General features: G+C 41.5%; 4 protein-coding genes and 1 long non-coding RNA gene across 9 annotated transcripts; 2 read left to right on the top strand and 3 right to left on the bottom strand.

The window, feature by feature from the left end:
* Positions 1-13,210: 13,210 nt before the first annotated feature.
* spcs3 (signal peptidase complex subunit 3) lies at positions 13,211-21,757 on the bottom strand. 4 transcript variants are annotated; one of them, XR_013789728.1, is made up of 6 exons: positions 21,463-21,757; positions 17,613-17,686; positions 16,895-16,971; positions 15,253-15,368; positions 13,680-14,879; positions 13,211-13,649 (listed from the first exon to the last, which is right to left on the bottom strand). XR_013789728.1 is itself a non-coding variant. In XM_079498109.1 (5 exons), exons 1-5 carry the CDS (start codon positions 21,603-21,605, stop codon positions 14,747-14,749), a joined length of 543 nt encoding a protein of 180 aa, XP_079354235.1. In that variant the 5' UTR covers positions 21,606-21,757; the 3' UTR covers positions 13,211-14,746. The 4 variants fall into 4 exon arrangements, 1 of the variants encoding a protein (XP_079354235.1); XR_013789729.1 differs by having other exon boundaries at positions 13,211-14,542; positions 14,683-14,879; XR_013789730.1 differs by having other exon boundaries at positions 13,211-14,542; positions 14,697-14,879.
* A 4,080-nt stretch (positions 21,758-25,837) lies between these two features.
* LOC306921192 (axonemal dynein light intermediate polypeptide 1-like) lies at positions 25,838-26,701 on the bottom strand (the record flags this gene model as incomplete). The annotated part of the gene is made up of 1 exon (XM_079498305.1): positions 25,838-26,701. One exon carries the CDS (start codon positions 26,699-26,701, stop codon positions 25,838-25,840), a length of 864 nt encoding a protein of 287 aa, XP_079354431.1.
* A 12,306-nt stretch (positions 26,702-39,007) lies between these two features.
* On the top strand, positions 39,008-47,249 carry asb5b (ankyrin repeat and SOCS box containing 5b). 2 transcript variants are annotated; one of them, XM_079499358.1, is made up of 8 exons: positions 39,214-39,265; positions 41,898-41,990; positions 42,492-42,571; positions 43,215-43,322; positions 43,707-43,860; positions 45,462-45,596; positions 46,209-46,400; positions 46,511-47,249. In XM_079499358.1, exons 2-8 carry the CDS (start codon positions 41,939-41,941, stop codon positions 46,636-46,638), a joined length of 849 nt encoding a protein of 282 aa, XP_079355484.1. In that variant the 5' UTR covers positions 39,214-39,265; positions 41,898-41,938; the 3' UTR covers positions 46,639-47,249. The 2 variants fall into 2 exon arrangements, with proteins under 2 accessions (XP_079355483.1, XP_079355484.1); XM_079499357.1 differs by lacking the exon at positions 41,898-41,990 and having other exon boundaries at positions 39,008-39,265.
* Positions 47,250-50,616: 3,367 nt separating this feature from the next.
* On the bottom strand, positions 50,617-59,430 carry LOC306921853 (uncharacterized protein). Its single transcript, XM_079499156.1, has 5 exons — positions 59,085-59,430; positions 56,819-57,010; positions 55,103-55,264; positions 53,474-53,584; positions 50,617-52,445 (listed from the first exon to the last, which is right to left on the bottom strand). The coding sequence occupies exons 2-5, from the start codon at positions 57,006-57,008 to the stop codon at positions 52,237-52,239; spliced, it is 672 nt and encodes a 223-aa protein (XP_079355282.1). The 5' UTR covers positions 57,009-57,010; positions 59,085-59,430; the 3' UTR covers positions 50,617-52,236.
* Positions 59,431-65,078: 5,648 nt separating this feature from the next.
* Positions 65,079-67,453, top strand: LOC306921483. The gene is made up of 5 exons (XR_013789779.1): positions 65,079-65,184; positions 65,485-65,678; positions 66,093-66,197; positions 67,103-67,186; positions 67,405-67,453. It is a non-coding gene; the product is annotated as an uncharacterized lncRNA (long non-coding RNA).
* Positions 67,454-71,732: the final 4,279 nt, after the last annotated feature.

Raw genomic sequence — 71,732 nt, 5'->3', positions numbered from 1 at the left:
AGGACTAGTAGCATGCCAAAGTTTGTGCTATTGCCATTGAGAATGCATTGGGCGTTTAAGTTAAATAACTCAGAAACTACAAAACATTTCAAAGTAAAAAGTTCCAGCATGTGTGCCCACAGTAAGCTGAATTATAAAAAGTGTGAATGGAGTTTCTAGGTGAAAGTGACTTTTTGACGTGCCTATATCTGCCATTGAGCCCCATTATAAATCTCTCAAATTTGAAAGCACTATATTTCTAAAACTTTGAAACATTTCAAAGATTCCTTTTCAGGCAAACATGTCCACCGTAAGATGAACCTAAATAGGTTTGAATGGGGTTTCTAGGTGTAAGTATGTAGGACTAGTAGCATGCCAAAGTTTGTGCTATTGCCATTGAGAATGCATTGGGCGTTTAAATTAAATAACTCAGAAACTACAAAACATTTCAAAGTAAAAAGTTCCAGCATGAGTGCCCACAGTAAGCTGAATTATAAAAAGTGTGAATGGAGTTTCTAGGTGAAAGTGACTTTTTGACGTGCCTATATCTGCCATTGAGCCCCATTATAAATCTCTCAAATTTGAAAGCACTATATTTCTAAAACTTTGAAACATTTCAAAGATTCCTTTTCAGGCAAACATGTCCACCGTAAGATGAACCTAAATAGGTTTGAATGGGGTTTCTAGGTGTAAGTATGTAGGACTAGTAGCATGCCAAAGTTTGTGCTATTGCCATTGAGAATGCATTGGGCGTTTAAATTAAATAACTCAGAAACTACAAAACATTTCAAAGTAAAAAGTTCCAGCATGAGTGCCCACAGTAAGCTGAATTATAAAAAGTGTGAATGGAGTTTCTAGGTGAAAGTGACTTTTTGACGTGCCTATATCTGCCATTGAGCCCCATTATAAATCTCTCAAATTTGAAAGCACTATATTTCTAAAACTATGAAACATTTCAAAGATTCCTTTTCAGGCAAACATGTCCACCGTAAGATGAACCTAAATAGGGTTGAATGGGGTTTCTAGGTGAAAGTCTGTAGGACTAGTAGCATGCCAAAGTTTGTGCTATTGCCATTGAGAATGCATTGGGCGTTTAAGTTAAAAAACTCAGAAACTACAAAACATTTCAAAGTAAAAAGTTCCAGCATGTGTGCCCACAGTAAGCTGAATTATAAAAAGTGTGAATGGAGTTTCTAGGTGAAAGTGACTTTTTGACGTGCCTATATCTGCCATTGAGCCCCATTATAAATCTCTCAAATTTGAAAGCACTATATTTCTAAAACTATGAAACATTTCAAAGATTCCTTTTCAGGCAAACATGTCCACCGTAAGATGAACCTAAATAGGTTTAAATGGGGTTTCTAGGTGTAAGTATGTAGGACTAGTAGCATGCCAAAGTTTGTGCTATTGCCATTGAGAATGCATTGGGCGTTTAAGTTAAATAACTCAGAAACTACAAAACATTTCAAAGTAAAAAGTTCCAGCACGTGTGCCCACAGTAAGCTGAATTATAAAAAGTGTGAATGGAGTTTCTAGGTGAAAGTGACTTTTTGACGTGCCTATATCTGCCATTGAGCCCCATTATAATTGTGTCAAATTTGAAAGCACTATATTTCTAAAACTATGAAACATTTCAAAGATTCCTTTTCAGGCAAACATGTCCACCGTAAGATGAACCTAAATAGGGTTGAATGGGGTTTCTAGGTGAAAGTATGTAGGACTAGTAGCATGCCAAAGTTTGTGCTATTGCCATTGAGAATGCATTGGGCGTTTAAGTTAAATAACTCAGAAACTACAAAACATTTCAAAAAAAAAAGTTCCAGCATGTGTGCCCACAGTAGGCTGAATTATAAAAAGTGTGAATGGAGTTTCTAGGTGAAAGTGACTTTTTGACGTGCCTATATCTGCCATTTAGCCCCATTATAAATCTCTCAAATTTGAAAGCACTATATTTCTAAAACTATGAAACATTTCAAAGATTCCTTTTCAGGCAAACATGTCCACCGTAAGATGAACCTAAATAGGGTTGAATGGGGTTTCTAGGTGAAAGTATGTAGGACTAGTAGCATGCCAAAGTTTGTGCTATTGCCATTGAGAATGCATTGGGCGTTTAAGTTACATAACTCAGAAACTACAAAACATTTCAAAGTAAAAAGTTCCAGCATGTGTGCCCACAGTAAGCTGAATTATAAAAAGTGTGAATGGAGTTTCTAGGTGAAAGTGACTTTTTGACGTGCCTATATCTGCCATTGAGCCCCATTATAAATCTCTCAAATTTGAAAGCACTATATTTCTAAAACTATGAAACATTTCAAAGATTCCTTTTCAGGCAAACATGTCCACCGTAAGATGAACCTAAATAGGGTTGAATGGGGTTTCTAGGTGTAAGTATGTAGGACTAGTAGCATGCCAAAGTTTGTGCTATTGCCATTGAGAATGCATTGGGCGTTTAAGTTAAATAACTCCGAAACTACAAAACATTTCAAAGTAAAAAGTTCCAGCATGTGTGCCCACAGTAAGCTGAATTATAAAAAGTGTGAATGGAGTTTCTAGGTGAAAGTGACTTTTTGACGTGCCTATATCCGCCATTGAGCCCCATTAAAAATGTCTCAAATTTGAAAGCACTATATTTCTAAAACTATGAAACATTTCAAAGATTCCTTTTCAGGCAAACATGTCCACCGTAAGATGAACCTAAATAGGTTTGAATGGGGTTTCTAGGTGTAAGTATGTAGGACTAGTAGCATGCCAAAGTTTGTGCTATTGCCATTGAGAATGCATTGGGCGTTTAAGTTAAATAACTCAGAAACTACAAAACATTTCAAAGTAAAAAGTTCCAGCATGTGTGCCCACAGTAAGCTGAATTATAAAAAGTGTGAATGGAGTTTCTAGGTGAAAGTGACTTTTTGACGTGCCTATATCTGCCATTGAGCCCCATTATAAATCTCTCAAATTTGAAAGCACTATATTTCTAAAACTATGAAACATTTCAAAGATTCCTTTTCAGGCAAACATGTCCACCGTAAGATGAACCTAAATAGGTTTGAATGGGGTTTCTAGGTGTAAGTATGTAGGACTAGTAGCATGCCAAAGTTTGTGCTATTGCCATTGAGAATGCATTGGGCGTTTAAGTTAAATAACTCAGAAACTACAAAACATTTCAAAAAAAAAAGTTCCAGCATGTGTGCCCACAGTAGGCTGAATTATAAAAAGTGTGAATGGAGTTTCTAGGTGAAAGTGACTTTTTGACGTGCCTATATCTGCCATTTAGCCCCATTATAAATCTCTCAAATTTGAAAGCACTATATTTCTAAAACTATGAAACATTTCAAAGATTCCTTTTCAGGCAAACATGTCCACCGTAAGATGAACCTAAATAGGTTTGAATGGGGTTTCTAGGTGTAAGTATGTAGGACTTGTAGCATGCCAAAGTTTGTGCTATTGCCATTGAGAATGCATTGGGCGTTTAAGTTAAATAACTCAGAAACTACAAAACATTTCAAAGTAAAAAGTTCCAGCATGTGTGCCCACAGTAGGCTGAATTATAAAAAGTGTGAATGGAGTTTCTAGGTGAAAGTGACTTTTTGACGTGCCTATATCTGCCATTGAGCCCCATTATAGATTTCTCAAATTTGAAAGCACTATATTTCTAAAACTATGAAACATTTCAAAGATTCCTTTTCAGGCAAACATGTCCACCGTAAGATGAACCTAAATAGGGTTGAATGGGGTTTCTAGGTGAAAGTATGTAGGACTAGTAGCATGCCAAAGTTTGTGCTATTGCCATTGAGAATGCATTGGGCGTTTAAGTTAAATAACTCAGAAACTACAAAACATTTCAAAGTAAAAAGTTCCAGCATGTGTGCCCACAGTAAGCTGAATTATAAAAAGTGTGAATGGAGTTTCTAGGTGAAAGTGACTTTTTGACGTGCCTATATCTGCCATTGAGCCCCATTATAAATCTCTCAAATTTGAAAGCACTATATTTCTAAAACTTTGAAACATTTCAAAGATTCCTTTTCAGGCAAACATGTCCACCGTAAGATGAACCTAAATAGGTTTGAATGGGGTTTCTAGGTGTAAGTATGTAGGACTAGTAGCATGCCAAAGTTTGTGCTATTGCCATTGAGAATGCATTGGGCGTTTAAATTAAATAACTCAGAAACTACAAAACATTTCAAAGTAAAAAGTTCCAGCATGAGTGCCCACAGTAAGCTGAATTATAAAAAGTGTGAATGGAGTTTCTAGGTGAAAGTGACTTTTTGACGTGCCTATATCTGCCATTGAGCCCCATTATAAATCTCTCAAATTTGAAAGCACTATATTTCTAAAACTATGAAACATTTCAAAGATTCCTTTTCAGGCAAACATGTCCACCGTAAGATGAACCTAAATAGGGTTGAATGGGGTTTCTAGGTGAAAGTATGTAGGACTAGTAGCATGCCAAAGTTTGTGCTATTGCCATTGAGAATGCATTGGGCGTTTAAGTTAAATAACTCAGAAACTACAAAACATTTCAAAGTAAAAAGTTCCAGCATGTGTGCCCACAGTAAGCTGAATTATAAAAAGTGTGAATGGAGTTTCTAGGTGAAAGTGACTTTTTGACGTGCCTATATCTGCCATTGAGCCCCATTATAAATCTCTCAAATTTGAAAGCACTATATTTCTAAAACTTTGAAACATTTCAAAGATTCCTTTTCAGGCAAACATGTCCACCGTAAGATGAACCTAAATAGGTTTGAATGGGGTTTCTAGGTGTAAGTATGTAGGACTAGTAGCATGCCAAAGTTTGTGCTATTGCCATTGAGAATGCATTGGGCGTTTAAATTAAATAACTCAGAAACTACAAAACATTTCAAAGTAAAAAGTTCCAGCATGAGTGCCCACAGTAAGCTGAATTATAAAAAGTGTGAATGGAGTTTCTAGGTGAAAGTGACTTTTTGACGTGCCTATATCTGCCATTGAGCCCCATTATAAATCTCTCAAATTTGAAAGCACTATATTTCTAAAACTATGAAACATTTCAAAGATTCCTTTTCAGGCAAACATGTCCACCGTAAGATGAACCTAAATAGGGTTGAATGGGGTTTCTAGGTGAAAGTCTGTAGGACTAGTAGCATGCCAAAGTTTGTGCTATTGCCATTGAGAATGCATTGGGCGTTTAAGTTAAATAACTCAGAAACTACAAAACATTTCAAAGTAAAAAGTTCCAGCACGTGTGCCCACAGTAAGCTGAATTATAAAAAGTGTGAATGGAGTTTCTAGGTGAAAGTGACTTTTTGACGTGCCTATATCTGCCATTGAGCCCCATTATAATTGTGTCAAATTTGAAAGCACTATATTTCTAAAACTATGAAACATTTCAAAGATTCCTTTTCAGGCAAACATGTCCACCGTAAGATGAACCTAAATAGGGTTGAATGGGGTTTCTAGGTGAAAGTATGTAGGACTAGTAGCATGCCAAAGTTTGTGCTATTGCCATTGAGAATGCATTGGGCGTTTAAGTTAAATAACTCAGAAACTACAAAACATTTCAAAAAAAAAAGTTCCAGCATGTGTGCCCACAGTAGGCTGAATTATAAAAAGTGTGAATGGAGTTTCTAGGTGAAAGTGACTTTTTGACGTGCCTATATCTGCCATTTAGCCCCATTATAAATCTCTCAAATTTGAAAGCACTATATTTCTAAAACTATGAAACATTTCAAAGATTCCTTTTCAGGCAAACATGTCCACCGTAAGATGAACCTAAATAGGGTTGAATGGGGTTTCTAGGTGAAAGTATGTAGGACTAGTAGCATGCCAAAGTTTGTGCTATTGCCATTGAGAATGCATTGGGCGTTTAAGTTACATAACTCAGAAACTACAAAACATTTCAAAGTAAAAAGTTCCAGCATGTGTGCCCACAGTAAGCTGAATTATAAAAAGTGTGAATGGAGTTTCTAGGTGAAAGTGACTTTTTGACGTGCCTATATCTGCCATTGAGCCCCATTATAAATCTCTCAAATTTGAAAGCACTATATTTCTAAAACTATGAAACATTTCAAAGATTCCTTTTCAGGCAAACATGTCCACCGTAAGATGAACCTAAATAGGGTTGAATGGGGTTTCTAGGTGTAAGTATGTAGGACTAGTAGCATGCCAAAGTTTGTGCTATTGCCATTGAGAATGCATTGGGCGTTTAAGTTAAATAACTCCGAAACTACAAAACATTTCAAAGTAAAAAGTTCCAGCATGTGTGCCCACAGTAAGCTGAATTATAAAAAGTGTGAATGGAGTTTCTAGGTGAAAGTGACTTTTTGACGTGCCTATATCCGCCATTGAGCCCCATTAAAAATGTCTCAAATTTGAAAGCACTATATTTCTAAAACTATGAAACATTTCAAAGATTCCTTTTCAGGCAAACATGTCCACCGTAAGATGAACCTAAATAGGTTTGAATGGGGTTTCTAGGTGTAAGTATGTAGGACTAGTAGCATGCCAAAGTTTGTGCTATTGCCATTGAGAATGCATTGGGCGTTTAAGTTAAATAACTCAGAAACTACAAAACATTTCAAAGTAAAAAGTTCCAGCATGTGTGCCCACAGTAAGCTGAATTATAAAAAGTGTGAATGGAGTTTCTAGGTGAAAGTGACTTTTTGACGTGCCTATATCTGCCATTGAGCCCCATTATAAATCTCTCAAATTTGAAAGCACTATATTTCTAAAACTATGAAACATTTCAAAGATTCCTTTTCAGGCAAACATGTCCACCGTAAGATGAACCTAAATAGGTTTGAATGGGGTTTCTAGGTGTAAGTATGTAGGACTAGTAGCATGCCAAAGTTTGTGCTATTGCCATTGAGAATGCATTGGGCGTTTAAGTTAAATAACTCAGAAACTACAAAACATTTCAAAGTAAAAAGTTCCAGCACGTGTGCCCACAGTAAGCTGAATTATAAAAAGTGTGAATGGAGTTTCTAGGTGAAAGTGACTTTTTGACGTGCCTATATCTGCCATTGAGCCCCATTATAATTGTGTCAAATTTGAAAGCACTATATTTCTAAAACTATGAAACATTTCAAAGATTCCTTTTCAGGCAAACATGTCCACCGTAAGATGAACCTAAATAGGGTTGAATGGGGTTTCTAGGTGAAAGTATGTAGGACTAGTAGCATGCCAAAGTTTGTGCTATTGCCATTGAGAATGCATTGGGCGTTTAAGTTAAATAACTCAGAAACTACAAAACATTTCAAAAAAAAAAGTTCCAGCATGTGTGCCCACAGTAGGCTGAATTATAAAAAGTGTGAATGGAGTTTCTAGGTGAAAGTGACTTTTTGACGTGCCTATATCTGCCATTTAGCCCCATTATAAATCTCTCAAATTTGAAAGCACTATATTTCTAAAACTATGAAACATTTCAAAGATTCCTTTTCAGGCAAACATGTCCACCGTAAGATGAACCTAAATAGGGTTGAATGGGGTTTCTAGGTGAAAGTATGTAGGACTAGTAGCATGCCAAAGTTTGTGCTATTGCCATTGAGAATGCATTGGGCGTTTAAGTTACATAACTCAGAAACTACAAAACATTTCAAAGTAAAAAGTTCCAGCATGTGTGCCCACAGTAAGCTGAATTATAAAAAGTGTGAATGGAGTTTCTAGGTGAAAGTGACTTTTTGACGTGCCTATATCTGCCATTGAGCCCCATTATAAATCTCTCAAATTTGAAAGCACTATATTTCTAAAACTATGAAACATTTCAAAGATTCCTTTTCAGGCAAACATGTCCACCGTAAGATGAACCTAAATAGGGTTGAATGGGGTTTCTAGGTGTAAGTATGTAGGACTAGTAGCATGCCAAAGTTTGTGCTATTGCCATTGAGAATGCATTGGGCGTTTAAGTTAAATAACTCCGAAACTACAAAACATTTCAAAGTAAAAAGTTCCAGCATGTGTGCCCACAGTAAGCTGAATTATAAAAAGTGTGAATGGAGTTTCTAGGTGAAAGTGACTTTTTGACGTGCCTATATCCGCCATTGAGCCCCATTATAAATGTCTCAAATTTGAAAGCACTATATTTCTAAAACTATGAAACATTTCAAAGATTCCTTTTCAGGCAAACATGTCCACCGTAAGATGAACCTAAATAGGTTTGAATGGGGTTTCTAGGTGTAAGTATGTAGGACTAGTAGCATGCCAAAGTTTGTGCTATTGCCATTGAGAATGCATTGGGCGTTTAAGTTAAATAACTCAGAAACTACAAAACATTTCAAAGTAAAAAGTTCCAGCATGAGTGCCCACAGTAAGCTGAATTATAAAAAGTGTGAATGGAGTTTCTAGGTGAAAGTGACTTTTTGACGTGCCTATATCTGCCATTGAGCCCCATTATAAATCTCTCAAATTTGAAAGCACTATATTTCTAAAACTATGAAACATTTCAAAGATTCCTTTTCAGGCAAACATGTCCACCGTAAGATGAACCTAAATAGGGTTGAATGGGGTTTCTAGGTGAAAGTCTGTAGGACTAGTAGCATGCCAAAGTTTGTGCTATTGCCATTGAGAATGCATTGGGCGTTTAAGTTAAATAACTCAGAAACTACAAAACATTTCAAAGTAAAAAGTTCCAGCATGTGTGCCCACAGTAAGCTGAATTATAAAAAGTGTGAATGGAGTTTCTAGGTGAAAGTGACTTTTTGACGTGCCTATATCTGCCATTGAGCCCCATTATAAATCTCTCAAATTTGAAAGCACTATATTTCTAAAACTATGAAACATTTCAAAGATTCCTTTTCAGGCAAACATGTCCACCGTAAGATGAACCTAAATAGGTTTGAATGGGGTTTCTAGGTGTAAGTATGTAGGACTAGTAGCATGCCAAAGTTTGTGCTATTGCCATTGAGAATGCATTGGGCGTTTAAGTTAAATAACTCAGAAACTACAAAACATTTCAAAGTAAAAAGTTCCAGCACGTGTGCCCACAGTAAGCTGAATTATAAAAAGTGTGAATGGAGTTTCTAGGTGAAAGTGACTTTTTGACGTGCCTATATCTGCCATTGAGCCCCATTATAAATGTGTGAAATTTGAAAGCACTATATTTCTAAAACTATGAAACATTTCAAAGATTCCTTTTCAGGCAAACATGTCCACCGTAAGATAAACCTAAATAGGTTTGAATGGGGTTTCTAGGTGTAAGTATGTAGGACTAGTAGCATGCCAAAGTTTGTGCTATTGCCATTGAGAATGCATTGGGCGTTTAAGTTAAATAACTCAGAAACTACAAAACATTTCAAAGTAAAAAGTTCCAGCATGAGTGCCCACAGTAAGCTGAATTATAAAAAGTGTGAATGGAGTTTCTAGGTGAAAGTGACTTTTTGACGTGCCTATATCTGCCATTGAGCCCCATTATAAATCTCTCAAATTTGAAAGCACTATATTTCTAAAACTATGAAACATTTCAAAGATTCCTTTTCAGGCAAACATGTCCACCGTAAGATGAACCTAAATAGGGTTGAATGGGGTTTCTAGGTGAAAGTCTGTAGGACTAGTAGCATGCCAAAGTTTGTGCTATTGCCATTGAGAATGCATTGGGCGTTTAAGTTAAATAACTCAGAAACTACAAAACATTTCAAAGTAAAAAGTTCCAGCATGTGTGCCCACAGTAAGCTGAATTATAAAAAGTGTGAATGGAGTTTCTAGGTGAAAGTGACTTTTTGACGTGCCTATATCTGCCATTGAGCCCCATTATAAATCTCTCAAATTTGAAAGCACTATATTTCTAAAACTATGAAACATTTCAAAGATTCCTTTTCAGGCAAACATGTCCACCGTAAGATGAACCTAAATAGGTTTGAATGGGGTTTCTAGGTGTAAGTATGTAGGACTAGTAGCATGCCAAAGTTTGTGCTATTGCCATTGAGAATGCATTGGGCGTTTAAGTTAAATAACTCAGAAACTACAAAACATTTCAAAGTAAAAAGTTCCAGCACGTGTGCCCACAGTAAGCTGAATTATAAAAAGTGTGAATGGAGTTTCTAGGTGAAAGTGACTTTTTGACGTGCCTATATCTGCCATTGAGCCCCATTATAAATGTGTCAAATTTGAAAGCACTATATTTCTAAAACTATGAAACATTTCAAAGATTCCTTTTCAGGCAAACATGTCCACCGTAAGATGAACCTAAATAGGGTTGAATGGGGTTTCTAGGTGAAAGTATGTAGGACTAGTAGCATGCCAAAGTTTGTGCTATTGCCATTGAGAATGCATTTGGCGTTTAAGTTAAATAACTCAGAAACTACAAAACATTTCAAAATAAAAAGTTCCAGCATGTGTGCCCACAGTAGGCTGAATTATAAAAAGTGTGAATGGAGTTTCTAGGTGAAAGTGACTTTTTGACGTGCCTATATCTGCCATTGAGCCCCATTATAAATCTCTCAAATTTGAAAGCACTATATTTCTAAAACTATGAAACATTTCAAAGATTCCTTTTCAGGCAAACATGTCCACCGTAAGATGAACCTAAATAGGGTTGAATGGGGTTTCTAGGTGAAAGTCTGTAGGACTAGTAGCATGCCAAAGTTTGTGCTATTGCTATTGAGAATGCATTGGGCGTTTAAGTTAAATAACTCAGAAACTACAAAACATTTCAAAGTAAAAAGTTCCAGCATGTGTGCCCACAGTAAGCTGAATTATAAAAAGTGTGAATGGAGTTTCTAGGTGAAAGTGACTTTTTGACGTGCCTATATCTGCCATTGAGCCCCATTATAAATCTCTCAAATTTGAAAGCACTATATTTCTAAAACTATGAAACATTTCAAAGATTCCTTTTCAGGCAAACATGTCCACCGTAAGATGAACCTAAATAGGTTTGAATGGGGTTTCTAGGTGTAAGTATGTAGGACTAGTAGCATGCCAAAGTTTGTGCTATTGCCATTGAGAATGCATTGGGCGTTTAAGTTAAATAACTCAGAAACTACAAAACATTTCAAAGTAAAAAGTTCCAGCACGTGTGCCCACAGTAAGCTGAATTATAAAAAGTGTGAATGGAGTTTCTAGGTGAAAGTGACTTTTTGACGTGCCTATATCTGCCATTGAGCCCCATTATAAATGTGTCAAATTTGAAAGCACTATATTTCTAAAACTATGAAACATTTCAAAGATTCCTTTTCAGGCAAACATGTCCACCGTAAGATGAACCTAAATAGGGTTGAATGGGGTTTCTAGGTGAAAGTATGTAGGACTAGTAGCATGCCAAAGTTTGTGCTATTGCCATTGAGAATGCATTGGGCGTTTAAGTTAAATAACTCCGAAACTACAAAACATTTCAAAGTAAAAAGTTCAAGCATGTGTGCCCACAGTAAGCTGAATTATAAAAAGTGTGAATGGAGTTTCTAGGTGAAAGTGACTTTTTGACGTGCCAAATCTGCCATTGAGCCCCATTATAAATCTCTCAAATTTGAAAGCACTATATTTCTAAAACTATGAAACATTTCAAAGATTCCTTTTCAGGCAAACATGTCCACCGTAAGATGAACCTAAATAGGGTTGAATGGGGTTTCTAGGTGTAAGTATGTAGGACTAGTAGCATGCCAAAGTTTGTGCTATTGCCATTGAGAATGCATTGGGCGTTTAAGTTAAATAACTCCGAAACTACAAAACATTTCAAAGTAAAAAGTTCAAGCATGTGTGCCCACAGTAAGCTGAATTATAAAAAGTGTGAATGGAGTTTCTAGGTGAAAGTGACTTTTTGACGTGCCTATATCTGCCATTGAGCCCCATTATAAATCTCTCAAATTTGAAAGCACTATATTTCTAAAACTATGAAACATTTCAAAGATTCCTTTTCAGGCAAACATGTCCACCGTAAGATGAACCTAAATAGGGTTGAATGGGGTTTCTAGGTGAAAGTATGTAGGACTAGTAGCATGCCAAAGTTTGTGCTATTGCCATTGAGAATGCATTGGGCGTTTAAGTTACATAACTCAGAAACTACAAAACATTTCAAAGTAAAAAGTTCCAGCATGTGTGCCCACAGTAAGCTGAATTATAAAAAGTGTGAATGGAGTTTCTAGGTGAAAGTGACTTTTTGACGTGCCTATATCTGCCATTGAGCCCCATTATAAATCTCTCAAATTTGAAAGCACTATATTTCTAAAACTATGAAACATTTCAAAGATTCCTTTTCAGGCAAACATGTCCACCATAAGATGAACCTATTAAAGTTTGAATGGGGTTTCTAGGTGTACGTTTGTAGGACTAGTAGCATGCCAACGTTTGTGCTATTGCCATTGCGAATGCATTGGGCGTTTAAGTTGAATAACTCAGAAACTACAAAACATTTATAGCCTATTAAAGTAAAAAAAATCCAGCTTGGCGGGTCCACCTATTTTCGTTTCCTGTATTTCCTGCATACACCACTGTCAGGTAGGGAGAGAGGTAGTGGGAGAGTATATCAGGAGCCTTTGGGGAGGGGGAGAGCTGGTCAGTACTAAGAGTAGGTCAGGTAGGGGGAAGATCAGGTAGAGGGAGAATAGTCAGGAGGCTAGAGGGAGTGCAGGTAGGGAGAGCAGGTCAGGGGGGGGGGGGGGGGGGTCAGGTAGGGCCATAGTAGGGCAGGGGTGTCTGTCTACTACAAACTACTCTCCCTCCATCTACTGCTGCCCCTGACGTAACGATATCATCCGCTCCTGACCGGATCATAAAACCGAAAAGGAATGCTGACCAGGCTACTTGAAGTCAGTGTGGAAAGGAAAGCTTCACAGTGGAGTTGAGCAGTTTCAAAATCAGGAAAAACGAAATTCAATTACATTGTAAACATTTGAATATCCTACACGTCAAAAGAAGCTGCTATTCTTTATCTATTTTGTAAAAGTTTTATTTTACTTAAAGGGGTATTCCACTCATTTTCAACAGTTTACTATGTCATTAATATACCTTAGAGCTGTTGTGTGGAAATAATAAAAAAGTTCCCCCATTCTGTGTTTCCTAGAACTAGACGTCTGAAAAAAAATCATTAACATGGTGAAACACATCTTGATGATGTCATCAAGATGTGTTTCACCATGTTAATGATTTTTTTCATAATTACAGTTCTAGGAAACACAGAATGTGGGAACTTTTTTATTATTTCCACACAACAGCTAAGGTATATTAATGACATAGTAAAATGTTGAAAATGGGTGGTTTTCCCCTTTAAAATATAAAATAAATGTAATCCAGATAAGGTATAATAACAGAGGGAAAAAAACAAAAACACAACTGTTCCCAAAATTTTATTACAAATCAGAAGACAAAAAAGCGACACCACAAACAGATAAATTACATTAAAGGATGTTTTATACTTGGAAGACAAGAGGCAACAGAAATAACTCAACCCCAAACGGGCTGCATAAGTTAGTTAGGACCACTGGTTCCCAAAGTGGGGTCCGGGGACCCACAGGTGTCCTTGAGGGAGTTCCAGGGGGTCCCCAGCTAAATGGACCATTATGGGTCTGTAACTCTGAGTGTACAAATGGAACCAAATGGACCCGTTAGAATATAAATTGGGGTCCCAGAGATAGAAATGTCATTAAAGGTAGGCTAATGCATGTCAAACTGGGGGTCCTTGAAATTCAACGCGTTGAGAATCACTGCTACAACCGTAAACATCTTCTCTTATGGGGGTCCCTGGCATATCTCTTCAAATGAGGGTCCACAGGCTAATGAGTGTCAATTTGGGGGTCCTTTACATGAAAAAGTTTGGGAACCACTGGGTTAGACATACCAGCAGTCCTACAGTCATTAGTCAGACAAACCTGTGCTGCGTGTTAAAAATCACACGCACTGCAGGTGCTGCGAGTTCAAATTCACCCGTGGCTTTCTGTGAGGTTAGGGGATGTTGTGTGACTCATGGTGTCCGACTGTTGGTATGTCTAACTAAACACATGCAATGTGTTATCGTTATCAGCCATCATACAAGTATGAAACATACACAGTGTGTTTGTGTGTGCGCGTGTGTTGTGTGTACTAGGGATGTAACAATCAGTGGTGGACAGTAACTGTCCATTTACTTGATATTTTATTTTTTACTCTAGGAAAGGTAAAATAAAAGTACATACATTAACCATTGATTGCCAGGTATTAATTATTTTGTCGACCCACAGGACCCAGGAATCGTCCATGATGTGAACAAAGCCTGTCTGGAGGGGCAGGCGATGGTATTTTCTGTCACCCGAAAAAGTAATATGTCCTTGGCAGTCAATGTAGCCCTATTTCAAATATAATGAAAGTAACAGATCTACAAGCAAGGCGTCATATTTTGAGCTTGTAGATCTGATATATTCACTACTATTGCTTTATTTTCTGTCATCAGTGTTTGTTTGGCTGTGTCTGCCTTACTATCAATGTTTAGATTGGTTTGTGTTACTAGAATGTTGTGTGTAGATGTAAGTATCTGTCTTTCATACCTGTGCGTGCACACGCCTGCCTGCCGGAAAATATAAAAAACACAAAGCTAACTATATATTTTGTCACATGTAATGAAAATAATCTGCAAGTTTGCCATTTTTTTTTAAGCTTGTAGATTTTCAGTATGAGCAGTTTGCGAGATCGTCTCCTGACTGACACACACACACACACACACACACACACACACACACACACACACACACACACACACACACACACACACACACACACACACACACACACACACACACACACACACACACACACACACACACACACACACACACACACACACACACACACACACACACACACACACACACACACACACACACACACAGCTAGGAGATTAATAGCTCTTGGTGGATTCGTATGCGTCGGGGAACGGCAGGCTGATGTGTCCCTCTCCCGTCACTAGGGGCAGTATTCCAGCGTTGGGGACAACATTCCAGGACAGTGTCAGCGTAATGTTCTTGTTGGACCTGCCCGGGTGAGGGTGGGGGGGGCACAGATGATATGTTGAAAACAATCAAAAACAATAGAAATAGCGTGCATTGTGAGCTTGTATCTACTGCGAGCTTGCATCTGCTTTTTCCACAAATTTTGAACATATTAAATTATTAACCCATTGATGCCTGATGCAACGTATACGTTGTTCTACCCTTGATGCCGGCGCGCTCTCTGCGTCTCATCAGCTATTGCTATACATGTAGCAACATAACTATTTAAAAAAGAATTAATCAGAATTTGAAGGTTTTTAGAAACCTTAGGTCAGGCCCTAGAAGGCATTCCCAGATTCGGCTTCAGGCATCAATGGGTTAAAGGAATAAACAATATAGTGTGTGTGTGTCTAACCTCAGTCCGTTCCCGTCGTCAAAGAAGAAGTACTTTGACTTCATGTCCCTCAGGTTCAGTTTGGTGTTCTCACCTCGAAGCACAATCTTATCCCACAGTACCACCTGGTTGAGAGCCTGACACACACACACACACACACACACACACACACACACACACACACACACACACACACACACACACACACACACACACACACACACACACACACACACACACACACACACACACACACACACACACACACACACACACACACACACACACACACACACACACACACACACACACACACACACACACACACACACACACACACACACACACACACACACATTATCGGTTATCGCCATCTAGTGGGAACCTTGTATCTCCTTATGTCAACTTGGTATAGTAATTTAGTTGTTCCATAAATTAATGCCCTACTTTGTTTCACTATTTTTGAAAACAAGAGCTTGTAACTGACTAAATAACAACTACATTGGATGACTAAATAACAACTACATTGGAACACAGGTTCTATTTTCCCCATTTCCTGAAAAGTGACAGTTTTGGACACACAGGGCTCCTGCAAACGTATTTGCCATTTTTTACTATTTTGAAAAACATTTTAAAATAGTTCAACTAGCCGATCTACATCGAGACATTGTCAGCTTGTAGGAAGTAGTTCCGGTCATTTTGTGGGGGGCACTGGGGCCACGCAGTAAAAGTAAATTAATTCACAAAACCAACGTCATTTGTATTGTTGACCTATTTCTAAAATATTAGCGGCACTTTCGTTCAACTTTGACCCCTAAATCACATGGAACTATTTTTTGGGCATAGTGATATGGACACAAAAAACATCGTTTTGTGTGATAGAGGGGTAAAAAATGAACGAAAGCTGCACTAATACTTTATCGTAATTCATACAGCTTAAATTTAAAAAAATCTGAATTATCACTTTAACATTCAGACCGTATGACGTGTCTGTGGAAACGTCATAACTAATCCAAACGACTGATGTGTGTACACGTCCCAGCGCTTTTTCATTGATATCAAACGAAGAAAATAAATATTCTGATTTCTTTTGGGTTGGCCTATCCTTCTGCAATGTACTCCTTGCTTTTCGCACATGCGCGCTCTCGTTCACTTCCCTGTTTAGCGATCAGAAAGAAAGGCTCGCCACGCGTAATCTAGGGAGCTCTCCGTGGTTTTGACCAGATGGCTATACTTCTGTGTACATTTCTGACTTCAACATGCCTCTCGCCCAGAATATTAACGCTTCTAGTGAGACTTTATCGTAATGATCGCGAGATAAGCAAGCAGCATTATGCCTCCCGGTTTTTGTACGGAAGTAAAAGCTGCCATATCTGCCCGGCACTCCGAGCTTCTATTTTGAAAGAAATCCCGGCGCTGATTATGTTAAGGGGTGGCGCAAGATATAGCCCACAGTGTTTCCATCTGTGAGGATAGTGTATAGAGCTTTGTCCGCTTTGTCAGCGGCGTAACCGTCTTTAAATAAATACTTTTTGAAATGTCTATGGGAAAAATGCATTGGGAATCATTTCCTGGGCCTGGCGTCATCATGAAAGAGGGCGGGACTGCAACACTCTATAGAGCTGACAGATAGACATAGCAGTGATTGTTGCAGTTCCCTTACGTTGCTCCTGGTGGCGTACTCCGCGGACAGATAGAGAAACAGCTGCTTCACGTTCCAATCAAAGATAGGCTGCAAATGTAGGAGAAACTGTCAAGGAATAGCCTGCTTGTACAGTAGTGGTTCTCAAACTGTTGTGGGGTCCCCAGATTATTTGCTTATTGTGCATTTCTTTCTCAATCAACAGTAAACAAACCAACATACAGTAGAGCTGAATTCCAACACCCCAAATCTCTGGTCACTCCAGCATGGTGCTGTTATGGTGAAATTGGTGACCTGCTGAAACCTGAATAAGTGACAACCGTGTAGACTTAAGTTCAGTGTCCAAACGTAAATCATTTTGGTTTGTTTATTAGCAGAGTTCAACCTGGCGGTGTTTAGGCCACTTATTTAAACACCTCCATGTAAGTTTATTATGTGAAGTCCACAAGATGGTCACATATTTCAGAAGGTAACCAATTTCACCGTAACCAATTTCACCGTAACACCGCCATGCTGGAATGACCAAGTGTGAGAGAGTGACTTTCGAAAGTGACATTGTAAGGACTTTTAATAGATATTTTTATATTACAATAAAAAGGCCAAATTGTCAAATATTATAGGTTATTATAGATAGGCAGAAATTGTGAAATAGCGGATCTACAGTACATGCTCTCAACAACGCCTCATGTTGATTAAGTATATAAGGGGTTAACATCGCTTTATCAACAAGCAAGGATATCAGCCGAGAGGTCAAAGGTGATGAAGCCCAGGTCACTCCTCTCTCGAGGTCCTGTGAAGTCATCCACGTTCTTCCTGTTGGGGGGGGGGGGGGGGGGGGGGGGGAGGAGAGAGAGAGAGAGAGAGAGAGAGAGAGATGCTTAAATCCTTATTGTTCATTTAACTCAGAGTGTACTTGGAACCACATGCACACATCATACATGCATATACACATTGCCACATTGACTGTCCACCATGTCATCAGTGCCCATACCCTGTGGGGTTGGCAAAAGGGCCTTTCTGTGTGCAGTTGTTCTCCCCTTTTAGGTACCCTTACAAAAAACATGCAGGCCTGATATAAATGGTTGGAATAACGTGTTTCTTCAACACACTATTGTCCAACCGGGGAAACTCCCCATGGCAGGTGAAAAGAAGCGGCTTGGACTCCTCATGCATAGAACTTAAGATAGCATGAGGTCAGTCCGTTGCTCTCCCCAGGTTGGCAGAGGGGGTGCAACTAGGTTTTAACAAGCTCCATTGACAGCCCCATTCATGAAACAGAAAAGTCCTATTGTATTAACCCATTCAGGACGGGAACCCCTTTTGGTGTTTTAAGCATTATGTTATTTTTTAGCTATTGAAAAATAGCAGATCTACAAGCTCATAGCGCTGCACCGAGTGCCGCACTACGAGCTTGTAGATCTGCTATTTTTGAAAAATCTTGAAAATGTGGCTCAAATCTTTGAATATATATTCTTTCAGCGCAACGTTTTTAACTCTCCGTTTTTATCTTTCCGATGGGTGTCCGCAGCCAAATACAGATAATTCTGGGGGTCCTTGACATGAAAAAGGTTGAGAACCACTGACATAGAAACATAGGTTTTTCAGAAAACAGTCATGATTTAGAAGACTTTTATCCTACCACTTATCCCTAAACCAATTGGCCATTTTTAACTATTTTGAAAAACATTTAAAAATAGTCCAACTAGCCAATCTACATCGACACGTTGTGAGCTTGTAGAATGGCTATTTGAAATATTTTAAAAGGTTTTTCAAAATAGTAAAAAAATGGAAAATGTAGGGGTTTACGGGTAAGGGGTGACGCAAGTTATACAGGTAGCCCTTTGTTTCATAGAAATCCACTGTCATGTTATGGCTATGAGCAACTTACTGCCAATAAACTGTGCAGTCTTGACCTTGAAGTGTTTAAGTCTGTAAGTGCTCTTTGTAAAATTACTCCACCCGTTTTTAAATTGCACATATGCAGGACATTGAGTGATTTACATTGAGTGCTTCCAAACTCAAACACACAGAAAGGTCATGGCTGCTCAAAGTGTGACAGAAAGTTGATACAAAAAATGTCAACAGTGTTGAGTTGACATGGGGAAAAATGTATATAATGGAGCTTGTTTCAACTTAGATGCAGATAGCATCTAAGTTGCTTGTGGCTAGTACACGTCAGATATTGCAGAGCAGTCAGCAGTTGCTCTGGTAATGCTCAGGTGGGGTGTTTGCTCACACCGTTGAAAACGTAAAGGGAACATACGAGCATGATTATATGAAGCCTAAATAGGCAAACATTTGCATAGGCAAACATTAACATAGGCAAATATTTTTGTATTCACATTTTCCAATGTTCAATGCCATAAACACAATTAAACAATTTGTCAGACAATTGTGACAACCCTATATTATTATTAATGTGTGTTCCTTACATTCTGTATTGTTTAAAGGACCACTTCACCACTTTTCAACTTATCTTCGTATAATTGGTCCTCACTAATGTTCATGATAGAATACCACCATTTTTTTCCTACCCACATAGGGATTTTCCGATGAGGTTTTTGGTCCGATACCGATCTTGTGCGTAAGGGGCAAATTTGAATATTTCCAAAATTACTATATGTCAAAACCCACATCAAAACTGTTCCTGTGTGTGGGGAGGAAGGGGAGAATGTTTAGGCCTATCACAAAAAGACATACTATATATCTGATTGACATTTATGCCACTTAAATGAATGAATTTCTATTAAAGATCGGTTTCTCCAGATAGGGTAAATTGCGTGAGTGAATATCGGCCGATCACCAATCGGCTGATTATCGGAGCATCTCTACTACCCAGTCTGTGTCTCATTAGCCTGGGCACCATTTCATTTCAGGTATATGATCCTGTCGGGAGCGGATGATATCGTTACGTCATGTTGTAGTATTGTTTGGAACAATCAAACGGAACTTCCTTTTCCCTCAAACCGATTTTTCTCAATAAAAGTTGCAGGCTACGAGAGCTTTTATTGTTATTCTTCCGGTTTGAGAGAAAAGGATGTTCCGTTTGATTGTTCCTGCCTGTCGACTACAAAACAATACTACACAACATGACGTAACGATATCATCCACTTCAGACACACGGCACTTTTGGAACAGAGACCAGGCTTTCCTCCGAGGTGGAAAGCCTGGTGAGGCGAGGTTAGGGTCTCATAGGAGGGCTGTGGGCAGTTCAGAAACGATGGGGAATCAGAAACAGCAGGCTTTCTATTCCTGAAAAGTTGCAATGTGATCTACAAATGCAAAATAAATCTTGTGGCTGGGGTTCTGAACTTCCCACAGCCCTCCTATGAGACACAGACTGAGTAGAAAAGAATTGTGGTATTTTAATTTTATCATGAACATTAGACCAAAATCCATATATGAAGATAGGTTGAAAGGTGGTGGTGGTGAAGTGGTACTTTACCACTTCCCCTTTCCCCAAGAGGACCACAACGGAAACAAGCCTAACGGCTTTCTTGTGACTCTATCCTTTTGAAATGTATTTTTCAATAAAGTAATCAATCAATCAATCAAAACACAGATGTGACGTGTAGCTTTAGGGTAAGCACTTCATATGATCAATATGTAATTAATGGAGATGTACTGGCATTAAACGAGGAAATACAGTTGACATTTATAAGAGTCACACTCACAAACAAATCCGATAAAAGGGAATCTAGCAAGAGTCCTGGTCCCAGCCAGCTAACTTATAGCAGTGGGTTTCAAAGTGGGGTCCCAAGTTAAATATATAGCACCTTTTTAGAAAAAGGCTGATGCACACCTCAGAAGGCTAGTGACAGGTGCGTAGGGCAATAGAGCATACTTAAAAAGGGTATCTTTGAAAAACAAAGAAAGGGTCCCGCACACGTTTCGGTCGATTAGACCTTCATCACCTGATGAAGGTCTAATCGACCGAAACGTCGACCCAATAAAGAGCAACATTTTGGCAAGTGTCTGACAGTGTGCGGGACCCTTTCTTTGTTTTTCAAAGATACCCTTTTTAAATATAACCTAACGCTAACCAGACAAAATCATCCCTGTCAGAAATATTTTCAGATGAGAGTCCACAGCCAAATACATGATGCATTTTGTCCCTGCTTCAAGAACCACTGACTTATGGCATCATTATTCGATAACTGTGAACAGTGGGCACCAGGCATTTCTGGGCAATTTGACTTATTTTGCATTATGTGCCCACGCTCAATGTGATGTATGATGATCGCCCCTCACTTCACACAAGTGTGATTATTTAATGACTTTAAAGGCGCAATATTTCCGCAATTGCTTCAAATTGCTAGACCCTGAGATGGCCAGTCATTTTGGGCATTAACAAGACGTTGAAGTGAATTGTCCGATATATAGCGTGCTGCATATTAAAATAATGCATAGGCCCACTTTACATTATTACTATAATAAAGTACAGCCTACAGGTGCCCACTTTTCCTTAGTAGATTCTATAGACGAATTAGATTATATAGACGTGTAACTTTAATTAATAATATTAATTTATAATGATGGTGAATAACGCTCACAGCTTCACTCCGGACGTGTAAATCTGTATATCTTACAGCATCACTCTGGAGACGTGTACATCCACATTGACTCGTCTGTCTTTGAACGCCGTGGTGATGAAGCAGCCGAACGTTAAAGCCGCCATGACGCTCAGAGAGAAGGCGAACAGGGAGTTGGCTCTGGAGAGCACCGTGTTCATCTTGGAAACTGTTATAATAACGACACACCGAGTGAAACTAATACTGATACGCCGTTTAAACGGCTGAGAATATAAACAACACAGCTGCTAGCCGGTGCTAACCAAGAGGAAGCGAACAGAGGGATGAATGTACGGAAGTGTCCAACAGTCTATGTTGCCAGGTTCTGTGATAATAACTAAGCAAGCAGGTATTTTAACAAACCGCAAGTACCAATTCAAGCGATTTTACAGAAAAGCAAGAGCAAAGTTGCTTATAATAAGCAGACGTGGCAACACTGGTGCTGACCCTAGTCTACTGGTGTTTAGAAGAGCGACCTCTGCCGTGTGGAGGAGAGTATTGGTGCGTCTTCTCATACTTAATTCAGCAACCTGTATCAAGCAACGTATTCATCTTTATCTTTATTTCAAGGGAGTGCAGGGACCCCTCGCCCTCACCCCTGTAACTCTGAGAGTGTACCAAATGGAACCAAATCCATTCGATCCATTCCATTCATTTGAGTTACGGTAGTCAGACTGTCAGACATAGGCAGTGCCAGAGGGCAGTGCTGCCTACAGTGCCTATGTCAGACTCTGCCAGTCTGCCTGCGTCTGTCTGTCTGTCTGTCTGTCTGTCTGTCTGTCTGACTGTAACATTAGGCCTAGGTTACTTTGTAGCCTAATAACCTCATGATTTTGAAATAGGAATTTTCTAATTCAACCCTGTTGATTGATTGATTGATTGATTGATTGATTGATTGATTTATTAACAGTTTGCAGAATTACAGTTCAATTCAAGCATAACTCAATACAAAAAACTGTTAACTGTGAGTGGATGACCCAATAAAGCACTACACTTGTTTACAAGAGGGTCCACCTTGTTCAATTCATCATAACATTTAGAGACATACAAATATACACTTCTATATAGCAAAAAAAACAGGAAATCATCATCATAAAGGAGGGAAAAAGGGAAAAGAAAACATATACAGTGAGGGGGAAAAGGGGTGGGAGGGGGATTCAGATTTTACGGGGGCCAGTTTCGAATTGCAGCCATCCGTAGGCGCCCTTTGAGAGCCCTTTGAAAGCTTATGATAGCCCTGGTCCAGTGCGTCAGCGAGTCTCTCACTAACGCCCTGTGGGGACCGCCTCCGCTGCTCTATAGCAAAATTTCCCACTGTCATGGACTCGTGGAGGGTTCAGAATTCCCCAAAAATAAACAAAACCAGGTGGCTGCACCGAAACAAAGTTTGCTAGACCTAGGAAAAAGTCTATTCTCCAAGCTGGGAAGCGTCTCAGTTCCCCAGCTTCTCTCTAAAATGCACTATTTTTGTCATGAAATAAAATGCATCCAAGTGGATCGGCGCAGGAACAACCCGGAAATGCCGTAGCAAAAGAAGTTACTCTGTCCGATACATAGGCCTACTTTATTAAAATGGCACAAAGTGCATTTTAGAGAGAAGCTGGAGACCTGAGACACTTCCCAGCTTTGAGAATAGACTTTTACCAAGGTCTAGCAGGCTTTGTTTCGGTGATTAGTTACGCTGTTTTGTTACATTTCGGGGAATTCTAAACCCTCACACGGCAGTGGGAAAATTGCTAGAGAGGAGTGGAGGTGTGCCCCACAGGGCGTCAGTGAGAGACTCGCTGACGCATTGGACCTATAGACAAATAATAATTGAGGCACTTTATAATGAGCATTAGTGAGGACCAATTATATGAAGATAGGCTGGAGAATGGTTGGAAAGTGGTTCCCAAAGTGGGGTCCAGGGACAACTAGGGGTCCTTGAGAGAGTTCCAGGGGGTCCCCAGCTAAATGATAATTAGGAACCAACTGGACCCTTATGTGTCTGTAACTCTGAGAGTGTACAAATAGAACCAAATGGACCCTAACGGGTCGATTTGGTTCCATTTGTACACTCTCAGAGTTAAATTAACTTTACAATATAAATTGGGGTCCCAGAGATAGAAATGCCATTAAATAGGGGACCTAATTCAGGTCAAACCTGGGGTTCCTTGAAAATGGTTGAAAATCACTGCTAGAGCCATAAAAATCTTCTCTTATAGGTCCTTGGCATATATTTTCTAATGGGGTCTGCGGGCTAATGAGTGTCAATTTGGGGGTCTTTGAGATGAAAACGTTTGGGAACCACTAAGGTAAACTCCAAAATGTAAAAGTGCAGTGCATTCCATTGTCTTGACTGCGTAGGCTATGGCCACTTTAAAAAAATCACACTTGTGTGAAGTGAGGGGCGCTCTTATCATCATACATCATCATGCATCATGCACATTCAATGCTCAGCCAATGAATCAAATCATTTCTGTGGTACACACAGTCACAGACACACAAAGTGTGGGCATAGGAGGGGCTAGCGCATTTTTAAATATAATAAGACAGGGTCAAGCCATAGGGTCAAGCCCAAAAAGAAAAAAATCACACTTCCGTGAAGTGGGGGGCGCTCTTATCATCATACATCATACATTATACAAGGGGTTGTCTGTCAACGCTGTAGTCCCGGCCGTAACCATGCAGAGTCAGACCCCATTTGCATGTATGGAAATGCAATTTCTTTGACGTGGCCAAAAAAGGCCGAAAAGTGGATAGAGCAAATCCCAGCAATTTACCCATCGGGAGATCTAAAGGTCAGAGGTCTTTTGACGAATGAGTGTGAGCTTCAATTTCTGAGGGATCGAATCCTCAATGCCCTGGCCTCTACCATATTGCCGAATTCTGTGAAGAACAATAGCACATAACTGCCAAAACTGCTAAAATGGCGTAATTGTCACGGAAACAATAAGGATTTGACCCTAAATAAATATAAGACGGGGTCAAGAACAAAAAGAAAAAAGCTGTACACAATATACACAGTGAGCTATATAAACATTGATGCAATTCACTGCTGGAGATGACGTCAGCTTTTTTTGTTGTGCCGATTGGCTGAAGGGGTTGTCTGTCAAGTGTCAACGCTGTAGGCTAATCCATATAACCAGTGTCCAGACTCCATTCGCATGAATAGAAATGCGTTTTCAAGGGGATTGATTAGCAAGCCCACAGAATTCTTTGACGTGGCCGAAAAAAGGCCAAAAACGTGGATTGAGCAATCATTGGGAGATCCAAAGGTCAGAGCTCTTTTGACGAATGACATGTGAGCTTCAGTTCCTGAGGGATTCTCACGGCCCTCTACAATATTGCCGAATTTCGTGAAGAACAATAGCACAGAACTGCCAAAACAGAATTGTTATTACAGACATAATAAGGGGCCTATAGGCTCTTTGGGCTTGACCCCTAATAAAGAAAAAAATCACACTTGTGTGAAGTGAGGGGCGCCCAGCTTTTGGGGGGGGCATGTTGGAAATACATTAATTACAAAATGTATTTATATCTTCGAGATGACATCTTACATAGTCATCTTGGCTGGCAAAAAAAACTACATTATAACTACCTTACAAATATTAAAGTCCATAGATTTGGCTGGCGACATGGAATTATAATTAGGCTCTAAACAAACATTAAAAGTCCATAGACTTGGCTGCCACATAGCCTAAATTTCAGAAACCATGCATTGGAGGGGCTATCGGCCCTCAAATATAATAGTAAAGTAAATGAAAAGCTTCAAGTAGCCAAGCACGGAAAATAAATAAATAAAATAAAAAATAAAATAAATGCTGCTCTACAGAATTCATTGTAGAACTTGACTTCAATGTAGCCCACTACTGGTTCTCAAAGTGGGGTCCAGGGACCCCCACTTGAGTCCCCAGCTAAACGTATAGTAAGGTACTATATGGACTTGTAGGTCTGTAACTCCAAGCACAGAGTTAAATTAAGAATTGGATTGCCATCCCAGAGATACAAATCGCAAAAATGGGTCCGTGGACTAATGCATATCAATCTGGGGGTCCTTGAAATTTAAATGTTGAGAATCACTGAACTAAGCTAAGAACCCCAATCTACGCTGTTAAATCTTCGCTCATTCACCAAAAATAGAAGATCTACAAGCCTACAACATGTCTAAAAAAGGGGCAGAGTGCACTTGTAACACAGGTTCATTTTTTACTAACAATGGCTTAAGAAAAGCTTTGGTTTAACTAAAACCTTTGCAGAAAAAAGATTGACAAGTTTATTTCTATTTTTGCCGAAGTTATTAAATGTAGAGTGAAAAAAACACAGTCACTAGTATAGAGCCCTGAGGGATGAGTGTAAATTAAGTGTAAGTTAAGTGGATGGATTTCCATTCATTTTCACTTTCACAAGCGATTCAAGAGGCAGCAGCCGGAGCCATGCACTGCGAGATAATGTCCTCGTACTGATCTTTGATGTCGTGGTTTCCTTTCATAAGAAAGCAGATCTCCTCCTCTCTCGTCTTCTGCGCCGCGTCCTGCATATCCTTCGTCTTGTTCAGCTCCGCCTCGTACTGCGCTGATTTCTCCTTCAGCTCACTCTCCAGCTGTGTGTTCTCTTCCTCCAGCTTAGCCACCATGGCCTCCAGCGCGGCTTTCTTGCTCGCCGACTCCAGGGACTTCCTCATCCCAAAGCCGATGCTGCTCTCGTAGAGCGCCTGGTAGGCCGTGATGGTCGTGCGGATCTCGTTGCGGACGCGTGCCAGCAGCAGGCCCCGCTCGGCACATGTGACGGCCACCTGCCGGACCAGCTCGTCAAAGCACTGCTCGTAGAGATCCCTCCGGGTCGGGCAGAGGCCTTGCTTGAAGGCATCCCGCTGCAGCATCTGGAACTCCAGCTGGTCCTTAAGGCGTGCCACCTCATGTGGCCCGACGGGGGCACTGGACACACGCTGCACCCACACCCGCTTGCCGTCCACAATCTCCCGGGGCGGGAGGATGTCATCGAGAATGTCCTCGGCACGCTGCTTGTTCTCCTCGAGCGGAGGTTTGATCCGAGGGATGACGGGGATGGAGTAGCGGGGTCTATGGAGCGGCTCCACCAGTTTCTTCCCCTTGTTGTCCCTTTTGGCCTCCTTGAAGTCCTTATCTTTTTGATCCTTCAAAACCAGGTTCTCGTACTTCAGCAGAGAGACTATGGGAGGGGGTTTGTTTCGATGGATCTTGTCCTCCGGCTTCCTCTCGATGACGCAGTATGGGTTCTGGAAAACGTTAACCTGCATTTTCACTTGACTAAGTAAAATGTTGTATCACCTTGTGGTTACAAACTTATGGTTAGGATGAGTATGAACTACAGATGTAAATCATTTTATATACTCAGTGACACGTCATCATAATCTGACGTCACATATGAAACCGTTATTTAACCAGACAAATCACATTGAGGTATGAAACTTCATAGAGCAAGTGATGTCCATGGGTATGACTGCAGAAGGGGTCACCTGACCTCATTCCCCCACAATTTGGGCCAGTCATGTAGGCTCCATTGTAGCCTAAAAGTGCGTCCTGATCCTGACGGCTTTTTCCGTCCCCCTCACTTTCACCCCGGTGTGAAGCCCCAAAAAACGAGGGTTTCGCTTAGCTTCCAATCGCATTTGATTTCGATTCGGTGCAGGTGGGAATGCAATCCGCAGCAAATAAAGGAAATTAAGCTAAACACAGTTGGAGACGGAGAAGGGATATTCATTTTACGCAGCGCAAAAAATGTCCCGTTTAACCGTGGATAGACGTGGGCAAATAAGGAGAGTAGGAGACTGAAGCCTTCATTGAAATATGAGGACGAATACATTAATCAATTGCTTAAGGAAACACATAAAAAACACTGTAGTGTACAGAATATTCAGTCCGTCTGTGCGTAAACATGGAGTGTTGTCACTGCTGTCACAGTGTGGGGAGGGAGTGGGAACTTTCTTCATGTCGATAAACTTTAAAACGGAGGTCGGATTCATTTTGTGCTGCTGTCTGCACTGTGCCTCCACATGCCCAAAAGAACAGTGCGTGCACACACACGCGCGCATGTGCACACTATTATTTTAACACCATAGATTTCACTGTGTAGTTTATGAATGGAACACATTGATGAAGTTCCCTGCTGCGTTTCCAATTGCTGCGGATGACAGCGCAGTGTGAAGGAAAACCGCAGCAAATGAAATATGCAAGAATCCCAACTTCTCCCCCCTTTCGCATCGAGTCTACCGAAGTATTAGGTGTGAATGCGACCTTAAGACAGACTGGCTGAACACAAGTACGCAATACGAACTGGGAACCCTGACTATCCCATGGCGGGACTCTATAATAAGTTTGAAAAATGCACATACTGGTAAATCATGTGCAATTTTCACAATTTGTATTTATTGTTAAACAAGGTTTCTTCAAGTTCAAAAGAACGTAGTGCTAACTGCTGATACGTTACTTTTTATTTACTCCTTAAGGACAGTGTATAAACCAACTATTTTGCATGTCAAGGTAATCATTTTATTAATTATACATTTTAAATTTAAATTCTCATCTATCATTATCAACTCAATTAGGCCTATGATTATTAGCCTTTGGTGGTTGGCTTGGATCATTTCGATGCCCCCTCGGGAACGTGGTTCCCTATGCATGGTGTGTACATGCCGTGGTCTGTGGGTGATTAGCGGCTTCACTGATTAGCGATATGAATTGAATTAATGTTTTGTGGGGCACTTTTGTAAACATTGTAACATGTTTGTTGGAAGATATGGCTTGAAAGACTTTCAAGCCATTTCAAGACTGTCTTGACTGTCAAGAGAATGGGCTTAAAGCCTTAAAAGGACATTTCACCGCTGGAAGAAACTGCAGTCCCTCAATGATAATAGTTTTTTAATTTGGAGTAGATAACAGTAGCACAATTTGAAATTTGCACCCAATGGCCAGAAACATTATGAAGTCTGTGTGAAGGAAGTGAGACCACATTTTCATGACAGGTTTTTCAGTATCTCTGGGTCTTGTTCACGAGTGGAGGGCAGGAAGGGCAGTCGCTGTACTGAGAGAGCTGAGCCAGAAGGTAAAGCTTCTGTCTACCGAGCAATCTTTGTTCCTATACTCTCACCTATGGTCATGAAGTGTGGTCATGACCGAAAGAATAAGGTTGCGGATGCAAGCAGCCAAAATTAGTTCTCAGACAGGTGACTGGCATCTCCCTTAGAGACGTTCAGTCACACGAGAGAGACTCGGAGTAGACCTCCTGCTTCTTTGCTTGGAAAGGAGCCAGCTGAGGTGGTTCGGGCATCTAGTAAGGATGCCTCCCGAGCGTCTCCCTAGGGAGGTCCTTGCTGAACGTCCTCGCAGCACGTCCCACTGGGAGGTGACCACGGGGAAAACCAAGGACCAGATGGGGGAATTACATCACCATACTGGCTCCAGACTTCCCTCTCTGGAGCTCTGCTGGAACTGACCCGACTCTGGATAAGCGGTTGAAGATAGTTGAACACAAATACAACAAAAGAAAGAAAGCAATAATTACAAAAAAGGATAAAACAAACAAAAAAACACAAAATACATAAATAAAATAAATGCTTCTCTACAGAGTCAATTCTGCAGAATTCAATTCAATCTGTCACTGGACTTGTTCACCAGAGTCGGACACTCTTGCCCGAGTCTGAATATTCTGGGTTTATATTCTGCGTTGATTTGTTGATATATAAAATATATAAAAAATTATTAAAAAAGAACAATTGTAAAATAATACGGACTTGATAGAACTCTGGTTCAATCTCATCACCAGTGGTCTAAATGAACCCTCGCTCTCGGTTAAATAAACACTGAGCATTATGCAGCGTAGATCAGGGTCTGAGATAAGAATGGTATATGTAAAGGGGGTCCGTGGCCCAGTAAGTACCTAGTTAATTAAGTAGCAGGTTGGCCACAACTAATTGATTTCTAGTTAGGAACCAAATAGACGCTTACGGGTCTACAAGTGTACCAATGGAACCAAAAGGGCGCTTACGGGTCTGCAACTCAGAGTGTACAAATGGAACCAAACGGACCATGTGGTTCCATGAGTACACTCTGAGAGTTAAATTGACAAATACTTTTACAGTGTAGATTGGGTCCCGGAGAAAAACCATTGAGCTCAGAGGGTCTTTGATCCGGAGACCGGAGCCATTTCCAGCTGCGTGATGATCTCTTCACATTTCTTCCGAAAGTCCAGCTCCTCTCCTCTCCTCCTCTCCTCCTCGATGTCTCGCGTCGTCTCCTTCTTCATCTCCCTCTTCCTGCTCGCGACCTCCGCCTCGTAGCGGGCCTTCTCCTCGCTCAGCCTCCACCTCAGCTTGGTCATATCAGCCTCGTAGCAGACCCGCTGCTTGTTCAGCCTCGCCGCCAGCTCCTCGTTCTCGGCCTCCAGCCGTTGAGCACGCGCTGCGCCATGCTCGCACAGCGCCCTGTAGACGGACAGTGTCATGCGGGTCTCGTCGCGGACGCGCGCCAGTAGCAGGCCCCGCTCGGGGCACGTGAGCACCGCCTGGCGGACCAGTTCGTCGAAGCACTGGTCGAAGAGCTCCCGGCGGACGGGGCAGATGCCCTCACTGGAGGCGTCCCGCTGTAGCATCTGGAGCTCCAGGCGCTGCTTGACACGCGTCACCTCGTAGGGCTCCACGGGCGCGCTGGACACGCGCTGCACCCACACACGCTTCTTCGCGTCCACGAACTCCCGTGGAGGGATGATTTCATTCAGGAGGTCCTCGGCACGCTGCTTGTTGTTACTGTGTTTCCCGGGGGAAAACCTTTTCCACGGCATGACCGGCCCGGCATAGAGCGATTCTTTGGATTCGGTGAGCCGTTCGCCCGCATTGTTTAGGGTATTTTTCTCCATGTTGGGGGGCAACAGAATGATAGGGATGTGGTACTTGACCAGAGAGGCCAGAGGAGGATACTTGCTGTGACTCCCGTCTTCCGATCTCCTTCCCGGACTAGGAGAGGGAGGGTGCTGGAGGAATGATCGGCTCATTGCTCTCCTTGTAAGCGTTCAATGTAGAGTGAATAAATGTTCAATTCTTCTTTGGGGGTTAATTTTGAGAATACATGGGATCATGATTGTTTTATACACTCATGTTACGTCACATTACGTACTATTCTCACCCTTTTTGAGCGGTGTTAGCTGTCTGTTTGTCTAACTCAATTACACGATTACGTAATCATTGTCATTACCCACCGGACCCTCAGGCTCAGTCGCACCCTCATGGTTTTATGTACATATTGTTTTATTGCGACCGAAGGTCGCAGTTAACTATGGAATCGCTTGTGTTTGTCACACACTGATGGGAATCAGAGATGGAGCATGTGACATCACGTGACATCATCGGGGATGGAGCACATGACATCACGTGACATCATCAGGGATGGAGATGTCATCAATATTAAGCCCATAATATATGGAGATCCATGATGTCATCAACTCCAGCAACACTACATCTGACCTCAAACCTCAAACCCTTAGATCTCTTAGTTGACCTGTTCAGACATTCCATATGTTGATCCTTCCCCATCCATCCTTCCTCTTCGATGTCTCCCTTTTGACTGATACCTGTCCATTTAAACTCTAGACGGGCCTGCCCCAAAGTTATTCTTAACAGCCCCGATAATTTAAATCTTACCCCCCATGCCAAAGCGCCAGCGCTCGCCCAGCAGTCTGCTGTCACCCAGGCGGATGCGTGCCCTTTAGGGCGAGGTCGCATTACTGGTACTATTTGAGATGTGCCCCCTCGCTATTTTCAACTGCCCTCTCAGTCATTTCATCCTGGAACTGAGCCTGTAATGGAGCAAGATGTTCCACAATAACTTGGCCCATGTCATTGGACAGTAAAACAAGAAATATGTTCTCATTACAATGTAAACATTATTAAAAATATATATTTTTAACAGCCTGCCGTTTTTTGGGGAGGGAAAGGCTCTTAACTGACCTCACACTAGAGGAAGGCATATGCACCTGCTTTTTGTAATATTTGGTTATAAGGTTTTGTTTCTGTGTGTATGTGTTTGTGTATTATATCTTTTGTACTTTGTGTCCATGTCATGTATGTAAAATCATTGGTGTAAATTATGTTCTTGTTTGTATACAGGGCGCCATTGAAAAAGAGACCCTGGTCTCAATTGGATTCCCCTGAATTAAGGTTTCAATCAATCAAGAAAATGAGACGATAATTGTGTTAAGTGTTGTTGCTGTTGTTGTAACTGTTTGTTTTTTACTGTTGAGACCGAAGACGAATTTCCACACGTGGACAATAAATTAAACTAACTAACTAACTAACTAACAATCAATCAAACTTTGAGGCAAAAGGGCAGGGGCTCAAGCCCCCAAATCCACCCTCCCCCCACCCCCTCTGCACGTGCCTCGCAGAGAGCTGCAGCGTAGGAGAGAGCATGAAGGACACTAGTATTTTGCTAAAAGTGCAATTTGCTGATTGGAGTGATGTTGCGTGTGCCACCGTGTATTATCTCATTGGGTAAGTGAAGACGTCACATAACTAATGGCTTGAAGTTGTGTTTGGTTATAAAGCTCTGTCTAGTTGTATTACAGACAAGTCTTAATGCAGCAGCAGTGTTGCCAGATTTTGCGATAGAAATAAAGCAACCAGGGTCTATGAAAACAAGCCCAAAAGAAGCGACTATGCTTCTTTTGCTTCTGTTCCAGTCACTCATACTCAGAATGCAACAACAGGACTTGGTTTTTCATCCCCCTGTAGCATCTTCACCAGTGAGGTTCCACCAGGCCCCCAGAGCCGCTCCACCCTACTGGCCAAAGCTGGTACTGCAGGCGGGCAAAAACGTGCGCAGCTGGGTTTTAACACAGAGCGCTCGTCCATGAATCGATTCAGGCACGTTCATGGAGGTTAGCACTTCTGCATTTTAGGCACCAAACTTTGGTGATAAAAAAAAATTTAAAATCTAGAAAATGTGGAAGTAGAGCGTTCTTCCGGTCACTTCAAACGCCACTGAGCAACTTCCATTGAAATCAATAGCTGGGGGTGGGGCTGTCCGCTCTCTAGTTAATGGGTTCCACACACCGTGGTGAGAACGCTTTCAAACTAATAATCGTCTGTCAGTGTGCAGTGTCACTTACACCTCCAACCGGTCTTCTCTCTCACGTGGCTTTACTTGAACATCTCCCTGGATCAGACACATCTCAAGATGTGTTGATTAAATCACATTAGAGTGGCAGATGTCCCCCGAAGTGCTCCAACTGCACAGCTTTTAATGGAGCCAGTATTGCTGACCCAGTGCCATCTGTCTTATTTGTTGTGCAACAGAATCCCTGACCAGTGAAACCCTCAATACAGTACTTGAATGTTCCCCCCAGAATAGCAATGCTATAGGTTTCAATCGGTTCATGTAAAATGAAGAGGAAAAGGTTACTATGGCACAAGGATTTGGAAATATATATATATATATGTTCTACATAACGTGTTCATGTCTGGGGACCCACAGCAATGTCCTCTTGGACTGAAGTGACACTGATTAATTCCAAATATTATCAAAGTATTCTGAAGCACCCCTGGACTCGTGTCACGACACCCTAGGGTGGCACCCACTTAGAGAAATCCTGCTCTAGAATTAGTTATGTAACCAATGACATGCATCCCCCCACCACACACACACACACACACACACACACACACACACACACACACACACACACACACACACACACACACACACACACACACACACACACACACACACACACACACACACAAATAGCGTGCAGGTCGATGGTCTGAAACTGCAGTCTAATCTAAGGCCAGTATAAAAATAGCATCTCAACCCCACCCCCATCTCTCTATCTCTATCTCTCTGCATGTGTCGTGTGCGTGTGCACGTGCACGGTGGGCAGGGCACAGAAAACAACAACAAAGACATTTCCACCAATGAGAGAGAGGGAGGGCACTTCCCATCCCACCAGTCTGCTTCTAAATAAATGTCCTGTATTCAAATTTGACCCTTTAAGACCATGAGGCCGATTCTACAAATGCCTTCTAAATCAGTAGTTCTCAAATGCCTTCTAAATCAGTAGTTCAAATGCCTTCTAAATCAGTAGTTCAAATGCCTTCTAAATCAGTAGTTCTCAAATGCCTTCTAAATCAGTAGTTCAAATGCCTTCTAAATCAGTAGTTCAAATGCCTTCTAAATCAGTAGTTCTCAAATGCCTTCTAAATCAGTAGTTCAAATGCCTTCTAAATCAGTAGTTCTCAAATGCCTTCTAAATCAGTAGTTCAAATGCCTTCTAAATCAGTAGTTCTCAAATGCCTTCTAAATCAGTAGTTCAAATGCCTTCTAAATCAGTAGTTCTCAAATGCCTTCTAAATCAGTAGTTCAAATGCCTTCTAAATCAGTAGTTCAAATGCCTTCTAAATCAGTAGTTCAAATGCCTTCTAAATCAGTAGTTCAAATGCCTTCTAAATCAGTAGTTCTCAAATGCCTTCTAAATCAGTAGTTCAAATGCCTTCTAAATCAGTAGTTCAAATGCCTTCTAAATCAGTAGTTCTCAAACTCTTTCATGTCATGGACCCCACATTGATATGAAAGCCAAATGCCTTCTAAATCAGTAGTTCTCAAATGCCTTCTAAATCAGAAAATGTTTTGTGCCAGAGACTGCCAGAAGAGAAGATTTGTGTTAAACAAAAATGCCACACCTCCTCCTCACCTCCCATTAGTTATATTGTAACCGATTGTATAAGTTATTTATATTGTAACATGCTCTACCATACAGATTGTATAAATGATTAACATACTCCATACAGATTGTATACATTTAGTTATACAACAAATACTCTACCATACTACAGATTGTATCATTGATATTGTATATAACGATATAAATGTTAACCTAAACCGGGAATATCAATTAGTGCCTTCTGGCTAATGGTAACAACAGCAACAACAAAAAACAACAGGTACACATTCTCATTCATACCTACTTCCATTCGTGCCATCAACAAGGGAAGCAGGAGGAGGCAGCTGTTGTTTAGTTTCAGGGGAAGCTGATGGCACTAGTTGCACTTTGGTTGTAGTTTCACTTTATATTGAATATTATCTGGATCTTGTGACAATGTACATATATGTCTGTTCTTGTTTATGTATGTTTACTGTGTTTTTTGAGTATTTTTATCTGCTGTAAAATGAATGTAAAACCCAGTTTGGGACATAGGCTATACTAATAAAGTTTACTTTGACCCTTGTATATCATACAGGTTGTATAAGTTATATTGTATTAACATACTTATTGTGTAAAAATGGTCAGCACTATAGAGTGTGCCGCTTGCGCCGCTCCGTTAGTGGCTCGTCATCAGTCCGCTCATCATGACCAGCCGGGGGGACCACGACTGTCTTTATCTGTATTACTGTGGTATGTTGAAAGTCGCACGCCGAAGTGGCGGTGTTCCCCATCTTGGCTCTCGGCTGTTGTTACCAGTGTTTGTCAGTCAACGATTCCTTCCAACATATTAGGTCTGAGCAGATCTTGTCTGCTACATTTTGATTGGCTGAAGAGAGACGGTTCTGAGAACTAACAACATTTCCTAAACAGGACATAATAAACAAAATGCACTCTAGGGACCCCATAGTCTTCATGTTATTACATCCTTAGTGCTTAGTTAACTCTGAGAGAGATGTTTATGTGGCAGCGGTGGCCGAACGGATAGCGGCGCGGTCTTGATACCGGAAGGTTCCTAGTTCGAATCAGCCGTCCGACACGTTAAAATTACCACCGCTGAAGTGCCCTTGAACAAGGCATTGAACCACTACGATGAAATGTGTTCTATGAGCAGGGCCTGGCTGGAAACAAGTTCTTGAGCTTAGCCCAGATACCCTGGGTAAATATAGATTTCATTTCATTTCATTTCATTAGATGGCGGAAGAAGAAGGCTACTCAGATATTTTACTTGAGTAAAAGTAGCAACTATATAATATAATGTAGAAACGGACAAGAAAAGGTCCCGTATTTAAATGTTACCCTTTATACTTGACCCATTAAGACCTGATGCCGAATCTACTGTGTCTTCTAAACCAGTAGGCCTATAGTTCTCAAACTTTTTCGAGTCAAGGACCCCAAATTGATATATATATAATATATTGTTTACATATATTAGGAACAGTAGAGGCCCTAGTATGCTTCCTTGTGGAACGCCACAGCTCACTGGGAGGGGGGGGGACAGTGTTCCGTTCACTTCCACCATCTGTTCTCTCCCCTCCAGGTAGGATTGCATCCAGCTCACTGATGTGCTATCGAAACCAATTGCTTTTAGCTTGTTAACCAGTATGGAGTGGTTCACGGTGTCAAAAGCCTTTTGGAGGTCCAGCATGACCATGCCGCAGTATTTGCCAGCGTCCACCTCTTGTTTGATGTGGTCGCTCAAATAGAGAAGGCATGTGTCAGTAGCCTGGCTAATAAGCCAGACTAATATCACACAACACTGTCGCGGTATATCAGTCTGGGCTGGCTCCACTTGGATTTCATTTCCCGGGGAACATTTTCTCTTTGACGCAATTGGTCAGAGCTACTGTCAGTCAAAGGTCTCAAGCATTGAACGTCACTGTACCAAAGCCCGCCCATATTGCATACCGTGTCCCGATTGGTCCGACCTGTTCTCTGCTGTAGGAAAGAGGCGTGCTACTGAGCCTCGCCAGACCGTAATCCGCTGGTAGGCAACTTTTTTTTGCCAACGGCTGATTCGGTCTGGTTTATTAACCAGGCTAATGTGTCAGTGGAGTGGGATGTTCTGAAGCCAGATTGGAACTCGTACAATAATTTATTAGTGGCAAGATACTTTTCAACCTGTTCATAGGCTATTTTTTCCATCACTTTCGAGATGGAACTAAGAATAGAAATAGGGCGGTAGTTGCCGGGGTCTAATTTACTCCCTTTCTTGTGCAAGGGGGTTACTTTGGCCAGTTTGAAATCTTGGGGGACCTGTCCCTGTTTGATGGAGAGGTTTACTATGTGGGTGATGATTGGAGCTATAGAGATGGCTGAGTCTCTGAGAAATTTGGAGGGAATGTTGTCATGGCCTGTGGCCTTGTGGGGTTGGAGGGCACTCAGTTTCTTAATTACCTCATCAGTTGTTACCATAACTAGTTTAAAATCGTCTTTACAAACACCTAGGTTTTTGTAGAAGGTTGTAATGTGCTCTACACCAAAGAGCCCAGAGTGGGAGGGCAGTTTGTTAACCAGAGTTGTTGCTATGTTTGTAAAGAAGATATTCAAGTAGTTGGCCACATCAAGGTTGTCAGTGATGAGAGTGTTGTCAGATTTGATGTTTATGTTCGAAAATCTGTTTTTTAGTTTCTGACCATAGCTTAGTTGATTGTTTAGTAGCTTCCAGAGCTCATGAGGATTGTTTTTGTTTTCCTGAGCTTTATCATTAATGAAGTTACTTTTAGCTGATTTGGTCATGGCAGTTACACTGTTTCGTAGTTTGATTCGTTGAGTATTTAGGTTGTTCAAACGAGCTTGGCGAACACTGTCGAAGCGCTTGGCTAGCTTTGACTTGCATTTTAGAACTTCAGAGCATTTTTTGTCTCTGGCTTTCATTGCAGCCAGCCTGTGACTGCAACTTGTTCCTGTTCGCAGATGACTCAGCACTGCTGGTCTCGGACAGGGACAAACTGCAGGTTGAAAATGCCCTCAGCTCTGAACTCGGTAGAATCTGCACCTGGCTCGCTGATAACAAACTATCTTTACACCTGGGAAAAACTGAATCCATTCTCTTTGGCTCTATTAGTAATCTCAGCAAGGCAAATGGCTTCTTGGTTAGAGTGGGTGACAATGTTATCACACGTAAAGATGAAATTACCTACCTAGGTTCCATCCTGGAGGCTAATCTTTCCGGTGATAAAATGGCCACCAACGTAATCAAAAAAGTCAACCATAGAACAAGATTCCTCTACAGGATCTCCTCACTGGTCAACAAAAACACCTTGAAGACCTTAACAGGAGCCCTTGTACAGGGTTTCTTTGACTATGCATGCACCTCCTGGTACCACAGCACCTCTAAGGCCCTTAAAACCAGGCTCCAGACTTCCCAAAACAAACTGGTCAGGCTCCTACTTGATCTAGCCCCCCGAACCCACCTCACCCCTGCCCACTTCGACAGGCTGGAATGGCTTAGGGTCGACGACAGAGTACAGCATCTTGCAATGGGTCTGGTCCACAAGATTCGATACACCACCAAGATACCCATGTACCTGTCTAGATACTTCCTTAATGTTAACGAAGTCCACACCCACAACACCAGAGGGAGTGCAACGAACCATGTACAACCCAGATTCGGCACAAACAAGGGACCAAATTCTTTTCGCTCCTATGCCACCAAAATGTGGAACGCCCTACCAACTGTCATTAAGACATGCGAATCCCTTGACTCCTTCAAAACCGCTCTCAAAGGGCACCTACGGATGGCTGCAATTCGAAACTGGCCCCCGTAAAATCTGAATCCCCCCCCGCCCCCCCCTTCTTTCCCCTCACTGTATATATTTCTTTTCCCTTTTTACCTCCTTTTTGATGAATTCCTTTTTGATGAATTCCTGTTCTGTCTATAGAAGTGTCTATTTGTACGTCTCTAAATGTTTTGATGATTTGAACATGGTGGACCCTGTTGGAAACAAGTGTAATGCTTAATTGGGTCGTCCACTCACAGTTAACAGCCTTTGTATTGAGTTTGTGCTTGAAATGTACTGTAATTCTGCAAACTGTTAATAAATTCTTCAATCAATCAATCAATATGCATTTGGCCGCAGATCTGAAAATGTTTTGTTCCAGGGACCCTCGGAAGAGAAGATTTGGGTTAGAATAATGCAAAATTATTATTACATTATTATTATTAGGCTATACTATTATTTTTATTTTATTTTTTGAATAGCCCAACACTAAAATAAAAAAATATGCTTTACCGGTTTTAATGAGTAAAAGTACAAAAAGTAGTGATTATGAAACTTTTACATGCTTTATTGTGAGCTTGTAGATCAGCTAATTTAGAATTGACAAGAAGACAGACAGACAGACAGACAGACAGACAGAAAGGGGCACGCCTCCAGCTTCTTTTGCGGTGACAACAGCAAGTCCCGTGACGCCGTCCTGCTGTTATGGTGAAAATGGTGACCTGTCGTGACCATCTCGCGGACTTCATCATTCAAGTCATGTCACTGTCAACGTCACGTGTGCACTGTACGTGAATTTAAATTTAAATCACGATTTGTTTATTAACATGGTTAAACATATAGTCTACTTTAAGCCACGAATATCATTGTTAATCGTTATAATCGTTCATTGAGTGTCTGAAAACTAATGGCTGTGCAGCAGCAAATGCCACAGGATGGTCAGGCGGTCATCCTCGATGGGTCACCATTGTACCCGTAACACCACGCTGGAGGACGGCTTGCTATTTCTTACTCCGCCGCTGGGAAAATAGCAGATCTACAATCTCACAAAGCGTCACGGATGCGACGCGTGTGAGCTTGTTGATCTGTCCACCCCCCCTTCCTCCCTCCCCCCGATCGGCTATTTTCGGCTATTTTCGGTCGCTTGGAGCGTGTTTTGCAGAAGTCAAGTGACCATAATAAACAGTCCTAGTGCGGCAGCCTGCAACGGTTGTTTTGTTGACGAGCCATGGAGCCAACCCACTCACCCACCAACCGGGGGACAGCTGTCACCATGCCCGACGTCCCCTCCACTGTGTCCGGGAAGAGACAGCGATCAGACGCCGGTGCTGCTTCGTCCGAGGACTTGCCCGACAGGAAGAGAGCTTGTTGGGGAATTCTGACCAGCCAAGGTCGGTTCAGATGTCACTTTTGTGCCAATTTCTGGCATGGTGGCTGGTGGTGGTGGGGCAAATAGTTTTTATTTTGTAATAATAATAATAATAATAATAATAATAATAATAATAATGATTCATACGATTCAATAACGGTACCAAACTACCAATATGGAAAAGTAAAACAAGTAAAAAACCTGATGTATACAACATTGGTGCAAATTACAAGCTCATACACTCACAGGATAGAATAATTTATATTCCAGAGACAGCATTTTTTTGTATGTGCATGACTGCGCTCTCTAGCTCACTGGTTCTGAAAGTGAGCCGCACGCAGGGGTCTCAGCCAGCTATAGGGTCCGCATGCAACAAAAAATAAAATGTTAATATAGGATCAAAATCAGGTTAGTTCAGATTTTTGGACTTAGCTGTAGGAAATACTTGACATAATGTAGTGGTTGCAAAGGTATTCATTGATTGCCTGAATCCTGTGCTGGGAGTTCTGGTCTGGTGAATATTAAGTAGTTCTGGTCATTTGGTGGGGGTCTGGACTGGGAGCCACCCATTCAAATTAAATTAATCCACAAAAATAGCGTAATTTGTATTGTTGACCTATTTCTATAGTAGCCTATAACTTTTGTTCAACTTTGACCCCTCTGTCACATGAAGTCCACTATGCCAAGTCCAAAAATCTGAACTAACACTTTAATCACTTTAACACATGAATACTTGAAAATAGACCATATTTTCAAAGCAAATCTGGGGGGAAATGCTTGTACCTCTGCAAAATTTAATTTATTTTTTGAGGGCCTCCTAATATATTCAGCTATTAGTGCATGTTCTTCGTCTTACAAAAACATTAAATTGCCATTGACAATGAAAGGAGAATTTTACGTCATAGTGCCTGAGCAAATCAGATCACATGATGATGTACGATGATAAGACATCTCTTATCATCTTACATCGGGGGGGGGGGACATAGTTTGACTACTACTAATTTAGAAGGCATTTGTAGAATCGGCCTCAGGTGTCACAGGGTACACAGAAGCAGCGTGTTTTTGTCATTAAACATTGGAACATTTGAATAAAAAATATATTTCTGTTTGGCTTTGGGTTTGAGCAGATATGACAAATAACCATAATATACAAAGAAATTACATTTTTAATAACTTAATATTTTGTAACTTTATAAGTGAGCGGTGCCTTTTTTATCATGATGATGATGATGTATAGACGCAGCAGAACCAGTGAAGGAGAGTTGCGCCATCTCAGTTAACTTCATCGGGCCAGGCCTTCTACACACACACACCTATTGGCGAATAGACAAAGCCTTTAACCAGAAGGTGACGGATTGCACTGCAATCTAGTGGTATTTGTCACTATTTCGAGTTACGTGAACCATGTGGCCAGGGCTGTTTTCTGTCCCCTCAATGGTGCAACTCTAAATGCAATGGCTCCAAGACGCAGTAACCACAGTAACCGTGCTGCTACCGACTAATAGACACCCATACCAGAGGCGTATCTACAATAAGGCAAGGGCAGGCGGCCGCCTGTCCAAATCCATTTCTGGCCTGGCCAAAATCCATACAATGAGAAAAAAAGAGGACAAAAACAAGACCTGAGAACTATTAATGGACAGCTGATTGGCCGTTGCGGTAGAGCGCGACCCTCAATCACCCATTGGAATGTAAATGCATGCCTTTCAGCCTTTGTATCCTACTCGTCTGGCAGGTATATCTCTTTGAAAACCTTTAGTGCTATGATTGTGCGCTGGGAGACGACAATTAACACATATCTTGCCTGCCCAAAACGTAATTCCTGGATACACCACTGATCCATACACACAGAGTCACATGTTGGAGTGGTTAGCACTGCTAACAAAACATTCATAGTGGAAATAGCCAATCTGCAAGCACACAACATGGTCATTCGTACAAACACATAGAGTACACCTAACCCTGATGTATACTCATAATGTACCATAGTGCAACCCATAAAACATTTCTACATTCATTTGTTTCATTGTAGTTTGCTAACTATTCAGAATGAAACCTGGAGACAGGCAAGTGAGCCTGTTGTAGATTGGCTATTTATAGACAAACATAGCTGAACATAGGGGTCCCTGGCACAAAATCGTTTCAGATGGGGTTCATGGCCACATACATATTCATTTGGGGGTCCTTGACATAAAACATTGAAAATCACTGAGTTCGGCCCCGTGTCCACCAAGATGTTTGTTTTTTCCCCTAAGAACAGTGCATGTTTTAAATTGTTTATAACGGGAGCGTCGCATTTTTGGAATCTCTTAGTTAGATTTTTGTCATATCTGCCCCGTGCAATTTGTGATTACGTATAGGTAGGCTAAAATCCCAAACAGAAATACAAATTGCAACGTTCCAATGTTCAATGCAAAAAAAACCCCACAATTAAATCGCTAATCGCAATTATTTGTGTGACAATTAATCGTCAACTTAAATTTGTAATCGTGACATGCCTATAGCACCTGGAAGTGTTTTAGGCGAGCCGCGAACCCCTAAACCATTTTCAGTCGAGTAAAAAAGCCCAGTGGACACGGGGCTGGTGGTGAGGACTTGTTAGTTTGTGTGTCAGCTGTCTGCTAAGTCACCGGTAATGTGATTCCACACTATAGGCTACAAGCATAATAAGCAGGCCTGCAAGTTGACTTGAAAAATGACCTATGTCTACAACTGGCTGGATGGGCCCTGGGGAGATGGAGACATCGGTATGTAGTACTACTCGTATGCAGTGACGTCATCTCTGTGGGGGCTAGAGGGCTTGGGCTCCCGGGAATAATTTGTAACTCCTCTTTTGTCCTGACTCCTAGTCCTATACCTGTCTGGGGGAAGGGGGGTGGTGGGGGTGGGGTGGACGTTGCCTGTCCTCGTTTACGTTTGCGCAGTTCATGCATTCAAATGCTATTTCTGGTGGATTTTGTTTTAACCTGCCAGGCAGGGTATAAAAAATGCATACAGTACTTTACCCTGCTCACTTGTTCACAATGAAACCACCACCAGCCAAGATAATAATATTTGAACTGGGAACCCCCCAAATAATCATATTGTGTGTGTGTGTGTGTGTGTGTGTGTGTGTGTGTGTGTGTGTGTGTGTGTGTGTGTGTGTGTGTGTGTGTGTGTGTGTGTGTGTGTGTGTGTGTGTGTGTGTGTGTGTGTGTGTGTGTGTGTGTGTGTGTGTGTGTGTGTGTGTGTGTGTGTGTGTGTGGCAGGGTCATGGGCTGACCGCTCTCCCCTTCACGAAGCCGCTTCCCAGGGACGATTGTTGGCCCTCCGCACGCTACTAGCCCAGGTGACACGCACGCACGCATGCACACATGCTACTAGCCCAGGTGGCACACACACACACACACACACACACACACACACACACACGCACTATGGATCACAACATGTCCACTATTGATGGGATCAAGAACCAGAGGAACCTGATCCAACATTGAGGAACCTGAGTGGAATAGTAAGAGAGTGGCGACACTAGCGTTGACTCCCATTGTAACAATGGAATGCGGAAGTGCTCATTCTATCTCAATGGGATAGTTACAATGTTTGGAACTATAGCACATAGACACCCGCTTTGAGGCGAGATCAAAGCGTGTCACCACACTCTTACTATTCCACTCGGTGAGGAACCAATCAGGATTCGGTTCCATCATTTTGGAACGGTCCCCGGAACCGGCTTTTTATCACAGTCAGAGCTGGTATGTGGACTTAACGTCTGCTGTACAATTATAACAACAACATAATATGTTGTTAGTGTTTTTTTCATTGCAAAGACCACCATAACTCAGAGAGTGTACAAATGGAACTAAATGGCCACCCTTATTGCATGGTCTGATAAGCATTGCTAGAATAATTAGCTAAAATCTAATTTAATTTAATTTTAGAAGCTGTTCCACTAAAACGGTTGTGTTGTTTTTGTGTTTGTGTTGCAGGGTTACCATGCCAACATCATCACCATAGATTACGTGACTCCTCTCCATGAAGCGTGTCTATCAGGTCACGTGTCCTGTATCCGAGCTTTAATACGCGTTGGAGCTAATGTAAATGTTTATATTATTACATTATAACTTATATACTGTACTTATATACGTGCTGGAGCTAGTGTAAAATGTATTGCTTTATTATTACATCATTTAGTATTATACATGCTGGAGCTAATGTAATATATGACTTTATTATTAGGCAGTATTGCTTTGTTCTCTCACCCATAACAAGGTAACAGAAGGAAACATAGATAAGATTAGACGTTTAGAGGTTTGGTTTAGGGATTCAGTGATAGTTATGCCTGATTTACACTCAGCTGTGCGCTAGTGTCGTGCACCATAAGATCGACAAGACACGTTGTTGAATGTAACAAACGTGTGTGTGTGTGTGTGTGTGTGTGTGTGTGTGTGTGTGTGACGTGTGTGTGTGTGTGTTCAAAGGTCAACGCTGCCACCATTGACGGGGTCACTCCGCTGTTTAACTGCAGCTCGTCAGGCAGTGAGGCCTCCATGGAGGTGTTACTGCAGAATGGAGCGCACACGCACACCACACACACACACCTGCCCTCCGCATTGCACGAAGCCTGCAAGAGAGGTACGCACGCACGCACGCACGCACGCACGCACGCACGCACGCACGCACGTAGTGTGGTATCAAGATTCATAGACTGTCAAATGTGTATTTGTTTTCCTCATGTTCATCCTTGTTGTAGGCTACTCACTCTAAACTCGAGTTCTCAAATTCAGCCCAAACCCGACCGAGCCGGCGTTTTCGGGCCGGGGCGAAAATGTATGCTAATTAGTCAGGCCGGGCTGGGCCTTCATTTTCAGGCCCATTGAGAACTCTACTCTACATGCATTGTCAGCAAATCCCACACACCCAAAGTGCTAATTGTGACCTGACTAGAAGGTCCTATAGAAGGCCCTGGTCTGTGCAGCTGTCACCTTCTCCTGGCTCTCGTTGTGTTCTTAACCTGTCAGCTTAGTATAGCCTGTTCATATTTATCCCCATTTAGGGACACCTTCTGTGGGTATAATGCTGCGTGCACACTAGCAGCTACAAAAGATACAAAGCTACATAGCATAGGCCTATTTGTAGCATGGATTTGTAGTGTAGTGATTTGTAGTGTAGTGTGAACACAGCGTAATGCTGCATTTACACTGGCAGGACTGCAAGCGTGTACATAGCTATTCTTTTTTTTTATCTTGAAGTGTAATTATTATCATTATCATTTTTTTTTTTTAATATAACACAACACAACTCTTCTGGGGGTTCCTGGCACAAAACATTTTCAGATGGGGGGGGGGGGGGGGGGGCACCAAATACATATCATTTTAGGGGTCTTTGGCACAAAATCTGAGTATTTTCTCCATCGTCGTTGTCATATTATTATTCCGATGGTTGGTCCAACTGGCCCCATCCTTAACGCCACACTAACCTATGAGCGGACCCCCGTCCACCACTGGCCCCATCCTTAACGCCACACTAACCTATGAGCGGACCCCCGTCCACCACTGGTCCCATCCTTAACTCCACACTAACCTATGAGCGGACCCCCGTCCACCACTGGCCCCATCCTTAACGCCACACTAACCTATGAGCGGACCCCCGTCCACCACTGGTCCCATCCTTAACTCCACACTAACCTATGAGCGGACCCCCGTCCACCACTGGTCCTGGCCCCATCCTTAACGCCACACTAACCTATGAGCGGCCCCCCGTCCACCACTGGTCCACGCCACTTACTGTGATCTAACCTATGAGCGGACCCCCGTCCACCACTGGTCCACGCCACTTACGACTGTGGCTCAGGAGGTAGAGCAGGTCGTCCAATGATCCATGGGTCAGCGGTTCGAACCCCGGCTCCTCCTGGCTACATGTCGAAGTGTCCTTGGGCAAGACACTGAACCCCAAATTGCTCCCGATGTGCTGGTTGGTTACTTGCATGGCTTCCGCCGCAATCGGTGTATGAATGTGTGTGTGAATGGGTGAATGTAATGCACAATCTCTGTAAAGCGCCTTGGATAAAGGCGCTATATAAATGCACCATTTACCATTTACTTACAGTGATCTCACACCTCTTTGGAGAAGAGCATCTGCTAAATGACTGTGTGCGTGCCGTGTGTGTGTGTGTGTGTGTGTGTGTGTGTGTGTGCATATGCGTGTCGTTCCGTGCCCGTGCGTGTGTTTTCCAGGACACAGTGTGTGTGTACAGTTACTCCTGGCGTACGGGGCGGACCCCGACTACAGCGTATCACACCTGGGCTCACCGCTCTACCTATCCTGTCTCCACGGACACACTTCCTGTACACGATTACTACTACACACAGGTATCACATGTTACTACACACTAACTCAATCAATCAATCAATCAGTTTAGAGTCCCACTTTGAATGGTTACTTCACCCAAAAAAGTATCCAATATTTGAGGACACCACAGCACTATAAACTCGCAGTGTAATCACTGATGAGCCCACTGGGGACTCAGGTTTAAATTGAATGTTTTTAATTATGGTTTTGCTCTTGGTGTCAGTTCCCTGGCACAAAACATGTTCAGATGAGAGGTCTGCAGAATCACTGATTTAGAAGGCATTCGTAGAATCGGCCTCATGCAGGTCATAATGCGTCCTTGAGGGGGTTCCAGGTGGTCCCCAGCTTAACGATGGGAGAGTTGGAAACTAACCATTGGTCTAAAACCATTTTAGACCTTTAACAGTTAGTTAAAATATTGTTAAACATCTGCATTAGTTAATTCACAAGAAGTCCACACTATTTTAGAAATGTACAATAATTGTTATTTTGATCAACGTTTGCCTACCCTGAACTTATTTTAACAAAACAACAACAACCTGTTTAAGTAAAACAATCAAAACAACAAGTACTTCTTCCAACACTGGTGATAATCTGTTTATTGTATTGTATTGTATTGTATTGTTGTGTAGGAGCCAGAGTGAATGACGGCCCAGCGGGAGGGAGCCCCTTGTTGGCAGCAGCTAGACATGACAGCAGTGAGCAGGTGGCTCTGTTGTTAGAGTATGGTGCTGATGTCAACCTGAGAGACAAAGACAACCACAGGGCTGTGGAATTAGCACCACCTGGCGGCAAGACAGAGGAACTGCTGCTGGCATATGACTGTATGATGGGATTCCATGACAGCATTATTATTTATATTCACATATTTATTCAGAATCATTATGCATTTCTGTGTTCGGTGTCAACACATGAGAACTCTCTCTCTCTCTAGTCTCTCCCAGGTCTCTCCGTCAGATGTGTCGTCTGATGATCCGAGACTTGATTGGTCGATCCAGGATGAAGTTCCTGCCCCAGCTGCCTCTCCCGCCGTTGATCACTCAGTACCTGCAGTACACCTAGACCAATGGGTGGGCAGCATGCAGTACACCTAGACTAATGGGTGGGCAGCATTTGTTTCCAGCGGGCCATATTGACTTTGATAAAGTGAGTGAAGGGCCACACGTGAAGGGAAACTCAATTGTTTTAAAACTGCATGCATTTGGTAGACACTACTTCACTAGCCTGGGTTCCAGCCTGATTCGCTGCGTTCCGTAGATCTGAAAATGTCACTGCGCTGACATTTTCAGATCCGTGGAACGCAGCGAATCAGGGGGTACAGTTCCGACATACTATTGATCCGAAACCTCAATCCCTAACCTAACCATAACCGCAATCACGGGAGCCGCGCATGCCGGACCATTGCATTTTCGCATCGCATCGCATGTCCCCGCGCTTCGGACCTTCGGTGTGTCGGAAAAGCGTGCGCACCCCGAATCAGGCTGGAACCCAGACTACTAACTTACAATAAGGGACAACAAAATGACAATCAGGGAACCCATGGGCAAAACAATGGAAAAACAGCGCTCTCTTTTGACGTGAGTCAACATTCTGTCTCGAGAGACTAACAAAATGAGGATGATGACTTTACTGCTGTACTGTATCAATCAATCATATTATCAAACACATTGCAATATGTTTTAACTTGGACCCAATGCAGGATGTTTCACCATCATATAATCAACATTAACATTTGAGTACATATACCGATGAACGCAGCTACTGTATGTACCAAAATGGTACGACACAATATGTGTCACACACACACACACACCAGTGGTGGAAAGTAACTAAGCACCTTTACATAAGTAGGCTACTGTACTTAGTACAATTTTGAGGTATTTGTACTTTACTTGAGTATTTCCAAGTTTTTACACATTTGAAAACTTGAAATAGCACAATATTCTGCATAATGACTACTTTTACTTTTAGAACTTTAAGTACATTTTAATGCCAATACCTTTGTAGTTTTACTAAAGTACATTTTGAATTCCGGACTTGTAACATAGTAATTCTATATTGCAGTATTTTACTTGCTTTACTTTTTCCTCCACTGAGATTGACCCCCCCCCCCGGCCCACACCCACACACACACACACACACACCTGAGTCCCAATGAAATTGTCTCACTGTATATATAATGTCATTCATCAATAAAATGCATATGTGACATCACTGAGATCATCTGTCACTTCATGTCCCTTGCACCTCGAGAGAGGAACGGTGAAGCCAGTGCCATACTTAGATTATCGGTAGCAGCAGGTTTTGTCTTTTTTTTTGCTTCTATTATAGCTTGCTAACTTTCCAGGAATAGAAAGCCTGCAGTTTCTATGCACCTGTTTCCAGTTTCCCATGAGCCTTTACATGAAAGGCTTCCTCTTGGCTGTAGCCAAAGATTATTCATTTAGGAAGATAGTCCATCACAATTACTAGAGGCAAAATGATACGCAAATCCTACAATGATCTATAGACATGGTTTGCTTCTCCACCAACAGATTGTTTTAAATTACTATTATTACAGCCTACTGCTGCACAATGTTTTGGCATTGTGACAGCTCAATCAAACTTGTCTTTATATAGAAAAGCATTTATTATTTTCACAGGTGTTGAATGTGAATTAAGTTATTGCACACTGCTATGGAGAAATAACAGGTGGCATGTCGTGATTCCCAAATCAGACCCCATCAAGACGATTAATAATGGAAAATAATATTGTTGAGCATTGGGACTGTTGCATATAAAATGCAGAAGGGACAATTAATGCATATATACTAATATAAAGGACTGTATTACTTCGATAGCAGAGCTGAAACTATAACACTGTAAAAATACTTTTGAAAGTATTCAGAGTACAAATAAATACTCTGCACCACAAATCTAGGCAGAGAGCCTCTAACAATTGGCAAAAATGGTTATTAAACCTTTTAGATGATAAAGTTAATAATTAGCTTTAACAGGAATACTTTTAAGAGAATGATCAATATCCAAATGTTACCTTAAGCAGGAAATACTCTACTCTACTTTAGAAAAATACCTTTAAATACCCAATAGAAAAAATGAGTCCACCAGGAAGAATGATTGTCCAGTCAGAGCATATGGTTTTGTCTATTCATTTTCAGTTCGGAGAGCACAGGAACAGATCCCACATACAGCCAAATTACAAAATGTCTCTCTGCCGTCTCCAAAATGTTAATATTTGAACTGGGGACGCCCCACCCTGACAAGCACTTGGAATTGGAGACATTACATTTAGTTTGACTCGGTTCCACAGTCTAGATAAATATTGTGAAAATAGCCGATCTACAAGCTTACAATGCAAGGCATTCATGAGCGTTCATGAGCATACACTTCTGGTATTTAACAGGTCTTAAAAGTCATTATGTACTATAGCATTTCATTTTTCTTTACAGTTTTGGTTGAGTTTGAGTGAGGCAGTCCTCAGATTAAGTCACATCCTGATGAACGTGAACATTTTATTTCAATTTATATGCTAACTTAATATGTTAATTGTGTCTCCACCCTCCATTAGTGTCTAAGGAAATGCAAAAACACAGCTGTTTACAAACTAATTTAAGCTAAATGATTCTAAAATGGATATCTGTTATAATGAGTAAGGGTCTCAAACATATACTCAGGAAAAATCCCAAACCAAACCTATTTTGTTATTTTTCTGGACTTCACAATTACATGGAGGACCTTTTCTCTAGTTACAGACCTGTTACTGTTATGGTAATTCAGGGCTAGGTCTTTATGTGTTTCTGGTAATAGTATTGTCCACTCGTTTTGTATGTCCATCCATCCATCTTCATTTTGTATGTGTGGCAAAAATGTCCACCACAAATCACCACACTAATGAAATATTTTAAAAAATCACACCCGTGTGAACTGAGTGGTGCAACTCCCCTCTCCCCCTGCCTCTCTCTCTCTGTGTGTAATTAGCAGGCAACAGTGCAACACTATCTCGCTCTCTCCGTTTCTGGCACAACAGCGCCACTTTTGCCCCACTCATAGAGGACATACTCTAAGGGACGGACGGACATTGCTGTTCCTGCTGAGTGGTTGCACCACTCAAAAAACATAATACAACACAAAACAACATTGCAGGCAGTTGGTGGAATTTCTTTATTCCATATTATATGCTTAATTTACTGTTACTGAATCTGCTTCTTGCTTTCAATCAATACAGATGTGTCATTAGCAGATATCCATGAACCTGTAACACAATATAAATATCCATGACAGAAAAATAAACTTTGTATTAAAACACCAATAATTAATTTAGAAGATATTACTCACCTTTTAGTTGTTTTTACATTCTTAAGTCTACCAGCTGAATGTTACATGCAACATTAATTTGATTTATTATGACTGAAAACAAATAAAACACAGGTACTGGCATTCAATGACTCCAGTGAGTCCATTTTAAATGTATTGAATGTTTTGCAGTATAGCACTACTACTACTTTAAATCGCATGTCATAATGTAAAATATGACAGTGTGAATATACAGTATCTTCACTGTTACCATCTTCATTCTTTTTTTCATAAAATAATGCCTTTTTTTTGCTGATCTACCGTCTCACAAAGCAAGCTTCTAGTGCATGTTTAAAGTGGTTAAGTGTGTGTGGGTTTTAAGTATAACGGATTTGGACATTCAAGTTGTCTGCCCTACAATGACAATGTATTACAGAGCTTGGTTGAATGCTTGATTCTGATTGGTCAATCGCTGAATTCAGCGGTGTGTTATTTCTTGTTAAACACAGAGGCAACACCGAGGTGTTGAATCATCCTGAAGTAATAGAGAGAACCAGTGTTGTAGTGGTACTTTTAGAAGTGGGGGGACGCCCCATAAGACATGTGCACGCGCACATGCACGCGGCGCATTTGTGTGCATGTGCACGTGCAGACACACTATTAAACGTGCAGACGTGTATAGCCTATTTAGAAATGGGGTTAACAATGCTTAACCATATTCATAAAAGTAAACGACAAGTCAAAAAACATTTTGCCAAAAACATATTTTAGACACTGGAGACAACCAACTGTTTCTGAAGGTGCGACTAAACAGAAAGATAACTCCACAAGCTTCATGTTATGTCCACCAGCAGACCATGAAAATAATAATAAATACTAAATACCGTACATAGAAGAAAACAAATTAATTAATAAAATCATCGACCACATGGTTGACCGTATCAGTGCAACATTAATAAAAGAAAGACAGACACTCACTTCATCAAACGTAGTGGTTCTCAGTAGTGGTCCATGAGGGGGTCCCCAACAATATGAGTTAATATAGCACCACAATCAGTTAAAATATCTTGAGAAAATGTGAAAAGTTGTGGATATTCTCTAAACATCTTAACACAAATCTTGTATGGAGGTCCCTGGCACAAATCATTTTCAGAATGGGGTCTTCTTCGGCCAAATACATTCATTCTGGGGTCCTTGACATGAAAACAAATTTGTTAACTGATTTTTTTTAAGAGGTTCCATTGAAACATGGAACAAACAAATGTGCAATTTTGTTCCTGTAATAATTTGTACAATTAACCTCAGACCTGTGAGACAACTCGGTCAACAACAACACTGTACAAACAGAAAGTTAAAGCCATGCATATGCATGAATCAAAACACTGTTGCAGGAGATATTTTTCTTAAGTAAAAGTAGCAATACCGTACCACAATATAATACATATAATACAAAGTATACGTAAAGTACAAAAAAATGTTTAAAAAAAAGCAGATCTACAAGCTCACAACAACGCGTCGCATTGTGACACGTTGTGAGCACCACTGATAAGTGGTGCTCAAACTTTTTCATGTCAAGGACAGAACCCCAGAACTATGAGTGTGTACACATATTTGGTTACATTAGTACATTAGTAGTTATTGGTGGTTCTTGAAATTAGTCAAGTAATGAAGTCAGAGAACCACTGGCATTGGACTTAATTGTACAGCAGACCTGAACCAAACTCAAACTCAAATCCTAACTTCAAAACCTAGTCAAGAGGGCTGGGAAAATCATAGGCATGCAGCCCCCATGTTCTCTTCAAGAGATATTTGAGAGTACAGTGAGGAAGCAGGGCCTCAAAATCACCCGAGACCCGAACCACATCCTCCATAAGGAATATGAGTTGATGCCATCTGGCAGACGGTACAGATCACCATTTTGCAAGCTAAACAGATATAAATTCTCTTTTGTTCCACTTTCAATCAAAGCACTCAATAACAGATAACTAACTACTGGGAGAGTGCAATACTGCAATACTTGAACCTTGATATATTTGCACAGTGTAGGTAGGATCATTATTTAATGTACTATGAACTGTATTTTTTTGTACTATGAACTGTGTGTGTACAGTATGTATGTATGTAATGTATAACGCTGTCTCTTGGTGCCCAAGACAAATTTCTCCTCGGAGACAATAAAGGCTATTGAATTGAATTGAACCAGCTTGATAAAAACCTGGCTCCGGAAACGGTCAGAAAATGTGATGGAACGCGATTCCTGGTTCCTCAGTCAGTCACGTACGGATCCGGCTCCCCCAGGTCCCTCTGGATCTCGACCCTGGTGAAGTGCTCCTCCCAGAGACTCATTCAGAGTGACACGTACATCCCTCAAGTGTCCCCCGGTCCTCCTCCTTCCTCCCCATGGATGACAAGGGGCTCCGTGTCCTCCTGGTGTCCCGGGTCCGAGGCGGAGGAGGAGGAGGGGGTGACGTGAATGACCACGGCCAGGCAGGAGAAGAGCAGCCCCGTGAAGCAGATCCAGAAACTGTCCCCCGGGCTGATCCGCACCGCCGGAACCAACGGAACCGCTCCCGTCGCTGTCAGGACCATAAGGGACATTTTAGGATTATAGAGTGGCGAGTGTTTGAGATGGTTCAGCCCTCTACAGCGTGGGGTCTTAGTGGAAATAGCCGATACGCAAGCTCTATGTGCTATTTCCCGCTAATTTGGGAAAATATTCGAAAGCACATGAAGATGTTTCAACATGGAAACGCTTCTGCAAAATAACTGTGATTATCTCAAATAACTGCAAATATAACTAGAAAAAGTGGCCCTCGGGGCACAGGTCTCCACCAGGGCAGGTCAGGTTGTGGCCTCCTGGTGGCGCTATATTAGGCCAATGTGAAAAGGGTGCCATTTCTTCATTTTTGTTCCAAAAATGTGTTTTGCAAAAATCAACCTGTTGGTGGCGCTATAACAGGCCAATGTGAAAAGGGTGGGATATATTCCTCAGCCTAGTAAGAAAATGTGTGAAAGATTTCACGGGAATTGCACGCTGCGTTCATGATTTGAGGCTTTTGTTCAAAACGGGGCAATCTTGCAAACTGTGAAAGCCAATTATAGCCAATTAGGATGGAATATGAAATATCGGACAGATCCGACTTGAGCACATGACCATAGAGATACTGTGTAACGATTTGTGAGATTCTTGGACAGAATCTGGAGGAGTAATATAAAAAAATGTGTTTTCCAAAAGTCGGCCTCCTGGTGGCGCTATAAAAGGCAGATGCGGAAAATGCAGGTCAAAGGCTTGTCCTTGGCCTCTAGGGAGTGTGCATGCAACGTTTCACGCAGATCGGTGCAGTTTTAGGTAAAAAATGTGAAAAGCTGCCTCATGGTGGCACTATAACAGGCCGTTCTGGAAAATGTGGGGCAGAGGTTCATCGTTGGCATCCAGGGAGTGTGTGTGCAAAGTTTGGCATCGACCGGGTTAACGGTGCCGGAGATTAGCTGGTAACAGACGGACGGAAGGACGGACACACACACACACACACGGACGGAGTGCAAAACATACTCTCTCCCCATGCCTTCGGCCTGGTGGAGACAATAATTGTAACAGGCCTACCTATAGTTGACAGTGACCCCCAGTGCCTCACTGATGCCCCCTGGTGGAGGTTGTGACGGATGACGTACAGGCAGGCCACACACACGGCCAGTACAGACACGATGACAGCCGCTGCATGGCCAGGGCAGAGGAGATAGACAGCGTTAGAGGCTTAGTACAGTGGTTCTCAACCAGCGGTCCTTGGGTTCCAGGTGGTAAGCAAAAGGATGTACATAGAATACACTGTGAAGTTGAACATAAATAATCTATTGCACATAGATAGAATACACTGTGACAAGCTGTTTGCACTAAGGTAGGTAGCAGCCACTGGGAAAAAAAATAAGAAAGAAAAATACTGCTGGTATACACAATATACCAAGAAGTATTTGCACATGTACATTTGATTTGATGATGTTATATACAATAGGACTAGACTATATGCACATATCTTCTTTTTTATGCCCAGCTTTGTGTTTGTGTGAACACAAACATTGGCTGATGATTAGCTGATCACCCCATGGCGATGAATTGATTGGCTGAGCAAAGTATATAGTGAAGATAAAAGTGAGAGCAGATTTGTGATGATTTGATTGGCTGAGCACAGAATGTGATGTATGATGATAAGAGCGCCCCTCACTTAAGTTCACACGAGTGTGATTCCCCCCCTCCTTGCCCTTCTTTGCACTCTCTCCCTTACTTTTTTGGAGGGCGCTATCCAGCTTTTAGTATATGTTCACATACTTTATCCTACACAAACATTAAATTCCCCTTGACAATGAATGGAACATTTTACGTCATAGTGTCTGAGCAAATACACAGTGTCTATGTTACGTCATGATGATGTACGATTATAAGAGCGCCCCTCACTTCACACGGGTGTGATTCTACTGTTGTTATTGTCTATGCTGCTGCATTGTCTGAAGGAAGCCAAACCAAAATAACTTTTATTCTTATGTATTTTATATATATAATATATATATAATATATATATATATATATATATATATATATATATATATATATGCGTTGACCCGAGCTAAACGATTTTCCCTTGTGGATAATAAAAACATCTAAACTAACTTAAGCTATTCTAAATTCCTATCACAAAGATTTGCCAGCCCCCCTGAGGCCACCGCCCATGATGCCCATTGACAGAGGACATGGAATGTCTGTCAGGTCTGTGTCCATGGAGATAAGGCCTTGTGTGTGTCCACATATCCTGTGTTACAACATATGATCGGTTCGGTATCACAATGGTTGTGACATACAAGACAGTATAGCTGTTGTGAAATGCAACAACACACAACAAGTAAACAAGTCCAATGCAGAAGCTATAAAGCGCTGGTCTGGGCCAGGAGAGAACACACCAATCTCTCAACCTTCAGACACACTCTTCACCTTCCTCTAGATTACACAACCCCTGGCACAGCTGGCCTTTCAAGTCATCACTTTCCAATAGACGGTGTTCGTTGGAAAGGTAAGAAATAAATGATGACATGTTGACAAGTCCACATACCAGCTCTGACAGTGTGATAAACCGGTTCCAGAAATGGTTACAAAAAGTGATGGAACCGATTCCTGGTTCTTCAATGTGAGATCCCAACCCTAGCAGTGATGTAGGTGGTCAGATGGAGGGAGGGGTTTCCTTACCTGTGAAGACGTAGAGCGTCCCCAGTAGGCGTGGCCGGGAGGAGGACCCGCCCAGGAAGTCCATCAGCAGGGAGGAGGAGCTAAACAGGACGGTGATGTAGCAGAGAGCCGCCAGCGCGTACAGGAGCCACATGCCCCACCCATTCAACCCGCCTAGAGGAGCTGAGACAGACAGACAGACAGACAGACAGACAGACAGACAGACAGACAGACAGACAGACAGACAGACAGACAGACAGACAGACAGACAGACAGACAGACAGACAGACAGACAGATTATACCTTCACACTGCCACTTTGAAGTGAAGTTTATTAAGAGCAACAATGTTTCGGTCGTGTAACTGTAGAAGACCAGTGGTTTTCAACCAGTGGTCCTTGAGGGGGTTCCAGGTGGTCCCCAGCTAAATGATAGAGAGTTGGCAACCAGAGAGTGTAAAATGAAACCAAATGGACCCTTACGTTTCATTTTACACTCTCAAGAGTTACTTAATTTACAAGAAGTCTACACACTTCAATAATGTAGAATAAATGTTATTTTGATCAACGTTTGCCTGTTATCTCTCCTATCGTACCACATCAATACAGCATGGAATTGTGGACAAAATCAAGACTTGGATCTGAGAGGCTAAATCTCATCAAATGGTGGTACGTGGCTCAAATGCCTGATAAATGATGGAGCTTGAAATGAAAAGTGTTGAAAACCCCTGGTATAGACCTTCCTCGGGTTAATGTTTCTTATAAGAGGCTAGATAACAAAGAAAAAAGTTTGCATTTCATTTCCCCTGATGAAAACTAAATTAAAAAAATCCTCGGAACCATAAATAGGGGGTTAGGTAGAGTTTGGGGTCTCTATGACCACTTCCTGGTAAACTCAGAAGTGAACAGATCCTCTTCCGGGTCAAATCCTCAAAGACCCCTGGGGGTCCCCGAACCACACTTTGAAATCCAATGATGGACCACCTTTTTTATATTGTTATATGGGGCAAGATTCAAAAAGCTTGGAAGAATACATTACCGACAAGCTCACAACAACGATGTGCTGTGAGCTTGAAGATCTGCCATTTTCACTGTTTTTGGACACTATCCAACACTCATAACAAGAACATTTCTTCAATGATTTTAGTTAGTTTTAGATACTGTTGTGGAATTTCTATACTATGCAGTAATATGCAAGTTTCCTATTGTACATTTTGTATGTATTTGACTAAATAGACAGATGCACAGGATATTGTTTCATTACTGTCTCATTGAAATGCTATATTAAGAGTAATGAAACATGATGATAAATATGATATCTGGACATGTCACAATGGCCAGCCAATAACGGTCTAAAGGTCTGTGATTCAAATAGAGATGAGAGGACAGACTAGACATATTAGGACTGCTGACGATCAAGGCAGGATGCTCTATTGAAACACCTTGTAAGTGGTAAGTAAGAATACAAAATCACTTTGTCTGCCTGATAGGGAGGGTATAAGCAAGCACCCAGAAACCACATGTTGGTTTCACACTTGTGTGCATGTTGTAACCTGTACTTAATTAAAATAGTGAACATGGAGACTTCACTTGTCTGTCATCGGTAGAATCCACCACAATCCTTTTTTAAACGCACAATACACTTAGATATTGGTTATTTTAAGTCTATTTTTCAATTATAGTTTTTGTTATTTTGTTTGGAGTTCATTATAAGGAGTTCATTATAAGGCGATGTGCCACCTGTGTCGGTGAGGTTCTGGGGGGCGCGCATGGTGAAAGCCACTCCATAGATGATACGTTTGTCTCCACCACCAGGCTGACTGCTGTTGCTGTACGAGACTTCGATCCAGTTGGGGTCCGCGATGGACGTGCACATGGACACTAGAGTGAAGACCTGGCACACCGCCGCCGGAGACATCCCCAAAACCATGTCTGAGGACAAGATTATAACATTTAGACTAGAGACATCCCCAAAACTATGACAAGGAACTGATTATAACATTTAGACTGGAGTGGAGACATCCTCAAAACCATATCTGAGGACCAGATTATAACATTTAGACATGGAGACATCCCCAAAACTATAATGTCTCAGGACCGGATGAGGACCAGATTATAACATTTGGACTTGAGACATCTCCAAAACCAATCTGAGCCGGACCAGACTATAACATCATAACAGAGCGTAGACATAACACACGCATGCATAGAATGCAGAGAGACAGACTGTGTGTGTCAGTAAACTAGGATCACATAGAATACAATACAGAGAGACAGTGTAGTGTCTCAGTAAACTATAAGATCACATACTGTAGAATGCAGAGAGACAGTGTAGTGTCTCAGTAAACTATAAGATCACATACTGTAGAATACAAAGAGACAGTGTAGTGCCTCAGTAAACTATAAGATCACATACTGTAGAATGCAAAGAGACAGTGTAGTGTCTCAGTAAACTATAGGATCATATACTGTAGAATGCAGAGAGACAGTGTAGTGTCTCAGTAAACTATAGGATCATATACTGTAGAATGCAAAGAGACAGTGTAGTGTCCCAGTAAACTATAGGATCATATACTGTAGAAGGCAGAGAGACAGTGTAGTGTCTCAGAAAACTATAGGATCACATACTGTAGAATGCAAAGAGACAGTGTAGTGCCTCAGTAAACTATAAGATCATATACTGTAGAATGCAGAGAGACAGTGTAGTGTCTCAGTAAACTATAAGATCATATACTGTAGAATGCAGAGAGACAGTGTAGTGCCTCAGTAAACTATAAGATCACATACTGTAGAATGCAGAGAGACAGTGTAGTGTCTCAGTAAACTATAGGATCATATACTGTAGAATGCAGAGAGACATTGTAGTGTCTCAGTAAACTATAGGATCACATACTGTAGAATGCAAAGAGACAGTGTAGTGCCTCAGTAAACTATAAGATCATATACTGTAGAATGCAGAGAGACAGTGTAGTGTCTCAGTAAACTATAAGATCATATACTGTAGAATGCAGAGACAGTGTAGTGCCTCAGTAAACTATAAGATCACATACTGTAGAATGCAGAGAGACAGTGTAGTGTCTCAGTAAACTATAGGATCATATACTGTAGAATGCAGAGAGACATTGTAGTGTCTCAGTAAACTATAGGATCATATACTGTAGAATGCAGAGAGACACTATCTCATTAACTATAGGATCACTTAGAAATTCTAAGTGATCCTATAGTTTACTGAGACACTACACTGTCTCTGCATTCTAAGATCATATAGTTTACTGAGACACTTCACCGTCTCTCTGCATTCTAAGTTAGAATGCAGAGAGACGGTGAAGTGTCTCAGTAAAGTAAAGTAAAGATATAGTTTCATATAGTCTCAGTAAACTATAGGATGACAGAACCTAGCATCCGTCTAAACTCTAAAAAAACAACTACTATCAAAATAATAACATAGCCTACATGTAATGAACCTATGCTCACAGTATACACCAGATAAAATGGAAATAATGAGTACAAATATTTTGATGTATGTATCCTGCATAATGGTATAAATATACTGTAGTGTGTGATTTCATTGATAATATCCCCCCTCCCAACACGCACGCACACACGCACGCACGCACGACAATAAAAGGGTCCATTTTGTTCCTTGTATTACCCTTTCAGGTAAATTATATCAACAGTGTAAAGTTCAACCTGTCATATGATATCCACAAGGCTGATCGGATTCAGAGTAGCCTAAATAAAGTAGTAGTTTATAATAGAAAGAAAGGGTTGTTTATTATGTTGTGTGCTGTAGCTACACTGTTGTCAACGCATCAATCTGCCATCAACAATATATGTTGCAATAACAATATAAAACCTTATTATTGAGGCTAATATTGGGATGCTCGACCACGCCGACATAGGAACAAATCTAGAATCTGCCACTCTAGTTCTTGTGGGCGAGCGCCACCGCAGTAAACAACAACATTGACAATAAGTGCATTATTATTGAATGAATGTCACTCACCTGCCAACGCTAGTGAATAAACTGAAGATAGGCTACATGAATTCCCGTGCAAAAATATGAATTAATTCTTCACGTTTGCAGTTCATTACGAATTATGTATTTATGGATTATAAAGCTGATCGATGATAGATGAGCAGATATAGTTACATTATTGGACTAATAAAACGCGACATGTAGCGTGTTTCTGTGTAAACACCCAACTCCGTACCCAATGGTACACCAACACTGGTGACCTGTACAATTCGGTGACTCAATGTTTGTTTTTTCTCTCCAAAATGATCAAAATATAATTAAGTAAAATGTTAATGTTAAATGGATTGTCATGATCAATCAATGGACCAACTCAGACCCAACCACAAACGGCAATTGCATAAAAACGAGCTGCTTGGTGCCACAGCATTCGATAGATCACCAGTTATTATGTAACAACCGGAAATAATCATCACGTGTGTGGCTTGCGTACGTCACTCTCGTGAACTTCCCGTTTGGAACCGTTGCCCTTAGAAACGAGATAACCTGCATGTTCTCCGGCACCCTCACAAAAAACATGCCGTAATCATGGTCTCTAAAACTACCTCCCCCTGGCCAGCCGGGGCGCCTGATGGAGGGGAAAAGGTCGGAATAACGTGTTCCTTCCACGTGCTACGTCCGGCCGGGGAAATCCCCCTCTGTCAGGTGAAAAGAAGCAGCTTGGACTCCTCATGCATAGAAGGATGAGGTCAGTCCCCCCCCCCCCCCCCCCCCCCCCAGGTTGGCAGAGGAAGTGTAGTGCCCAGGATAACATTAGATAATTGACACTGGGTGAAAAAATGGGTTGCAAAATCATGGGATTAAATATATATATAGCCTATTAAAGAAACAAGATAACCAAGGCCTTATAGGCTTATCATAGATTTCTTACACATCAGTGTGGAAAACGTAGGCTGACTACTCGTGTTGAGGTGATCTTGAGTCTTCAGTCTTCGGTCTTGTGTAGGCTACTATGTTCTGTATCTTGTGTCTTGCTTGGGTCCAGTAGACTGGGGATTTGAGATCGTTGGAGATACCGTGTGCGTTGGTTGACATCTGAGGTCTAGAAGCTGGGATCCGCCTTTTATGATGTGCACTGTGTATATCCATCTTTGGAGTTTCTACATTAATATGATGTCAGCGCTGGATATCGCCGTTGTCTCCATATATGGGACTAGGTTATCCCCATAACCTATAGCTCTAAGTGAAAGCCTTCGTAACAGTGACCTCAAAACTTATTTTTAGTTACTTTTTACTTGAGTATACGTATTCGGTGAAAAAAATAGTAGATACATAATAGAACATTGATATGATGTTTTGTTTTGTTTCTTGTTTTCTTTGTTTAGTTTTTTAGTTTTTGTTTTCTTTTCTGTTCTGTCTTGTTCCTGTTAACTGTTTCATCCTGTCTTTCTTTGTTTGTTTTTTTCTGTTGTTTGCTTTGCTTAGGGTAGGCAGTGGGCACAATAAGCTAAGGCTTCAGCCTACACCTTTTTGGTTTATTAACAGTTTGCAGAATTACAGTACATTTCAAGCACAAACTCAACTGGACGACCCAATTAAGCATTACACTTGTTTACAAGAGGGTCCACCTTGTTCAATTCATCAAAACATTTAGAGACGTACAAATAGACACTTCTATATAGTCAAAGAACAGAACAGGAATTCATCATAAAGGAGGTAAAAAGGGAAAAGAAACATATGAATACTGGACATCTCACCCCGGTGAGTTGTCTTCACTTTCTGACATGGCGGGGTGAGTTGTCTGTACTTTCCGTTGGGGCGAGTTGGGCGAGAAAGGACGGACAGCTCACCCCGAAAGTCCGGACAACTCACCCCGGTGAGTTGTCGTTTGTGGATAATGTTTGTGCTTCAAAGGCAGAGTCTCACGGCTGTACAAAGTTGCTAATTAAGACTGCACTCCCAACGCACGCATGATCAATCAATCACAGTTCTAATAGGCCTACTTATACTGACTGAATTTATGAATAGCAAAGCAATATTGACCCCCGCCCCCCCCCAACAACGATGATGATGGCTACTGCTAGTTATACATTAGCATGTGAGAAATGACAAGTGACCTTATAACCATTCAGCCATCTGGAGTAAACAAATTAGGAGGGGGTTCAGGTAATATTAACATATTTATGGCCAATTTGCCAACACAGTTTTACACATTTCTTCAGAAGTTTCACAAACACACACACACACACACACACACACACACACACACACACACACACACACACACACACACACACACACACACACACACACACACACACACACACACACACACGCAGCATGCGTTATATTCTTGTGAAATATTCAGTAAAGTATTCTTGTGCAATATTCAGTATATAAAAGAGCTCAAAGGCTACATATTCAGTCAGACAACTCATCCCGAAAGTGAAGACAACTCACCCCGAAAGTGGCCGAAAGTGAAGACATCTCACCCCCGAAACGTCCGTGAGTTGTCCGGACGTTCGGGGTGAGATGTCCGGACAACTCACTTGGATGGGCAAAAAGGGTGAGTTGTCTTGTTACCAAACATATACAGTGAGGGGAAAAGGGGGTGGGCGGTGGGGGGGGATTCAGATTTTACGGGGGCCAGTTTCGAATTGCAGCCGTCCGTAGGTGCCCTTTGAGAGCGGTTTTGAAAGAGTCAAGGGATTTGCATGTCTTAATGACTGTTGGTAGGGCGTTCCACATTTTGGTGGCATAGGAGCGAAAATAATTTAGTCCCTTGTTTGTGCCGAATCTGGGTTGTACATGGTTCGTTGTACTCCCTCTGGTGTTGTGGGTGTGGACTTCGTTAACATTAAGGAAGCACGCACGCACGCACGCACGCACGCACGCACGCACGCACGCACGCACGCACACACGCACGCACGCACGCACGCACACACACACACACACACACACACACACACACACACACACACACACACACACACACACACACACACACACACACACACACACATACCACACACACACACACATGAAATATGTATTTATTAGATGGTCTGCTCTAGCTGGTGATATTTTACCACTTTGGTTATTCCTCTCTAAACTGTAGTCAAAGGTACAGGCAGCAGACCTAGAGAATGAACACCTCCCTAATCCCTATAGTTTTCATTAACACACTGACATCAGGGGTGTCAGCTGTAATGTTAAAGAACACAGCAGTGGTGTAAAGTACTGTAGCCTACATCTAACCAAGTATACTGTACTTAAGTACAATGGTTTTACTGGTATATTTCCAATGTTCAATACCTTTACTTCTATACTCCACGACCACTAGCATTTCACTCCTATACTTTAGCTATTGAAAAATAGCCGATCTACAAGCTCTCAGCGCGTCAAAATATTTGTATAAATGACCTTACCGTTGGTACTTTAAGTAGGCTATACTGTATGTTGACGTTAACTGAAGTAATACAATTTGACTACTAGACTTTTACTTGTGTAGTGGCAGAGAAGATGGCCGAGACGATGACAAGAGTCAGATGGAGTCAACAGAAAAGTATACTCAGAGTGAAAATATTTTATGTATGTAGGGAGGGAAATACTAAATTAACTGTTAACTACATTAACACATTTTGCGGGGGCAAGTTGGTAAAGGGACGAGTTGTCTGGTATTCCTTTGGCTTAGATTTAGAATGTCTGAAATGCTGTGTCACATCAACACTTTATAGCTTATAAAGTGTAAAATGTATGCTAATTAATCGGGCCGGGCCTCGGGCTATTTGAAATATTTGAATCTGGTTTCTACTTTAATTGGATGAGAAAGGCAGTGAACATCTCTGGAATTATGTGTACATGGAAGGATTTTGTTTTCTCGTTCCATCGAGTAATCTCACTGAAATAGACGGTTTGAGGATGTTAAATCTCTATTCAGACCAAGGTTTTCACTTTTTATTTGCCGACTAAGATTCAAATTTACAAAATATAACATGTTACCTGCTATGTAATACAATATGTTTATTGCAGATTTGGCATGCAACCGACCTGCACATTCACGAGCCAGAGAACACAGGCTCGTACTCCGTCTCCGCACACTACATCCTATAGCCTGGAGGGATATTTGACCTGTGATTGGCTAGCCGCGTTCATTGTTAGGCCTACTGGGCAAACAGTGCTGTAACTTCATCAGTCAGTGATTGACTCAGCCAGTCAATCAGCCAGTCAATCAGCAATCAGCCAGTCAATCAGCCAGTCAATCGTTGACATTCGCCGATATAGGGTTGGGCCTTCCGGTCCCGCCGAAAAGCATTCATTTATCTGTCTATAATGTGTTTATGGGACTGTAAGTGTCCCTCGAGACCACAGTTACAAGACTCTGCAGTGCTTAAGAGGCAGCAATATTAGGGGTGGGACGATATGGGTACCTCACGATACGATATATATCGCGATATTAGGCCCTCGATAACGATAATATCACGATATTCAATATATTGCGATATTTGCGATATATAAATATATTGTATGAAATTTCATCAACGATATATCACGATATCTGCAACTACAAAATACTTGGAACTGAAAAAATTATATTTTCGTGTCGGACACAAGGAGGGACACACACATAGCTGTCTATAGTGGTTGCACCACTCAAACACTAAATTAATAGTGTTTGAAAAAAGAATCGATATTGTAATAATCAATATCGATTATTTATCGCGGGAGGACGTATCGATATATATCGCCATATCGATATATTGTGTCTCTCTTGGAGACTGACTGACTGACTGACCGACCGTTAAAGGGGAACTTTCATCGCCGCACCAATCTGCTTTGTGATGCCTTTAATCTCCGATATCTTCTTTAGCTCATTGGCTTCCTTGCTGTTGTTCTCTCACTCTGTTTATTGCTCTCTCTCTAATGCTTTATTTCTTTGTTTCTGTCCCTCTCACACACCCTGTCATTGAACCTTCACACTGTGTGTGTGTGTGTGTGTGTCTGTGTGTGTGTGTGTGTGTGTGTGTGTGTGTGTGTGTGTGTGTGTGTGTGTGTGTGTGTGTGTGTGTGTGTGTGTGTGTGTGTGTGTGTGTGTGTGTGTGTGTGTGTGTGTGTGTGTGTGTGTGTGCACGCGTGCGTGCATGTACTTACTTACTTATGCTCTTCGCCCCCAATGGGGCATAAGGTATCGATAATGTTCCTCCACCTATCACGGTCTTTGGCAACCAGTTGCGCCGTGCCCCATGAGAGACCCATCTACAGCAGTTCTGCGCCAGGTGATCTTAGGTCGGCCTCGTTTCCTTTTCCCTGGGGGTGTCCATCTGAGGGCCACTTTGGGGATCCGCTCTGGGGGCATTCGGAGTACGTGTCCAAGCCATTTTAGACGACGGTGCTTAACTTCTGTGGTGACGTCTCGGCAGCCAGTCTTTATGTAGAGGTCTTTGTTGGAGATTTTGTTGGGCCAGAATATACGGCAGATCTTCCTCAGGCAGCCATTGTGGAAGGAGCTGACCTTGCTCATGTCGCACTTGGTTATACGCCAGCACTCAGACCCGTACAGTAGCACCGGCTTGACCAGGGTGTTGTATAAGCGGATCTTGGTTTTGAGACTGTAGGTGTTGGATTTCCAGATGTTATGGAGTCTTGTGTAGGTGCTGCGTGCTTGACCAAGTCTGCGCTGGATGTCTTTCTGTGCACCATTGTCCTTGCTAATCAGGCTTCCTAGATATACAAAGTCGTCAACGACTTCAAGCGGTTCATCATTTATGGTGATGCGTGTCTGTGTGGTGGTGTTGATGGACATCACTTTGGTTTTGGTGGTATTAATGATGAGGCCTGTCTGTAGAGCGTATTTGGTGAGTCGATTGGTTTTTTCCTGCAGATGTTTTGCATTTGTGGACAGAACAGCGAGGTCATCAGCAAAGTCAATAAATCTGGTACAATAGTGCGTGCATGTACCAGAGCCTTATATGGCTCTGGCATGTACACGCTGCATGCACATGGGAGTGGTCTCAGCCTGTTTCAGATAAGTAAGGGGAGCTTCCAAGGAAAAATAAGCTTGTGAACCAGTGCTCTATAGACTGAGCGTTGACCAACTATAATACATCAATATTCTCCTCTGAAGCCAAAGGTATTATTATTATTATTATTATGGATTTGTTTATATTTTTCATTTTAATTTGCTTTCAAAACGGGTTTGCCAGTTTCATTTTTAATTTTGTGAAAGAGGCTTAGTTTTCATGTTTAGTGTTTTTTAGTTTTTTTTTTTTTTTTTTGCCCCCTCAAAAATCTCAATTGACCCCTCAGTACAAATGTACTTAAGTACAGTACTTAAATGAAGTAAATGTTCTTAGTTACTTTACACCACTGGTAGTACCCTCCCTCCACGGAGACCACTTTGAGAATGAATGGTCTATGTTCTCCTGTTCAGGATCCATGCTGCAGAAGATGATGATCTTGTTATTCCTGAGCTGTGTGTTCTGCCTGGCAACAGGACAGACACACAACAGCTACAGCCAGCTGGAACCTCGCCTCAAGAGCTTTGTTGATCTGGCTCTGAATAAAGCTAATCAACAACTTTTTTATGGACATCTGAACTTCTATGCGATCGGTGAAATAGCACAGGTACTGTAACACTGTTGCATGTATATATGCTTTATTACAGCGGTCTAAATAAACAAATTAAATTTTCTGGAAATTAATAAAATCCCTATGTTCAGCTTTGAGGCCTTTGTGCACACATAAACATTGTGTTAACACAAACATTGAATGCCATTGACAATGAATCACTATAGCTTTGAGCGTTTGTGTAACATTGTGTAAACACAAACATTGAAGACGAAAGTGAGAGAGCCCCTCACTTCACAGTCACGGTCACGGGTCTGATTTGTTTTTTTAAATTTTAAACAAAGCAATACTGCCTCATCAAATTTGGTATTGGGACTTTATATATTGTCAGATACTAGCATGTAGCAGTATTATTGCATTGAATTGAATCAAATCGAATCTAATTGAACTGGGTCCTGACTTCTCTTTCAGCTCACACCCCGGGTGAGAATTGACGTGCGTTTACGGAACACAGTCTGCAGCAAGGTTCCTGGAGCAAATGTGCACACACATCGCCCTGAGTGTCCATTCAAAAGGGTTGGTGAAGGGGTCTGTGAGACCATGAAGTCTAACGCTGTGTGCTTGTGAGACTATGTGTGCTTTCTGGTCTAGAGGGGCGGGTGCCAGTCGAAAAAAGGCGTGGGATCCTATTGGTTCACTGAACTGAGCACTGAGTAGAACACTGACGTCACCACATTTGGAGTGATGCCCCTCTGCACTGTTATTGGTTAGCGAAATACAAGGAAGTGGGCTATACCAGATCTTCCATGGGTTTCCCCAGGCAGATATATATATAAGAAAGGCTAGATGGCTCACCCGCGCTGCTGGCCAATTAATGGAGCGACGTTGCGTGGCGGCCATCTTTCGTCGGTGCAGCTCGTTCACTCATAACATTGTGTAAATTGACCTTATGCACAGCACAGTACTTAAAAATAACTGCAAGGAATTTCGTGACAGAAAGGAGCTCTGAAAAACTTGACCCGTCCGCCCCGCGGGTCAACCCGCAGGAGTTGCTGTTTCTCTGATAATATATTGTAGGCTATTGCTCACAGTATTTTTTGCCCCTCCTATATGTCCAGCTTTTAGTGTGTGTGTGTGTGTGTGTGTGTGTGTGTGTGTGTGTGTGTGTGTGTGTGTGTGTGTGTGTGTGTGTGTGTGTGTGTGTGTGTGTGTGTGTGTGTGTGTGTGTGTGTGTGTGTGTGTAGACTTTGTCCTAACACAAACATTAAATGCCATTGACAATGAATGGACAATTTTGAGTGTTTGTGTAAACACAAACATTGAAGACGAAGGTGAGGAGGACGCAAATTCCGATTGGCAGGAATGAGATGATGTATGATGATGTACGATCAGTGAGTTTTAGATTTAATTCAGCATTTCTACATGATGAATAAGGTCCAATCTGTGTGTGCTTCACCTCTATTTGTCTGTCTGTCTGTTAGCTCGAGGTTCGATGTTTTGTGTGCCGTCTTGATCCAACCAGCGAGCTGTATGTCAACTGTGTTCGCAAAGCCGACCAGGCGACGGTAACTATCTCATGTTTATAACGCCCGCCCGCCTGCCTGCCTGCCTGCCTGCTATAGTATTGTCTGTCTTTATTATGTCTTGTTTAATTGAATACATTACTATTTTTGTGTTATCCTTTTAGCACTATTGTATAACCGTACATCTGCACTGTTACTAGTATTAAAGTATCCAATATTATTATTATTATAATGAAGCCTACTGTGTTGTTTTCTTTCAGCGTTATGCTGATTGGGATAAACACTGTGTCCCTGCACCAACAGCACGAATTCTTGATTAGAACGGATGATGTAGTGCATGAAGCAACATAATCACAATCAACTGAGGAAACCCCCAAATAATCACATTTATAATCATATCTGAACTGGGGACCCTGACAAGAACATAGAATTGTAGGAGTTGAAGCATTACATTTTATTATTTTAATTAAATAAAATGTTGTATTGCACCATTCAGTGACAATTTGTTGTGTTTCAGCACTATGATGAAATTGAGTTAAATTGAATTAAAGGTAGGGTAAGTTATTTTCTTTGGTTAAATAAGTGTTAAAAAAGCTCTATACTCAATGCTATAGTTCAGTAACAGGAGCCTCCATATCTCTCCAGCTTTTTTATTAAACAGAAAAACCATTTTCAGGTCGGGATACCAATTTTATCCAATCAGGATAGAGAACTCAGGATACAGATTAAACAAGTGGTAAGTAAGTGATGACACAAAGATATGAGCAGACAAAATTGGAACTGGAACACTATAAAAATTAGGCTACTTTCTCCTGATTGGCTGAAATATCGTCACCTATTGTCACCACCTGTTTATTAAAGAGCTGGGGTTACTGAACTAACACTTCATAGCAATCATTACTATCAGAATATAGTGATTTAACCTTTTAACAACAAACCAAAGAATATCACTTTAAGGGCTTGACATTAGCTTTTTAAGGTCCTTCGGCCAAGTAAATTCCCCATGCACTTGTCCAAGCACAAAAGTCACTTCTCCAGAGCACAAGCACACACAAATACATTTTTAATCAACTAACTGTAAGTTGGTTTGGGTGAATACATGTTTGAATATTAGATGAATATTTAATAGCCCTAGAATGTCTGATCTTACATACATTCCATGTGAATCAATACACAGCCAGCAGACTGACCTCATCAGCATTTAAACATGTAGCACTGCGTGTGTAGTGTACTCACCCAATAATTAATTCCGAAGACTCCGTCAGATATTGTCCTCTAGTTTGAAATTTCTGGCAGAAAACTTTTCTATGAGGAAAAGCTGGACTGAAAATATGAAAACTTCCTTTGGGAAGAGTCAATGTTTGGGAAGCACAAACGTACAGTATGGGGCACACAATTGACAGGTGTGTTGCGATTGTTGTGGATCACGCCACCTGCCAATTGTGTGCCCCATACATTTGTGCTTCATAAAGAAAGTTTTGATATGTTCAGTCCTGCACTCATTCCGGGCCCCTCGCCAGTCGCCAGAGAGAATATGTCGTCTGTGTGCAGCTTGTGGAAAAGTGGAGATATTTTAATTTACTAAATACTAAATACATGTTTTCTGCCAGACCGTTCAAATGGATATGAAACTAGTCTCCAAAACGACTCCAAATCTTATCTTAATATTTAATTATTGGGTGAGTGCACACGCAGTGCTAAATTCCGACAAGGTCAGTCTGGAGTGCATTCCAGAGGGAAGGGTTGACAGCCACAGGGAAAGCCCAGGGTCTGAGCCGTGGTCCTGGAAACTGTAAAACGATGCTTCTCATGTCCACCAGAAAGACAGTGGTCACCTCCACCTATGACCTGTGCAAAGTGCAAACAACATCTGCTTTGGCTTAGCATGTCTGAAATACTGAGCCGCATGTCAAGACATGCTTTTCAGCTTTGGCTTAAGAGACACTGGGCTCCAATTTTGTCGCAGCCTTTACCCGCAGCGCGGCCCGCAATTCAGCCGCTGCACGACAATTACGAATAGGAGCTTTCTCTGTCCCTTAATGGTATTTTCGACCCGTGTCACCCGCTATATTTTTTGCCGACCCCGTTATTTGCGCCTAGAGGTGTGGCCATGGGCGTGTTGGCACGCTTTCCCCTAAATTGCTATTTTGGTCACACACATTTGGGAAAGCGACAGTGGAGTTTAAAACCACCCGTAACTTATACCCGTAAGCCGTGTCAAATTAGTTTGGTAGAGCGACGCAGGCTGCGCGCCTGCATGGAGATGTCCTTGGAGTAAGAGCGGCATGCGTCATCTCTCCTTATTAAAGGACCAAGCATTCCTGAAAGGAATTGGTCCTTTTTTGAAACTTTCTTCCGCCAAAAATAGCAGTTCTGGCTGAACCGTGCAGTCGGTTTTCGCGAAGTTTGGAGATATGGTAGAGGGCCATGCCAAACGGTGAGGATGCGAAGCCCACAACCATTGGCCAAAGGGTGGCGCTATATTGAAAATGCAGACTTTGACCAGGCATAGCTCATGAACAGAGTTGGGTGTAACTACACTACTTGTAGTAGTACTACACTACTTGTAACCGACAAAAGTAGTGTAATTACAGTAACTACACTACAAGTAGTGTAGTTACTGTAATTACACTACTTTTGTCGGTAACGAGTAAGTAACGACACTACTCCTCCAAATTGAGTAATCACATTACAGTTACTGGTTGCTTTAGTTACTAGTTACTAGTTACTTGCGTCCTGCTGCTGCTTTTATTAGTTAAGTTTCAGATGGGCTGGTCGTAAGTATTCTTGTACATCAGTCCCTGTTTTGCAATGCAGGATTTTAAATAAATGTGTAATATCTTTGTAAACTTTTGATTTGACTTTGTGTCCTTTTATGTTAGCCCTTGGTTGAGCCAAGTTTAAAGGGCCGTAACAATGCTATAAACTCATTTGTTTAGTGAGAAACATGTATAAAGAACTTGATCCTGATCAAATCAGGTTCTTTACTCATTAATTGATAGATTATTTGATGTTGTACAACAGTGATTTTGAAACAAAGACTGATTTGGACACCTGGCCTTTCAGTTCAGGTTTTTTGTGTCCTGAAAGGATTTCCTTGCATGGATGGTTCTGGTACCGGATGGTACCCAGACCTGGCGAGCCGACCCGGAACTCTGAACCCCCCCCCCCCTACTTTCTCCTGATTGGCTGAAATATCGTCACCTATTGTCACCACCTGTTTATTAAAGAGCTGGAGTTACTGAACAAACACTTCATAGCAATGATTACTATCAGAATATAGTGATTTAACCTTTTAACAACAAACTTTTTGTTTTAACCAAAGAATATCACTTTAAGGGCTCCTTATTGTAGCCCCTAGAGGGAGGCAGAGGTTAATTGGCAAGGGTATTTAAAGCCTTTCTGAGCAGGCAGGTAGCAGGTCTGAAAGCTGTGGGGCCTCACAACACTGCAGGGAGCGTGTTGTTCAGAAGGGGGATGTTTGACTGCTGGCATGTCTCTCGTAAGCCTATCTATGCTCGTTTTGTATATGTATCCTCGTTTTTATGGGCTTTGAGGATCTAAAGTGAGAGTGTTTTTATATTGTCAGGTCTACTTGTTGCTGTATGCTGTAGACAGATTAAAGGTTTCCTGCCCAAGAGTTGTTTGGGGTGTGGCCACCAATTGTAATGTGTAGGCAGTTAACTTATGGAGAAATGTGAGTACTATGTGTATATATTATATGATCATGTAAAGCTGAACCCAGAAATAAGTTGTTTAATATTTTCTGTCATGCAAGTGTTGCATGGTTTTTGTCACTGTTTAACAGCTACAGGTGGAGACAGTGGGGCTTGTTATTTCCCTGTGTGACCATTGAGAGACGTTTGATGTGTTTGACTTAAGAGCTGTAATTTGGTAAGGGGATCCTTTTATTGGTTTGAATATTTGACAGTTTCTGGTTATATATTCTAATATGTATTAATTGGTGACATTTGTGCATTACCTATGTGTGTATGGATATATTGGGCCTAGATGATATGGTGATCTGCATGTAGTATTGAATTGTTTTGCTCTGTGCATATCACTTAACTTTATTTGTCATTGCTTTTAGGTCCATGTTGAACAAACGGCCCCTATAAAGAGCCGCTGTTCCTTTTCCTTCCATTTTAGATTTGGTTTTTTTCGTTAAATAACCATTCTCCCCATTTCAGTGATTCCTCAAACACTGCAAATGTCTTTTGTAATCTGCTTTTTATAAATAAAATAGTTGTTAATCCTGTACCACAATCTTGGGTCCTGTCTCAACTAATTAGTAGCGGGGTCACATTTTGGTGTAGTCGGCAGGACCCGGTACATAGGGTTTTGAGACTAATTAATGCGGGAGATGGTTTGATGATTTTTTTTTTGAGTAAACTACTTGTAAAAGCAAAAGGGACAGTGGTTGAAGACGACCACACCTGCTGAAGTTTGCCTGCTGACCAACCCCAACTGCATTCGAACCAGTCATGGCGGAAGAGGAACTGATGACGCTCAGAGAGCAGCTTGAACAGATGAGATTGGAAAATGAGAGACTCAAAGAACCACCTGGCCGAGGTAATGAGAGTAGCCA

This window comes from Electrona antarctica (assembly GCF_951216825.1).
Source record: "Electrona antarctica genome assembly, chromosome: 4".
NCBI lineage: Eukaryota > Metazoa > Chordata > Actinopteri > Myctophiformes > Myctophidae > Electrona > Electrona antarctica.
Note: the sequence above shows the minus strand (reverse complement) of the source record. Positions and strands in the feature narration are given on the sequence as shown.

What these genes read in the sequence shown, in the direction of transcription:
- spcs3 (XM_079498109.1), bottom strand. Translation starts at nt 21,605, where the DNA reads ATGAACACGGTGCTCTCCAGAGCCAACTCCCTGTTCGCCTTCTCTCTG. An exon ending in CACGTCTCCAGAGTGATGCT is followed by an intron (nt 17,687 to 21,462) that starts GTAAGATATACA and finishes CCCCCCCAACAG; the next exon opens with GAAGAACGTGGATGACTTCA. An exon ending in AGTACGCCACCAGGAGCAAC is followed by an intron (nt 15,369 to 16,894) that starts GTAAGGGAACTG and finishes TGTGTGTGTCAG; the next exon opens with GCTCTCAACCAGGTGGTACT.
- asb5b (XM_079499357.1), top strand. Translation starts at nt 39,103, where the DNA reads ATGGAGCCAACCCACTCACCCACCAACCGGGGGACAGCTGTCACCATG. An exon ending in GGGAATTCTGACCAGCCAAG is followed by an intron (nt 39,266 to 42,491) that starts GTCGGTTCAGAT and finishes TGTGTGTGGCAG; the next exon opens with GGTCATGGGCTGACCGCTCT. An exon ending in TCCGCACGCTACTAGCCCAG is followed by an intron (nt 42,572 to 43,214) that starts GTGACACGCACG and finishes TTTGTGTTGCAG; the next exon opens with GGTTACCATGCCAACATCAT.
- LOC306921853 (XM_079499156.1), bottom strand. Translation starts at nt 57,008, where the DNA reads ATGGTTTTGGGGATGTCTCCGGCGGCGGTGTGCCAGGTCTTCACTCTA. An exon ending in CCAGAACCTCACCGACACAG is followed by an intron (nt 55,265 to 56,818) that starts GTGGCACATCGC and finishes TGTCTGTCTCAG; the next exon opens with CTCCTCTAGGCGGGTTGAAT. An exon ending in GGGGTCACTGTCAACTATAG is followed by an intron (nt 52,446 to 53,473) that starts GTAGGCCTGTTA and finishes TGGTCCTGACAG; the next exon opens with CGACGGGAGCGGTTCCGTTG.